The following is a 72,089-nucleotide window of genomic DNA, read 5'->3' on the forward strand; positions in this document are numbered from 1 at the left end:
CCTAGAAATTTTCTAAGGGTCCAAACCTGGGATGCTTCAAAATATCAAGCCTCAGGGGAAGTGGAATGGTTCAAAGCTAGACTTATTATAAATGAATGTAATCAGAAAAAGGGTTGGACTATCAAGAGTGTAATGACCCTTCATGTTATTTCATTGATTTGCATTTTTGGTGTTTCGAGACCTCCCACAGCAGATACAAGTCATTTATGACTTGTCGGAATAATTGTTGATGGTTCATTTGAATTTTAGGCTCATTTACCTGTTTTAGAGTTTTTGTTGTTTAGGATTTGGTCTCAGACCAAAACTCCTAGTATCTAGCCTCAAATGAGAATTCTGACAGCACTATCAGCTCTGAATATTAATTTTAAGATAGGTAGACCCTTGGTTCGGGTCCCGAGGCACCCAAGCTCATTTCAACCTATTAGTCGAAAAGTTGAGAAATAGGAAATTTTGATGTGGGACCCATATTTGGTCAAAACAACCTCGGATGGAGAATTTAATTTCTCCATTGAGTCTGGAATGTCAAATTTAGCGTAGTTATATAGATTTTTATGTATATGGGGTTCTAGATTAATCTTGAGGGCTTAACGGGGGACTTGAAAATTCAAAGTCCACTGTTGTTAGCTGGTGTACGGCAATTACCAGCCAAGGGCCGTGATCGTGATACCATTAGCAGGCAAGATAGTATGACTGTGGAGAGGGCAGAGATCGCAACTCGAGGTACAGTCACTAAGTTAGTGCGATCATACCCATGCCGATCGCAATAGCGACTTTGATTACTGGTCTAGGTATAAATAGACTGCCTATGTAGCGAATTATCCCCTTTTTCATCCATATCTTGAGAGAAAAAACCTTAAGAGTGACATTAAGTGGATTGAAGCTAGTAGATGATTTTGGGAGCTTGATTATCCATTATTTCATGATTTTCCTTCGAATTCATGGTAAGTTTCTTTCAATAATTCTTAGAAATTAGGTCTTTGAATTCCTAAACTTTAAGGGTTGATTTGAGACTCGATTGGTGCTCCATTTGTTCTTAATATTTTAGCACAACTTCCTTGTCCTACGAGGGACCTCATAACTATCTCAATTTTGGATTCTGTTAGCGAGCCCCACAGACCCATTCTTGACCCTTTCTTTTACACTCTTTCTATAAAGTTCTACTGGCTTTAGGGAGCAAGGGGTCTTGGCGTGGCTGAATAAAATAGCTGAATAAGAAAATCACATCCTGGCTAAAATTCTATAATATGAGTCGGGGCCTACGAAACATCTTCTAAGATGAAGTGACTAAACCTTATGCACTATAACTATAAATTTTCAAGCTTAGACACATCCCTTGAATATTCTCTCAACTATACTTTCCACCTTAGTACAACACATCACCTGAGACTGCTGGAAATATTCACATGGATGTTGAGCATAAGTGCATAAACATACTAACTTATCTGATTATTTGAATGGCTAATAGCTGAATACTTGGTCATGTAATATTGGACTGCACTTAGTTTGAATAGCTGGATTGGAATTGTAGAGTATTATACATATGAGGTAAGGACTGACTATGTAACATGAGATAACTAAGCTTGAATTCATGAAAACTGTATTATTTGAGAATACAATACCAAACGTATAACTTAATTCTGAAATATTCTATAAACTGAGGTACTGAAATACTGATAACTAAATAACTGATAATTGTATGCTATAATAAAGCAAACTTGAAACTAAAATGTGTTTCTGATCTGATTACTGGACTGAGACTGTGATAGAGACTATAACTAAGATGATAACTAAGACTATAACTGAGATTGTAACTGGAAATGTAATTGAGCTCATACTGGAACTGAATACTGAGTTCTGATAACTACGTGATGGAGACTGACATAAATTGAGGGTCTGAATAGACACTCACACTCGACATTTTCTCAACTTATCATCTCATGAAAAATTCTAATTTCTCTCCCTTCAACAACTAAATACTACTTCTTACTAGCCATTTACTTAGCATACTACCCTGACATTCAGGCCTATTCTCATAACTACAGCCTGGTGTAAAATAAGCATGCAAAAATCTTTCCTTATCATGAAATATTTTCTCTCTCCCATCTAACCAATCACTCATCACTATATTATTTTATAAGGAGAGTTCACTAAAGGGTTAAAAACATGAGGACCTGAAATGTGAATGAATACTATGCCGAACTCAACACTTAACTGAGGCCTGAGGAATAGAAAAGAAACACCATGGATTTATCAAAAGACCTAAACTGAGGATATACATGACATAATCTGAACTTAGCTGACCGTTAGGAGTGTAGCATGAGTCTTGGGAACTGGGCATACTGTAAAGCATGACATGAGTACATGAGTCATGAGCTACATGACCTGAGTCTGGAGTTTCTATATTCATGAAACATAATTCGTAATACTGAGTGAACTGAAACTCCTATACTAGGAACTGTAAGCGTACATGATTTTTGGTAACTGCACAAATATGAGCTATTATCATAGAGCGAACATGTAAGAATGAATAGATAAGATACCATGATAACTGATGGTTTTTGAAAGTCTGAAGTATGATTCTGAGATGATCAGTAGGTTCATCCTTATTAAGGGAATAGACAAGAGTGTCATGTATGTAGACTATGATGATATATCCAAGTACTGCTTGAACACGCAGTTCACCAAGCCCATGAATGCTGCTGGGACATTGGTAAGACCAAATGACATGACTAAGAATTTGAAGTAACCATACCGAGTTTTGAAAGCTATTTTTAGAATGTCACATTCTCTGACTCTGAGCTGATGGATAGCCTGATCTGAGGTCTATCTTAGAAAAGTAACTAGCACCCTGAATTTGGTCAAACAAGTCATTGATTCTGGGAAGTGGATACTTGTTCTTGACCGTGACTTTATTTAGCTGACAGTAGTCTATACACATTCTGAGAAAACTATCTTTTTTACACACAAATAGAACTGGTGCACCCCACAGGGACACACTGGGTCTGATGAATCCCTTATCTAAGAGATCTTTCAACTGTTCTTTTATTTCTTTGAGTTCTGCTGGAGCCATTTTGTATGGAGGAATAGGTATGGGCTAAGTATCTGGAGGAAGGTCTATTCAGAAGTCGATTTCCCTTTCAGGAGAAACTCCGGGAAGATCTTCAGAAAACACGTCTGGGAATTCATATGCTACTGATACTAACTCAAGAGTAGGGGTTTCCTATATAAAGTCATGGACTCTAACGAGATGGTAGACACATCCCTTAGATATCATTTTCCTTGCCCTAAGGGAGAAAATAAGTTGACCCCTAAGTGTTGAAGTACTACCCCTCTACTCTAGAATAGGCTCATTTGGGAACTCAAACTAGATAATTCTATTTCTGCAGTCGACTGACGCATAGCAAGAAGGAAGCCAATTTATGCTGAGAATGGCATCAAAATCGGTCATCTTTAATTTGACTAAATCTACTAAAGTGACTTTCTGAGTACCATAACCGGACAATTCCTGTATACCTATCGGGCTATGATAGATTTACCTACTGGGGTAGAGACTGGAAAGACTCTGCTAGAATTTTTAAGACTGAAGTGCATAGAGTCTGTTTGGGCGTTGCCCACTGGTGGTGCTGGAAGTGGCACCGTATTGATTCAGGCAACCGTACTGAGCTGAAGGACGGTTATGTTGACTCTATGAACCCACCTGAGGACATTGTCTTACTCATAGCCTAGCTTTTCACATCCAAAACATACGTCACTGTCAGCCTTGCAGATACCCTGATAGTTTCTGCCATATTTCTGACAGAGAGGATTTGTTTGGCCACTCTTTTCCCTTGGTATTCTGGCCTTCTTATTCTTTCTCTCTTTTCCTGCATCTCTTTTCCGCACTCTGTAGAGCTTAAGTCATAGGCCTAGATAGGATTGTAGCCAGCTGATTGTTCTGGTCTACTACCGAATAAGCTAAGGCAATAAAAGCAGCTCTAAATTAAGAGTGGGAGACATGCTCATTCATGGGATCTGCCTGAACGGGCAGAAGGGCTGGCTAATTTTCATTACTTCTCTTATTAGCTTCTTGGAAGGCATGTTCTGGAAGCATAAGGAAGAGATGAATTAGACTAAGAGTTTAAATTGAGCTAATGTTCACTCACACGATATGAATATTGAAAGAAGGGAAACTTTTCCTAAAATATCTAATAGCCTCTTATCCATAAGTGTGGCGCACTGTACACCCATGCACAAGACTTTACTAGATGCAACTTTCAAACTTCCTAGGACTCTGGTGAACCCTAGGCTCTGATACCAAGTTTGTAACACCCGAGTCTATACCTCGGATGCTACACAGTGCTCATAATCACGAGGGACCACAAGTGATACAAGCATGAGAAGCACCAAGAGCACAAGACCTTTCACAAGGAGTCAAGCCAAAGATTTACATGGTTTTTAAGCAATGTTTATGAAGTTGAAAGCTTATGATTGTGTTATGAGTTCACCTATTGGAGTGTATATGCTAAAGTGTGAAAAGAAGCTTGAAATACACTCCAAGGATGCCTCTATTTAGGGGTTCATTAAGGGCATTCTTGTCTTTTAATAACTTCTTTTTATACTCCAAAGGAGCACCTTTCATTAAGGGTTTTTTGTCATTATTTGTAATAGTATAAATAGACACCTTAGCTCTTATTTTTCTTAGTTTTTTTGGACATTTGAAATGAGTGACTTTTAGATTGTAGTTTTCTTCTTCTCTTAGAGAGAGAGAATCTGAAACTAGGGTCTTCATTAGTGATGGATTTTTACTTATGTTGACAAATTGGCAAGAAAGGTTGGTGCTTGGGGAAGGTGACTCCCTTTGTGTCTACCTAAGAATAAAGTGTTATCCGTCAATAGTGAGGTGTGTCTAAGTGTTTGATATACACTTTGGTGCTAATCATTAAAGGTGGTGTATGTTTCATTACTATCCTTTATCTTTTAATGCAATTTTCTTCTTCTTTCTTGTTGAATCCGAATGGTGTTTGTGTTGTTCTTCTTCATCTCCTTTCTTCTAGTCTAGTTTGTGTTGTTGCTGCTCGAATTTGTAGTGTTAAGTGGCTGTTTTGGGTGTTTTAGGTTTAGATCTTTAGGCTATCAACAAGCTAACCCATGGCTGGTACCTGCTGCAATAACTGAATAATAATACTGTAATTATGCAAAAATTAGGCGAAAACTTTCCATAAGTTCAAACTGAAAGTAAATGCTGAATACTAAAAACTGAATACTAATACATCTATCTGAAATACTCTAGTCTGAAAAGCCTCTACTATTTGAACAAAGAGTTGATGAGACAAGCCCCCAACTAACCCCAACTACTGAAAACTGATAAATTGAGATACTGAAATACTGAATAATAAGTTTGTCCTCGAATATGAGGACTCATTACTAAGCCTATGGCTGATAGATCAGGCTGCTAAGTATGATCGGGAGCCCATTTATTTGAACCTATGATATACGACATCATAGCACAAAAAAAAGGTATGCATCAGTACTTTAAATATACTGGTATGCTAAGTGAGGTAGGTTAAGATGCATGGGTTCATATGCATGAACAATACTGACTGAATGAGATGAATATAACTGAGTGAGAGTACATGTATGAATACATAAACTGTAACTGAGATCATGATAACACTGGATACTGAGTTTTGAATTACTAATTTACTGATATCTGAGTTTACTAATATTATGTATCTGATAACTAAGTGACTGTATCTGATAGTCCTGATTCTGAAGAACTAGTCTGAGCTCTATATTGAGCTGAGTGATTGTATCTAACAGTCCTAGATCTGTAGAACTGAACTGAGTTCTATACTGAGACTGAATCTGAAATTGAGACTGTGGGAGCTAATCATCTAACCAACATGCCCCTTTTTAAATAGATTGGGGTCCAACCTATAACCCAAGCTAGAAGGGTGTCAGTACCGTTCCACGAGTAAAGATAAGTTGAGTCACCCTCATATGGCAAGTGCTCTGAATGAGAATAGGGGTACCCTCAACTGGCAGGTAGGACACCACATCAACCCTCAACTAGCAGGTTGATGTCTCAACCTACACTGGCTACGTAGTTCTGGAACACAAGGACTATTTCTAAGGATCACACACTCTACTGGCAGGTGAGTCCCCGTCTTTGGGTTCACTCGATGTTGAATCCTATCCCAAATGAATAGATACTGGACTAAATTATAAATTGTACTAGGCTAGACTGAACTATTATTGATCGTACTGTCTAACTGAACTGAACTGAGTTCACTGAGTTTCGTTGACTGATGGAATACTACTGAATTTTGTTAACTGACTAAATTTATTGAGGTCTAAACTGAATACTGAACTGGACTGGACTGATATTGAGTCTACTGAGTTTTTCCTGAGTTTTGTATCTGACTGAGAGTACTATTGTTCGTGACATGATTGAGATTATATCGTAACTAATACTGGCTCTAGGTAAACAGCTAAATTGTCGGGTATTAAATACCCTCAGTACTTCTTAGCATGAAAAGTAAAGTACCACATGACCTTGCATATAGCATAGAAATGCACACTTGTTCATAATGCATCTATAGAGCTATTTTATCAAACACTTTAATGACATGAACTAGTATACATGCTAATATGATATAATCTCACCATTTAATTCACATGAACAACTCATCAAACACTTAGAAGGCATTGTATATGCACATAGTACTAATCAACACATGAGCATCACAATTTCAAGGCTTTAACATGAATTCACATGATACTACATACATAATAATTGTTTTACATAAATCTTTCACTTAATCATGGAATAGAAACTCAATCAACATTATAATCATGAATACACTTGAATCCAAATCATGAAAATCATGAAATCAATTTACTTAAAGTTTAAAAGGGTTTATTGGACTCCAAGGGTGGAAAGGACCCTTGGATGAATACTTGACATAACTTAACAATTAAATTCTGAAAAATTGATGGTAAGTTCTTGAGCCTTGAATTGAATTTGAAATATCCTAGGGTTTGTTCTTGAGAGCAACTTGTGAAGAATGAATAGTTTTTGCTCTTAGAAAGGTTTAATTTCATGTTTTACCCATAAGGACACGGATTTTTAATGACTGAAAACTAACCTAGCGATACGCAGACCGACGCACTGCATCATTGGTATTGACATGATGGCCAACACGCCGCATCGAGTCCATATCGGTTCACTAGAATTTGCACTGGAATTTAGAGAAAAATATTCATCGATACGATGGGCGATGCGGCGCATCAAGATCACATCGATCCACTGGTTTGAGCTTTCAAATGTGATCCAAACAAAGTTAGAAAAATCCAAAACTTGTTTGGGAACACCCACTGACATTCCTGATCATGATTCAACCTAAAAATCATTACTTTAAGGTCATGAGTGTCGTGAAATAGAGTTTCCAACCTACGAAGGCTAAAATAACACTAAGTCTGAATACTTAGCTAAAATTTTCTAAGTCTGAGACCCCTTAACAAGCTTTAAAGGACTGAGTTAAGCATAGAATTTTGTGGGGTCTTACACTATATATATTTACATATAGCTATGGTACTACCATATATCCCTTCCTTCATTTAATCAGATTGTATATTCATTCCTTGGCCTTATATACTATTATATGTCCTTCTTTCGCCCTTTATTTATATATTGGCTAGGGATATATGGTATAGCATTGAGATTCCTGAGTATGGATGGAGTAGGATAGTTCATCCTTGATACTTTCTTAGCCTTATTAAGCTAGTTTCTTGGCTGTGGGTAAAATAATTGCCCTTATTGTCTCACTAGCTTTATTATGTGATTGCTGGATATTAAGGTGTAGTTCCATTTCTGTTTTGATATTGTATATATCTGCATTATCTTTAGATCTTAGTCGGTAGTTGACTACTGAGTACCACGCGTTTGGTACTTATACTACACTTCTGCAGCCTACAATCATAGTATGGGTTATCACCGGTGTTGTGTACATCCGGCAGAGAAGCCATGGTTCAGAGATATAGAGTGAGCTCCCGACATTCGGAGTATTACTTTTCCCCCACTTATGTACTAGGCTAGTCTCTATGTTATATTCAAAGATGAGTTATATCAGTGTAATTTCCTTGGTACTTCTTTTTGCATTCTTATTATACTAGAAGCCTTTGTACTGATTTCACCAGGTTTTGGGATTTTCTTATGCAACTTTTATTCACTTCTTCTGCCTTCTTTTCTTTGTCTCTCTCGATAGTACATTACTAGTAGTTTCAGACTATGGGTTGGCTTATCTACTAGTAGGTTATAGTAGGCGCCATCAAGACCTAGGAAATTGGGTCATGACAAAGAGACCTTTTAAATGGTGGTGAAAATGATCACACACAGATCTGTATTAGAACTGGCAGCAAAAGGATGGGTGATACATCAGATGGATGTATATAATGCTTTTTTGCAAGATGACTTGCATGAAGAGATCTACATGACAATGCCATAAAGTTTTACATAATCCACAAATGGAACCAAAGTTTGTAAGCTACTTAAATCATTCTATGGACTTAAGTAAGCTTCAAGACAAGGGAACATCAAGTTGACATCTGCTCTTACAGAATTTGGCTTTACTGAAAGTCGTTGGATTATTCCTTATTCATAAAAAAGATAGGGAGTAGCATGGTAATCATACTAGTATATATAGATGATTTGCTCATGGCATAGCCTGATCTTGAGTTGATTCAAGGAGAATAACTTATGCTCCATAATAAGTTCAAGATTAAGGATTTGGGGGAACTCAAGTTTTTTCTTGAGATTGAATTTTCCAAAAACAGAAGTGGAATAGTTATGCGCTAGAAGAAATATTCCTAGGAACTTATTTCAGACTTAGGACTTTCAGATTCTGAACCTTATGGTTCTCCTGTTGACTTGAGTCACAAGCTCACATCAGTAGAATTTGATGAACATACTGGTTCAAGTTCCAACAACGATAGTGTTCTATCAGATCCTATTGAATATCAGAATTGGTTGGGAGATATTTGTACCTAACTATAACATGACCAGACATTTTCTTTGCAATTCAGTGCCTTAGACAGTTTATGTATAATCCAAAGACCTCTCATATGCAGGGAGCTATCGGGGTGGTTAAATACATCAAATAGTTTCTAGTCTTGGGATTTATCTATCAGCTTCAGCATCTCCAAAGTTGCAGACATTTTGTGATGCTGACTAGGAAGCTTGTCCTACAACTAGAAGGTTAGTCATTGGCTACTTGGTGAAATTTCGTGACTCACTTATATCATAGAAAGCAAAAAAACAACTTACTATATCTCGCAGTTCAGCAGAAGCTGAATATAGAAGCTTAGCTTCACTGTGGCATAAGTTATTTGGATTGTTAGTTTGTTTAAAGAACTAGATACAGATGTGACACTACCTGTTCCTGTACACTGTGATAGCAAGCCAACTATATAGATCGCAGCTAACCCCTTATTTCATGAACGAACGAAACAAATTGATATAGATTGTCATTTCATTCAAGAAGATTTTGTAGGGTGTTATTGAGACTATTTATCTGTGTAATGAGGAGCAGCAGACTGACATTCTCACTAAGGGGCTCAACACAGTTCAATATTTCTATTTGGTATCCAAGCTAAGGATGATGAATTGCTTTTTGGACCCTATCTTGAAGGGGGTATGTGTAACACCCCGATTTGCTGAACCGGAATGCTACACGGTGCTCATGACCCTGAGGGACCACAAGCTAACCCATGACTGATATCTGTACCTGTATACTGCAAATCATGATATAATAATGCGAAATACATAGAACTGTAAGGCCATAAAGTTCAACTGAATACAATCATGTGGGTGAAAATACCCAAAACAACTCAATCTGAACGTAAATCTGAACATAAATCTGAAAGCCTCTAACTATCTGAATAAGGAGTTGAAGGAACATGTCTCCAACTAACTCCGTAAAACTAAACTGAAGAAATAAATGTATCAAATCATATTGTCCTCGAATCAATAAGGACTCACTGTGTCTCTGCGACTGGAATGCTACCGCTACTGTAGGACTGGAGCTCGTGTCTCGGAACCTATGGTGTAACATGAAAAGAAAGCACCATAGCGCAAATGCGTCAGTACAACTAGAGTACTGAGTATACGAGAAAGGTAGGCTGAACATAAAGGGTTTCATGCATGAACAACACTGACTGACTAATATGAACATGGGAGTTCAAACACACATATATAGAAACTGGGATCGTAAATACGTGATAGCATAACCTGTAATCTAATACATAGTTTACTGATAACTGTCATGACTGATACTAAAACTGATAACATGGATGATTATATCTGACAGTCCTGTATATACTGAAATCTGAAGAACGCTCCGAGTTCTTTTACTGAGACTGATACTGAAACTGTGGGAAGTAGTGTTTAACCGACATGCCCCATGTATGCCGTTATGGCTAAGCTGGGGTCCAATCTCTGCCCCGACTGGAGGGGTGTCAATACCGTGCCACGGGTAAAGACAGCCTGTGAGTGACCCTTATCTGGCGAGTACTCAATGAGAATGGTGGGAACCCTAAGCTGATGGGTTAAGCCACCTCATCAACCCTAATCTGACGGGTTAAGATGTCTCAACCTACGTTGGCTACGTAGTTCTGGAACATAAGGATGACTACTAAGAATCACACCCTGAACTGGCGGGTGAGTTCCCATACTTGGGTTAACTCGGTGCTAACCTCTATTCCCATCTGGAGGGACCGGACATGAATAACTGACTGTGCATGACTTAATCTTACTGAATTCCGTTGACTGACGGAATATTACTGATATCTGACAACTGACTAAGATCATGAGGTTTTCCTGAGTCACATAACTGACTGAAGTCTATGGAATCATAGCTTGAGTTCGGATATCGTGAAACATGACATTGATCTAGGCACACAACTATAGTTTTCGGGTACAAGTACCCCCAGGACTCGATGGAAGGAAACTGACACACATGACTGACTTGATCATAAAAGTAGAGTCCATAATTTATAATATCATAAGTAGGGATTTCATACTAAGCATGGCTATCAACAATGTATTACATGGAAAGGATTTCATATCACATGGAAGTACTTGCACAATCTTAATATCATGTTCATTGCATAATCATATTGGCAACACATACCAATAGCATGGAAGTTCATGTGGATTGCATAGTTATCATACATCTTGTTCATAAGTAGGATTTGCAAGTAAACATAGCATAATTTCATAAGAATAGTTCATGAGTATTCCAACAACATTTACAAGGCACATTATCAACATAGAAGTCATTGGAACGTAAGGGCATATCATGAATCCTTCACTTAGTCACAATTTAGCTATATTGCATGATTTCTAATTTCTTAGGCATTTTATCAAACACCTTACATGCACATCTTAAGCATAGGTGAAATCATCAAATTATGCATCATGAACAACTAAATTTACATGTTTCCAACTCATATGATATCATGAAATTCAAAAAAACATACAAAGATTCCATCTTAGGAATCACCCAATATCAACAACATGATCATCAACATCCAACAATATAGAAATCATACCTTATAATGAAAAAGAGGGTTTTTGAGCTTTATGGATGAAAGGGATCCATAAATCAACTCACGCATACTTTAGAAGGAAGATTCTTGATGATTGACGGAGGAATTTCCTTGAAATCGGATCTTCAAGCTTAGTTACGCAACCCTAGTTGTTTTTTCTCTTTTAGTGTTCTTGGATGATGAGCTTTGAGATGATAATAGGGTTGTCATATGTTTAGAAGCTATATATTTCGTAGGGTTAAGTTTAGGGACGTGTAAAAAGTGTTAAAAGACTTAATTACCCTTAAAATAACTCAAAACGGAGTGTTTTTGGCACCTGGAACTGACTTAGGAGGCGCCCAAGTGATTGCCTAAGCTAGGTTGGGGGGCGCCTAACCAATCGCCTATGTTTGGTTTAGGCGGCGCCTAACCAATCGCCTATCCTTACTGTATCTCACGAAAATGGGCATAACTTTTTGCTCGGGTATTGGATTAAGGCGAAATTGGTATCGTTGGAAAGATAATTCGATTCTCTACAATTTGGTGGGTCTAAATCAGCCAAAATACCACATTAACATCGAGTTATACTCATTCAAAGATGACCCTTACAAAATCGAATACTAAAACTTGATGGATTCAAAAACTCTTAGCTTGTATTACCTTAAATGACTCATATGAACATGCTTAATGCATCATAAGCTATCCTATCACTAGGATATTCATTGTAAGTCATGTACTCAAGTATGAATCACAGGATAGGAGATTTCATACGTAGAAATACTTATTCACTTCCTAGCTTAGAAACATGCGGGGTATTACAGTATGAAAGAATTATCTAAATGTGTTGATGTGACTTGATTGTAGTGTGCAGTGCAGCATTGTACATTCGGTACAACTATGTGTTACTTGTACATGATTAGCCAGTTAAGTAGTTAAATAAGTGGGAGGGAGTGCAAGTTGTTTACAGCTGGCAATTAGTATTCATGGTTGTCATTTGGTTGTAGCCGTTAGTATATATACCTAGCACTAGTCAGATATTTTCTTTACCACTTTACTTAGCTCATTTAGGCAATGTAATAGTTTCTCTTTGCTCTCTTTTTCTCTCTTCCATCACGATCAATTTTCTTTTGTATTCTTCTCTTTACTATATGAAATCAATAGAGTTTGCTCTGGTAAGCCGAGATTCTGTACAATTTTTCTCCTTGACGGGTTGTAGCACCGCTCCTATCTTTGCTAACCACACAACCGAAGAGAAGACTACATCATTAGGGTTCTTTCTTTTCTACTTTACTATTCTTTAATTTTGCATGATAATTTTGATTCGAACATGAATAGCTAAATACCTTTATTCTGCGGATACAATTAAAAGCATGTTTGTTTAGTAAACAATTAATTCAACAAAGGTTGTTTATCATATACTATTCTTATATTCTTGAGTTTACTATTTTAATGTCTAGCTACTATTAAAATAAATCTATGTTCTCATCATGAATTCGAAAAAAGAATCGTGGGATAGAACAAAGAATATAGGAAATAAAATATTTTCTTTAGTAAATAAAGACTCGATTTAGGCTAGGATAGGACCATAATCATACAATTAACCTCGTACGTCAATAAGTGGATGAAATCAAATTCTTTACATGATTGCAAAACAGTCTCGTAACCTTGAAATTTCTCTCCAACTGTGATGATAACCTTAACTTACTTTCTTGCTATAAATTGGTTACAAAACTCGCAAAATCAGACAACTCTCTTCGTTACTTAAAAACACTTGTTTAAATTTATGGTACTAGATTTGCAAAGATACTTGCTAAACAATAAGTCTCTTGGGTATGATAGGGTATGATATCCAGACTACACTCTATATTACTTGATGGCCACATACGCTTGCATTTGAGTAAAAGTCAGCTTGGAAGTTAGATTGGTTGACGGAATTCAGTATTTATCATTAACGAAGTGATATTCATTAGGCGCAGAAATGGATATCGGAATTGAAATTGTTCACATTTAATGTATACAATTAATTGTACGGGTAAAATGAAAAAAAAAATTCTATCCTAATTTAGTAAGAGATCAATTAATACGAGACATTTATTTTTAATAATATGATCAACTAAAATGGAACAGGGGGAGTATTATTTACTTCTTTATTTTGTGTTAAGACAACATTGCCTGGTTTTCAAAAGGAAGCTAGGTTCTGACAATAGTAAAGTACTATATTATGACACTCAGCTCCTCTCAGCTCTCTCCCCTTGAAGCTGACATAAAAGCTAAGTCCAAGAATGAGTAGCACAAAAAGATTTCACACATTCAGATTCTTACATGCCAACTCCATGATTTGGATGAGGTTGGAGTTATTGCTCCTTTTGAGCATTAAGGTTCTCTTTTCTTTTCGTTTGAGAACCATGGAATTGTAGAAACAGTGAGTTGGTGACGACAAATATTGAGCTCATAGCCATTAAACCTCCTGTCAGGAAAAAAAAAAAAAGAAACAGCTGTTAATTATCTCTCACAATTTGTAGCTGCTGTTAAAGGTCAAATTTTTTCCAAAATCACCAATAGATGAATAAAGAAACCATGGCGTAACACTCTCAAAGAAAATATCCATACATTGGCTACATTTCCAGAAGATTGTCAACAAGATGCCCAGATAAGTGATAGGCAACAACAAGAATCTTAAATCCTTTGGACCAAATGATAGAACAAGCAATATGGGATGTTATTACCTGAAAGAGATGGTGTCATTGCAAAATCAGAATTTGGAAGTAGTACTCCAGCTGCAATGGGTATCGCAACCACATTATATGCAACCGCCCATGATAGATTTTGATGAACTTTTGCCATTGTTGCCCGTGCAAGATCAAGAGCGTCCAGCACCTGTCAAAAAGGTCAGATAAGGCACATCATCATTTTTTTCTACAAAATAAATTCACAGGCAACTTGCATTGAACATTTGTGTAATCATCCCATAGAAATTGCTGATATACACAGTGGGAGGCAGTCTGGGTCACGTGAACCAAACCGTAGCTTCTTGATGTAATCCTCAAAACTATAGTGTGAAATAAGTTAATGTGAAGTATGTTTTTTTTATGCTATGATATTTAGCAACTTTTTACAAATGAAATAATCCACCTATTTTGTTTCTTGATAAGGGAAATTTTGAATCCATATTCTCGTTACCGTTCAATGAAAAGATGAGCAGAAAAAAGGCACGAGAGGATAATGACTAAATCGTTATATCCTCTTATATGACATAATACATGTTACCACTTATTACAGAAATAATGACTTGGTACATGTTAAGCTAGTTTTATGATCAACGTTAATATGTGAAGAAATAACTAAATGTGTGTTTGAATAAAAAAATTAAACAAAAGCCTCACTGTGATAACATGGAACAAATTTTCTTTCCGGATGAATGCGATGACATGGAACAACGTTTTTTTCCAATGAATGTGATGACATGGAACATGTACCTGTGAGAGTCTATTTCCAAGGAGTACAATGGATGCTGCATTTGAAGCAGCAGTTTCCTGTCCTTCAACTTGCAAAGCAATCCCCACATCAGCAAGAGCAAGAGAAGGTGCATCATTAATGCCATCACCAACCTTCAATTATGAAGTTTTCAAGTTAGATACCCGTGCATAATATCTGGCATTTAGCAAATCACGTGCTCATACAGTACAAAACAAATACTCATTGAGAGATAAATAGAACACGAAGAGACCCCCAAAAAGAATAAAGGAAATATGACAAGCTGCTACTAGCTAGAGGGGCAAATGGAACAGCTCAATTACTGAATGTTCTGTGCCATGGAGAAGTTTCCTTAAAAGGGTCGTGTAAGTGGAGAAGTCAATTTTTATGTAAGTTAAACTTTTAAATATTAGATAAACCAGAGTTTTCCAGGAAAAAGCAGCAGTGAACTGCAAATGGAATTGTAAACAAGATATATTTAAAAGACAAGTAGAATATTATTAGGTTTCACCAGATAAATGGATTAGCACGGCCATGCAATTGCACATGGTATTATGGACAAGATAACATCTATCTGTTTTGAGGGACAAACACAATATATTAGGTTTTCACCAGATAAATGAAATTACCATGGCGACGCGGTGGCCTAGAGCTTGAAGACCTGAGATGGCAGCAGATTTCTGCTGGGGTGTTAAAGATGCATTGACAAATTTGTCTTTTATGCCAACAGTCTTTGCTACAGTTGCAACTGCTTCTTCGCTGTCTCCCGATAACAGTATGGTTTCAATACCCTTGTGCTGAAGACTTCAATAAGTAAGAATTAAAAAGAAAAGTATGAGAAAACTAAACAAGAATAAAATTAAGATGGTTTAAAAAAAGAAGTTAGAAGAAAAGGGATGAGCAACGGGCAGGTGGTAGAACACATTTTTTTTTGATAACCAAACAATGTAGTACAACACATTTTTGCAACACTCTACATATTGAATACATTCAAATTGAGAAGTGACGGAAACATCTGTAAATTCTTTATGATCTAAGTTTCAATCTATAACATGGTTCATAAAAATATGGAGTCTGTAAAACTGCAAGAGGCATGTCAATTTAAGGATATATGTAACTTCTTCAAAAGGCTGAAGACTGAATAATATCCTCAAATTCCCACTTTAAGATAACTTCTTCGAAATAAAAGAATTACGAAGCTAATGACCTACACGCGTTAACGATGAGTAATACATCTATGCAGCAAAATAAATTGAGGAATGCGACCATGAGGGGAGACTAATGATGATTGTAACTTCTAAGACGCATCCAAAATTTACACTTGAAATTATCTTCAAGGTTACCTTCTTATTGTACACTCAGCATCCTCACGTAATTTATCAGATATAGAAATGGCCCCAATCACACCCTCTCCCTCTCGACCGACGAATACAACTGTTGTTGAATGATTAGATGATTGACTGTCCTGTAATGATTTATGCATCACAGATTGCTCGGGAGTTGTCAAATCAGAAAGGTCGGTTTTTTGCTGGAAACGTTCTTGAACCCATTTCAGCTTCCCAACTGCAACCAAGAGCCCATTTACTTCTGCCATGGTTCCAGAGCCAGGTTCAGCCAATTGTCCACGTGTGACAGGGATACTCAAATTTAATGATTCAGCTTTGCTTATAATAGCATGAGCAATGGGGTGCGATGCTGTTTTCTCCACTGCTGCAGCTATTTGAAGAATCTCTAATTCCTCGCAAGCCAATGACATGATAGCAGAAACAGAAGGTTTTCCTTCAGTCAGAGTTCCTGTCTGAGAGTTACAAACAGGGATCATGTTTGTAATCCAAATAAATCACTATAGATCTTTTTATTTTTGCTGCGGAAGTAAAAGTTGCGACTAAGTACTCAATTGAAGAACTATTAAACACCTTGTCCAGCATGACATGATCCACACTTGCCAAGCGTTCCAGTACATCTCCTCCTCTGATAAGAAGTCCTTGTCTTGCTCCTGTTTAGTTTCAACCGATAATTACCCACTTAGTAATTTGACAATCTATAAGGTTACTACATGAAAAATGAACTGCCTATTAAACTAAAGGTAAAAACAAAAAAGGTGAGTATGTAATCCACGAAGTGTTTTCTGAATATTGATTATGTCAGCTTTGATAACCCCAAACCCAACCCCCCCCCACACACACACACACAAAGGTAGGGGTAAGTCAGCGTCTATCCGAGGCAAAGGTCTGAAATTTCTGCATGAATAGGTCTGCATAAGAGGCAAAGGTCCTCATTGGAGGTGTCCTTTTTATACAGAAAAGGGCCTAAATACCCTACAAGAACTGAAATTGGCTTTAAAATACCCTCCATTAACCTACCGACTCTAAAATACCCCCCATCCACCTTTAACACTAACGGACCTAATTTAAACCTAAATTAAAATTTCATTTATTAAATGGAAGCTTTCTATTGGTCAAAAATTAAACTAATTAAAATGTTACCTTTTTTATTAATTACCTAAATTCCTTTTAAAAAAAAAACAGTTGGATACATCCACAAACTCATAAATTTTCGGATACATAATTTTAATTATGTATCTCCCTTTAGTCAAGTTACGTATTATGTATCTCGACCAAATAGTTTCAGAAATGGAAGTATCTCAGTATTCAAAATTATGTATCTCTAACTTCAAAATTATGTATTCGGATGCTAATTATGCATGTATTCGGATGCTAATTATGTATCCAGGCAAAAATGGAGTAATTAACTGTTACATCTAAGTTCAAAATTATGCATCTCAACTTCAAAATTATGTATCCGGGATGCTAATTATGTATCTAAAAATTGCAAAATAAGGGATTATTTGCAACGAGTAGGGATAGGGAGTAATTAGGGATAAACTTGTTGGGATTTATGTAAGTTTTACATGTCATTATTACTTATAACCAAACCCGGATCCAACTTAAATCTACCTGACCCAGCCTATTAAAAAACCCAACCAAACCTACTAAATAAAGGGGCAAACCCGGATCCAACTAAATAAGTGGGTTGGCTATGTCTTTAGAGGTTTCCCATTTCTTCTTTGTCCATGTATGTAGTCCAGTTCTTGTGGTGACCTTGACATCACCCGTTTGACATTCAGCAAATTAAGAAAGAGCTGCACAATTGGTTGTGAGCTATGGCTTGCAGCTGTGCGGGCTGAAGCTAGGCAAGGCTACAAAAGGGAAGATGATGTTCTGATGGCTAAAGCATTGCAGGAGTGCCCTAACAGTGGCATTCTATGTGGTGCTTCAATTGAGATTGTGCCTCGGCCTCAAAGAAAACATGATCTTTGACGCTTTAAATAAGTGTGATCATGATCCTCATGTAATGGCTGCAGTGGCTAAGTTGTTTTGGCAGGAGAGGAAAGTAGACAAAGCAAGAAATTGGTTCAACAGGGCAGTGACCCTTGCACCAGATATTGGTGATTTCTGGGCATTGTATTTTCAAATTTGAACAGCAGCATGGAATAGAAGAGAAGAGGCGATGTGCTGCTTTATTTAGTAGGTTGTGTCGGGTATATTTAAGTTGGATCCGGGTTTGGTTATAAGGGATAAAAACATTTTAATTAATTTAATTTTCGACCAACAGAAAGCTTCCACGTAATAAATGAAATTTTTAATTAAGGTTTAAAATAGGACTGTTAGTGGTAAGGGTAGAGTTGGGCCATGAAGGTGGATTGAGGGGTATTTTAGAGCCAATAGGTTAACGGAGGGTATTTTAGAGCCAATTCCAATACTTGAAGGGTATTTTAGGCCGTTTTCCATTTTTTATAAGGTAGCGCAAAAGTTATTAATGAAGAACCAAATGGTTAGAATTTACAACAGAAAGAAAAAGCTCAGTTCGATCAACCATTATAAATTTCTCCCTAACTTATCTATGAAATCAAGATATTGAACCATATCATCTAATAAGCCCTATGTATGCCAATGGTACACACTATGAATACTATTGTTTTTGACCATTGAATTGTAATTCTTTTTGCCTTCAAAGCATGTCTTGCTTTCTCCAGCAGTAAAGCCCACAAAATACAGAGTGGAATCGTTCAACAGATTCTTGACACTGTGTGGCATCACCCAAGCTACACCACATATACTCGAAAAGAGATTCCAGCACTGCCTTGAGAGATAACAATGGATTAGAAGAAGATTTTCCCTGGCCACATTACCTCCCATAGCCCCTCTTGCAACTATAAATTTTATAACTACTTTTAACAAAAAATTTCTTGTCATCACTATCAGTCCAGATCAGAGAATCTGATTTATCTTCCACTAAAAAAGTAGTATTCAACTGCTGTAACAATTGACAGAGATCTTTTATTTCCTGTCATTAATCTTCTCCTACAATTGATCTGCCACCTGAATTAGAAGAGTTCAGCCAGAAGTCCCCCCCTCTTTGTAGAATAATTATACATTACTGGAAAAGAAAATTTTAAAGCATTCATTTCCTACCCAAACATCTGTCAGAATTTAATCTTGCAACGACTGCCTATCTCTACTCTTATACACTCCTGGAGGTCTCTGCATAATTTGCTCATATTCCTCCAAACCCCACCTCTAGCAGAAGAGCTGGGGTTGGAACAGGACTCCAGATATCATTTGTCATATTTTGCATCAATTAATTTTTCCACATGGCAATGGTTTCTGCATTACCTCCATAGTCATTTGAACAAAGCTCTCAAGTTTCTAACTCTTGTTCCTCCTCCCTCTCTCTTGTTACCTTTTGCCTTCTTACCAAATGTATCTTATGATTTTTTGAGTTCCCATCCCACTGAAATTGGTTTCCAAGAGAACTCGGTTTCTTTTCCACAGCAGAGGATATTAGAGTATTCCATTCAATACACTGTTAACTGAAGTCCATCTCCCTCCCAGAGACAAGTATTGTTTCTTCCATGGAATTTAATTGTTAGTATATTTGGCCAAGACTCCTTGCCCTATGTACTAGTCATTTCTCCTTACTCCCAATGGAAGGCCCAGGTAAAATGTAGGAAACTTCACTACTTTACATCCTAAAATGTCAGTCAGTTCTTGTATAACATCACCAGCATTGATACTAAACACACTACTTTCGGACAGATTCATCCTTAAGGCCTTTAAACTTCAAAACATAGTAAAATGACTAAAATCTCTCTAATATACAGTAGTTGCTCCTTATTGGCTTCACACAGGTCATCAAGATATGTAGTGTGTGAGATCACAATTCTCTCTTGGCCATTCTTTTGAAAGTAAGACCCTATGATCAGGGGCGGCTCAAGCATATCAGTGGCCTAAGGCAAAAATCGACCGGAGGCATTGAATTTTTAAGAAATTATTAAATATATACTACCTCCATTGGCATTATTTTATCCCTATCCTGAGTTACACACTAGTGCTTATCCCACTAACCGTCCCTGGACGCTACATCGTTTCATCATGTAGGGTCCGAGGGCTTTTTTGTTGCTCCTGTGCAGCGTTAGGTGATTCAGTATTCCAGTATTCAGTATTCCGGATCTACTGTGAAGTGGTGAGCCTCCATCTTCCGGAAGGCAGGTCATCTCATTGTTTCTATTACTGTCTTAGTACTTTTGGATTCCTTTTTTCATAGACAGGGGCATGTCCCGACTTAGTTTGGTATTCTAGTTTTAGAGGCTTTTGGGGACAAGTGTGGGTTGGATGTTTGCTTTGATCCATAGTCTACATTTGATTATCTACCCTTCTTATTACTATTTAGTTGGCTTCCGTTGTATTCTTTTATTGTCTTCTGGATGTTAGGCTAAGGGGGTGGTCTCCGGCTCAAGGTGGGCTTGAGATACTCGGCATGACTAGGCCTGGTTCGGGTCGTGACATGACTGTGAAGCAAGTGATACATCAAGGAGAGTACTCTTGTGAGAAAAGAATGTCAAAAGAGGATAAGGAATGTAACAGGTGTGTCCTCAATTGCTGCATAGCAGGGAGAATGGATGAATTACTGTGAACTACAGCAAAAGCATTTAAATCTGACTATGTACCTAGTGAGGTTCCAACCAAAATTGCAGTTGGTGTGGCAAGGCCTAAAGCACAAGGACAGGAGACAACCTGTAAAAAATCAAAGACAATAATATGGTTAACCAAAAAACACATCACACCATTTTACGACATTTATATGTGGAGGATCATATGCTTGAACTTTTACGTCCCAGAACAAGCTAGGCACCAAATTAGAATACACTAGGTGAGTTGACCGCAGTAAGCTTGGTTGACTGGTATCACAATTGTTTTTTATTATAAGGTAGGTTATCAAGTCGTGTTGCAATTATTACAAATTATTTACGAGCAATACATAAATAGCACAAACTTCTGCCTGTAGACAAGCAATTCTTGTGTTTTTACCTATATTGATACCGTATTTATGAAGCAACAGCATCAAAAAGCTTCCTTCTGCAGTAATCAAATATCTTACATGTCTTCTGTTTTAAACTTAACAATTTGATTTCTTTTTTCCTTTTTGATCAGTACATTTTACAACTTGATTTCTGCTTATCTCTAAGCTAATAAGGCCAAATCTTCCTTCACCAATAATATCGTAAGACAAATGGAGAAGCACGGAAGTGACCAGCCGACAAAGCACATAGATTGGACAAGCTAAAATGACAACTCCGTTATTGTCTGACATTTAACTTGAGATAAATTAGCAGCCTCTAACAAGATCTGATAGAATAGAGAATGAACAAAATTTTCTAGACAAGGATAGAAGAGAAATGGAGAAGCAATTTAAATAAGTTAGAAAGGCATTGATATAAAATGGCTCGTCAGTTCACCATGACGCACCAATACATCTACAGCAAGTTTCAGGCTCAGAAGCAAAGGATCTCCTTCGGATCCGGCAATATCATTCAATAAAACATCTGGGAAGATGTGTGACCCAAAATAATACCTATAAAATGAGTAATAAGTATCGAACAACAGAAAATCATAAGTAATTATATGGTAACATAAAATATATGCAGTACCAGAGCATGGTATCATTGTTGGAGAGACTTAAAGTAACCAAACAACAGTTTCATTTCTGCTGCCGCTGAATTATTGCAGAATCATTAATCATCTATATTTTGAATGCTTATACCAAAACTCGTATCATGTGCTATTGTTTTTGATAAAGTAATAAATTTATTAAATTCATTGTTAGAGAGACTTGAAGTAACCAAATAAGAGTATCAAGGATTCATTTGTCACTGCCAAATTATTGCAGAATCATTGATCATCTATATTTTAAATGCTTATCCGTCCAAAGGTTTCTCTATCAGATGAAGTATGAAGTGTCATCTGACACCACTTCATTGGGAAATTTTATTTATATATATATATACAAATACAAATATATATATATATATATATATATATATATATATATATATATATATATATATATAATGCAAACATGAAAATGTGTAAATAATGAGAGAAATGACACCGTTTGTCACAAGTTGCATCTTGATTATCTGGTTAGGCGGACGAAATTTCCAATGGAGGTCAGTAATTCAAACCTCGATAGCTTGTTTGTTTTAAAATTTTTGATGAATACTAGTCCTTACTAATTAAACGTTAATATGCCAGGTAGTATTTACTAATTAAATTTTAATATGCCAGGTAGGATTTACAAATTAAATGTTAACATGCCAGGTAGGATTGATCCAATGACTTCCTTGTAAGGAAAAACTAAACCACATTCACTATTGAAGACATACATTAGTTTTCTTTGTGAGTTGAACTTCATGAAATCATTTAGCGGTTTCGAATTGATATTTTAAATTTTTAATTCAGTTTAAATTTCAACGGAGAGATCTTTTCCTAAAGCACCTTTCGACCCTTCAAAACCAAGTTCAACATCTCAAAGTTCATCTAACTTTGAGGAAAGCCAAGTTGCGTGGACATTTCAGTTTTGATGCCGCACCCGTGCCGGATTCTCCAAAAATTCACTACTTTTGGAGAATCCGACATGCACCCATTGACATTTTTGAAGAGTCTGAGCAACATAGGAGGAAAGGAATGATGAGTCAAAACAATGTCGACAGAGATGTATTTTAGTACTATTGCCAGTGAGACTATTAAAAATACTCCCACCCACCCATTTTATGTGGCATTCTTTCCTTTTTAGTCCATCCCAAAAAGAATGTCACATTACTAATAATAAGAAACTTTAAAATTTCTTTTTTACACTTAATGAAATGATTTATAATCACATACATATCTAAGGATTGTTTCAAACTACACGTTTCAAAAGCCTTCCTTTTTTCTTAAATACCTTGCAACGTCAAAGGGTGCCACATAAAATGGCACGGAGGGAGTACAATTCAAAGTATAAAAAATTGTCGAGGAGAATTGTAGTTTTGTACTTGTGTTTTTCTAATATGATGGCTTTACTGTATGTGTATTTGGTTTTTGCTGGGATCAACACATGAACTTTCCTGAATCAAGCAAATTAAAAAGTATGCTAGGGAAATTGTTGTAGTATCTCCTAGCCATATTCCTATTCCCAAACAAGTTAAACTAATAGCTTGATCTCCACCTTGTGCAAGAAAGATAAAACTAAACACTGACGGTAGTGTCAAGACACGCATTGGAGATGCTACCTTTGGAGGGAATTTTAGAAATGATCAAGGAAGTAGATTTTAGGATATTCAAGTAAGGTAAAGTCTACTTCAAGTGTCATTAAAGAACTATGAAGCATCAAAAAAAAGGGTTAAACTTAGCAAAAGAAATGAGATAAAAATGACTTAGAAGTGGAAACAAACAGCCAACTTGCCATTAGGCTTATCAATGAGGAGGAAATACAATGTCAACCCCCAGAGGGCTATCGTTGGAGATTGCAAATATTATTTGTAAGTTACAAAAGCCACCATTAAACATATATGGAGAGGGAGGTCAATCAATGTGCCAACTTTCTATCAAACGAAGGGCACAAGCAGGAAGAAGATTTATTTTTCTGGGATAAGGCAATCAAGGGAATAGAGCCTCTCCTCCTAGCAAATTTAAGCCTCGTAGCTAATGAATGAGTTTAAAGTTTTCCAGTCCTTTCAATGTACCTAAAAAAATGCTTTTTTGTTTATTTCTTTAACTGTTGACACTGCTTATGAGAAATCCCTTGCACACCACTGCCCTAGAGGTCTTGAGAATCAGTTGATCTTGTTTCATATGAAAAAGAGCTGGTGGAAATGGTTGATGAAGATTGCTCTATATGCCACGGCCCATGTATTACCACAAGGATGGAATGCATGTATTTTAAAAAACAGGAACCAGACCATCGGAAGCCTAGTCCATGAACATTTTTACTGAGATTAGACCAGAGCTTTTAAGTTTTAGAGCTGCAAATACTTCATCGCCGTTAAGAACTTAGTTTGAGCCTTGGTTTCCTTCAACAGTTTTTAAGGGAAGATCCCTATAAATGCTGTAACATTCAGTCTCAGCAAAATAATTTGTTACATACAGAAGAATATAGGAATGTCAAGAACTCTATTGCTCAAAGCAAGTACCAGTTTACACACTAGTATACAATCCCAAACACAAATATTTTTCTTTTTAGGGATATGGCAAACACCATCCTCAAACCCCTCTTATCTAGGAGCACGATAGTCGTTTTTCCTACGTTGCTCCTTGGTTACTCAAACTTCAAATCTCATTGTTGAGGTGGACGGCCCTCACCACTAGACTCTCCCCCTGCCTTGTCGTCAAACAAACAATTGGAGATCCCAGAGGATAACAGTGCTAAGGAATAGTTGAGCAAACTAGGTGTCTGAATTTAGCCTGATTGGACTTGATCCTAATTTGACTCAATTCCAGGAAGTAGGTTTATGTAAACCAGTGCCTTGTATGCCAAGTGACATGCTAAGGCTACATTACTTTTGAAGGTGCTCCAAGTGCACCTTGTAATAGAAAAAATACATGCAAACGGATGCAATTATAGTTCATAGGAATGGCTGAACATAGATTTATAATACAGCAGCTTGTGAACAGGTGAGGAGGAAAATCACGGTTTCAAGAAATAGGTTTAGGAACAACATGTCAACTGTGACTTTGAGTCACCCACACACCATTAACATCATCCATGATAAGTCACTGAACACTATTATTCCTTTCATTTCAGAGACTTAAGTAGTATTTGTTTAGATCTTCTTCTTACCCATCTTCCAGTTTGTTCATGTGTACCAATCCTTTGTCTAATTATACCTAATAAGCTACAAGAGCAATCAACTGTTTCTTAAACTTGTGATAAAAAGGTAAAGTAAACTTGTTACCAGAACCCAAATGTGATGGCTGATAATGTCATCACACTGTAAACAAATGGCCCAGCAATTGAATCTGCTAGTCGCTGAATTGTTGCTTCACGGCCTTGAGCATCCTCAACCTGGAAGAATACAAGATTTACATAGAAGCTCACAAAGTTTTTACGCATCAATATTAGAGGGCAGTGGTCCCACATATATCTGCTAATTCTAGTTTAGGATCACTAGCCACTTTTTAGTCAAAAGATGGCACATACTTATGTTTACCGGCTCATATTAGAAAGAGTAATTTAAAGTAAAAATTTCAGAGAAGAGGAAATGATATTCTCTATCCAGAAAATAAAGGCTGTAAACAACATAAAAATGCATGTCAAATATCAAAGGGAGTCACATAAATAACTCCACAGACAGTAATCACAATCACAGTAGAAGTCCCAGAGTTCCTACACTGTGCAGAAAATTAAAATACACATCAATTTGAAAACTGCAATTCAAAGATGGCCCAACTACAAGCCTCAGAAAATGTTGAGTTTTACAAGAAACTAGGTGCAGTTGGGATTTGAGAAAACAAAGAGAGTCTCAGCTTTTGATCAGATCCCAGACTAGCAGGACACTCGGCTTAATCTGATTAAACAGTTCATCCCAAAAGCTCCAATTCATTTATGCACACAGAGAACTCTGACATGGCTCCAGTTAGACTGCAATTTGGTTTTTCCTGAGGGGAATCTAGTGGTATTAAAATCACCACATAACACCCAAGGACCTTCACATAGGCTTCTCATAGATCCTAAGTGATGAAAAAACTGTAAATTCATGGTTGATCGAATCATCTGATTGTCATTCTCCATTACTTCCCTTTTCCATAGTCTTGTTCCCTAGAACTATGATGCCCCCTTTACTGCCTATTGATTCCAGCCAGACACCCTCTACCCATCTATTTCCCCATAACTGTTGTAAGTAGTCTCCCACAGCCCCATTCAGTTTTGTCTCCACCAACATTATTTGGCCCCTCTTGATGCACTTTCCTGTTCTGACAAGGTTGGACCATGGACCAAGGATCTACTCTAAACCTGTTTTTATTCGCCTTGGTGATGGATGTATTGACGAGGCATATTCAAGGGGAAGTGCCTTGGTATATGTTATTTGCAGATGATGTGATTCTGATTGACGAGACCTGAGGAGGAATTAATCATAACTTGGAGGTTTGGAGACAAACCTTGAGTCTAAAGGATTTAGGTTGAGTAGGACCAAGATGGAATGAATACTTGGAGTGCAAGTTTAGTGGTTTGACACATGAGGCCGACGTGGTAGTGAAGCTGGATTTCCAGGCCTTTCGGCCTTTCGGAAGAGAGATGGTTTCAAGTATCCTAGGTCTATGATCCAGGAGAATAGAGAGATCAACAGGGACGTCACACACCGTATTGGTGCAGGGTGGATGAAACAAAGGCTCACTTAGATCCAGGGAAATAGAGAAATTGACGAGGACGTCACACACCGTATTGGTGTAGGATGGATGAAACAGAGGCTCACTTTTGGAGTCTTGTGTGATAAGAAGGTGCCTCCTAAACTTAAAGGAAAGTTCTATGGAGTGGCAGTCCAACCGACCATGTTATATGTAGCGGAGTGTAGGCCAGTCAAGAACTCTCACATTCAAAAGTTGAAGATGGCAGAGATGAGGATGCGGCTATAGATGTGTGTGGTCTTACTGAGAGAGAAAGGGTTAGAAATGAGGTTGTTCGAGAGTAGGTGGGAGTGGCTTTGGTGAAAGAAGACAAGATCTAGGAAGTGAGTTGAGATAGTTCGGGCATGTGATGAAGAGGTGCACGGATGCCCTAGTACGGAGGTGTAAGAGGCTGGTTATGGATGGTTTCAGATGAGGTAGAGGTAAGCCAAATAAATACGGAAGAGAGGTGATTAAACATGACATGGAGCAGCTACAGCTTACTAAGGATATGACCCTAGATAGGAAGATTTGGAGGACGCGGATTAGAGTATAGGGTTAGTAAGTGAGAGTGCGTCCTTGCTAGGTGAAGGTACGCTTTGTGTGTAGTCGTGTCAGTAGTCGTGGTGTTGTGGTGATGTTTGTGATTTTGGATAGATAGTTCATAGTAATACATTGTTGTTGTCTTGCTTCTGTTATTTGTTGATGTGGTATTCCAGCTTTTTTTTTTGTTTCTATTATGTCTTGTTATACTGATTCTTGTTCTAAGTCGAGGGTCTTTTAGAAACAACTTCTCTACTTCATTTGAGGTAGTGGTGGACTTTGTACACTTTACCCTCCCCAGACCCCATTTTGTGGGAATACTACTACTCGCCACATTTCTTTTACTCTCCCAGTTAAGCCCCCTCACGTTCCATGATAGAACTTTGAGCTTCATGACAAATAAGTTACAAATTTCCTTCACCTGCTTGATTAACTCCTAGGTTCCCCATCTTTAAATTTCACGTCAAGGAAGAGACTATTCCAACTCCTCAGAGACTTTCTCTTTCCATACTATCAGTAAAAAAAAATGGTTGGGATCGTCTCCTTTTCTCTTTCTAATTGATCTTTGTGAGTAGTGACATGCTTCTTTTGTAAAACCCTCAAATTTTGCTCCATACTCCTGACTGAGTCTCAAGATGTTGCATTGTACCCAAATGATGCAGCCAAGGTTCCCCAAGGCCTTTCATAAGGAGTCAAGCAAATGAGCTCAAAGGTTGGTGTTGAAGTGTGTGACCATCTCATCTAAAAGCTTAAGTTGTTAGATAGGGCACACTTTTATTATTTAATGATATTCTCAACATGCCCCCTCACGTGTGGGCTAGATTCTTTTTCATGGGCCAAGCATGTGGAAGTTCTTTTTGATAATGGGTGGCAGTGAAATTCAATCCCAAGACCTCTTTGCCTACTTTAATACCATGTTGAAGTGTGTGACCATCTTATCTAAAAGCTTTAGCTAAAGCCTTTAGAGAGAACACACTTTTATTATTTAATTATATTCTTAACAGTTGGCAAGGGTTATTCATGAAGAGGGATGCACTTGAATGCATGATGGAATCCTCCCGAGGATTCTATGTGTTCGTGATAGCATTTAATGGAGCATACATCGGGAAGAAAAAGGAGGAGTGTGCTTCTTGATGAATTCATCCCAAATTAAGGAACTCAAACAAGGCCCTTCATTAAGTGTAAAACTGTAATAACCTAGGGTCTTCTTTATTTGCTTAGTATAAAAAACATTCTTTTATGCTTTTCAAGACTTAGAATATTCGAAAAACCTAAAACCTATTGTTCTTGAGAGATTATGAGAGCTTACCAAAGCTTTTAGTTGTTTCTTGTTTAGAAAGAAGAGTTGCTTGGGAATTTCCCTTGAGGTTCTCATAGGATAGGTGTTTCTATGGAATTTCAAGAAAGATTTCTCGTCTTTGAATTGGTTGTTCTTGAATCCATGGTTATATCTACCTTTTATCCTAGTTTTGATTCCTTTATTTTCTTGAAGGAGGCGAAGTCAGCGGTCAGCGGTCGGAAGGAGGCGAAGTCAGCGGTCACGGCACGGCAGCGAGGAAGGAGGCGAAGTCAGCGGTCACGGCAGCTAAGACGGCCGCTTTTGAGAGCTTGTATGCAGAGTTACAGGGGAAAGGAGGGGAGAAAAAGTTGTTTAGACTCGCTAAGGCTAGGGAGAGGAAGGGTCATGACCTCGATCAGGTGAGGTGCATTAAGGGGGAGGACGGTAGAGTGTTGGTGGAGGACGGCCACATAAAGAAGAGATGGCAGTCGTACTTTCATAGGCTCTTGAATGACGAGGGGGACAAAGCTATTGTGTTAGGGGAACTGAAGCACTCAGAGGAGTGTCGGGATTTTAGCTATTGTAGACGTTTTAAGGTAGAAGAGGTTAGACAGGCAGTCCGCAGGATGCGTAGGGGTAGGGCGACGGGGCCGGATGAGATACCGGTGGAGTTTTGGAAGTTCGTTGGAGAGGCTGGTGTAAGGTGGTTGACTGGATTGTTTAATGAAATTTTCAGGACGGCAAAGATGCCCGAGGCGTGGAGGTGGAGTACCATGATCCCTCTCTATAAGAATAAGGGGGACATTCAGAGTTGTAATAACTATAGGGGATTAAGTTATTGAGTCACTCTATGAAGATCTGGGAGAGAGTGGTCGAGGTGAGGCTGAGACGGATAGTGTCTATCTCGAAAAACAAGTTCGGATTTATGCCCGGCCGCTCGACGACGGAGGCAATCCACCTGGTACGGAGGTTGGCGGAGCAGTATAGGGAAAGGAAGAAGGATCTGCACATGGTGTTTATCGATCTGGAAAAGGCTTACGAAAAAGTCCCCAGGGAGGTGCTTTGGAGATGCTTGGAGGTGAGGGGAGTACCGCAGGCATATATCAGAGTAATTAAGGATATGTATGAGGGAGCGAAAACCCAGGTGAGGACGGCGGGAGGAGACTCAGAGCATTTCACTGTCCGAACAGGATTGCATCAGGGATCTACTCTTAGTCCCTTTTTGTTTGCGTTAGTAATGGATGTGTTGACGCGGCGTATTCAAGGGGAGGTGCCGTGGTGTATGCTCTTTGCAGACGATGTAGTTCTGATAGATGAGACTCGAGGGGGTGTAAATGACAAATTAGAGATGTGGAGGCAAACTCTTGAGTCTAAAGGGTTCAGGGTGAGCAGAAGCAAGACAGAGTATGTGGAATGTAAGTTTAATGACGTGAGGCGGGAGAACGAGGTAGTAGTGAAGCTGGAAGCACAGGAGGTATGTAAGAGGGATAAGTTCAAGTATCTCGGGTCCGTGATCCAGAGTAACGGTGAGATTGACGAGGATGTCTCGCACCGTATTGGGGCGGGATGGATGAAGTGGAAACTCGCGTCAGGGGGTGCTGTGTGATAAGAAGGTGCCGCCCAAGCTTAAAGGCAAATTCTATAGGGTGGTAGTCCGTCCGGCCTTGCTGTATGGAGCGGAGTGTTGGCCAGTTAAGAACTCCCACATCCAAAAAATGAAGGTGGCAGAAATGCGGATGTTGCGCTGGATGTGTGGACTGACTCGAGGGGATAGAGTTCGGAATGAGACTATCCGGGAGAAGGTTGGTGTGACTTCACTGGAGTGTAAGATGCGGGAAGCACGATTGAGATGGTTCGGACACGTGAAGAGGAGGGGCATGGATGCCCCGGTCCGTAGGTGTGAGAGACTAGCGTTGGATGGTTTTAGGCGGGGTAGGGGTAGGCCGAAGAAGTACTGGGGTGAGGTGATTAGGCGGGACATGGAACAGTTACAGCTCACCGAGGACATGACCCTAGATAGGAAGGTCTGGAAGACGCGAATTACGGCAGAAGAGTAGGGCCAGATTGGGTCGCTAGTGTAGGGAATTACTTGGTGGGGTTTTTTTTTATTTTTTATTTTTTATTCCCGTTATGATTCCGTATTCAGTGTTCCATGCTTATTACGAATCTGTGTGCTTTCCTCTGCTTTCCTCTGTTTTATATTCCTTATGGGTGCCGTATTTATGTTATGTCATCTGTTTCTGTGTTTTACTATGTGTTTGTGTGATATCTTGTGCCTTGAGCCGGGGTCTTTCGAAAACAGCCTTTCTACTTCATCAGAGGTAGAGGTATGGACTGCGTACATCTTACTCCCCCCAGACCCCACTAAGTGGGAATACACTGGGTTTGTTGTTGTTGTTGTTCTTATTCCCATTAGTTTCTTGTGTTTTTGTTGTTAGTTTTAGTTTCTGTTCTTAGGTTTATATGGTGGCGGCGAATGACTTGTCGAGGAAACATGTTTTGGTTTCTACCTTGACTTCTAAGTTGTGGAGTTTTGAAAGCTTGAAATCATTGTACCCCGAGGACCCCACTTTTACTCAAATCTACCAAGATTATGGAGCATGGGATAGGGACCATAAGCTTAAGGATAAACCTACTACCCCACATTTGCTAAATTTGATGGCTACTTGTTCAGGAACAAGCGACTATGTGCGCGCATGAGCTCGTGGAGAGAACTTTTAGTGAGGGAGGCACATGATGGGGGTTTGATGGGGTATTTTGCTATTGACAAAACATTGGGGATCCTTGAAGAACATTTCTATTGGCCTAAAATGTGTAGTGATGTTGCTTAAGTTTGTGGCCAATGTGTTGAATATCATAGTGCTAAGTCTAGGCTACTTCTCTGTGGTTCATATACCCCTTTCCCCACCCCTCAAAGGAAAACTCACATCTTGAGAAGAGCAATCACCTTTAGTTGAATTTGCATATAATCTGTCATTCATAATCCTATTGGCATGTCTCCATTTGAGGTTGTTTATGGCTTTAACCCCCTAAACCCTCTTGATCTAACCCCTTTGTCTCAAGATGTTATGTTGAGTTTAGATGGTAACAATTGGGCCGAAGCCATGAAAGCTTTGCATGAGAAAGTGAGACTTTTTTTTAGAACTATGAGAACGTGAGACTTCAACTTGAGAAGAAATCAAGAAACAGTCAACAAGGGCCGAAAAAGGGTAGTGCTTGAACCGGGTGATTGAGTTTGGGTTCATTTTCAGGGAAAAAGGTTTCCCAACAAGAGGAGATGGTTTGTTTGAAGTGCTTGAGAGGCTTAATGACAATGACTACAAAGTTGATCTCCTTCCGAAATACCAAGTGCACAACACCATCAATATTTATGATCTTTCCCCTATCGATGTGCCTGATGAAGACCCCTTGAATTTGAGAACAAATTCCTTTCAAGAAGGGGAGAATGATGCAGCCCAAGGTTCCAACGGCCTTTTACAAGGAGTAAAGCATGTGAGTTGCACGAGTTATTCATGAAGAGGGATGCACTTGAATGCATTATGGAATCCTCCCGAGGATTCTATGTGTTCGTGATAACATTTGATGGAGCATACATCGGGAAGAAAAGGGAGGAGTGTGCTTCTTGATGAATTCTTGAATTCACCCCAAATTAAGGCACTCAAACAAGGCCCTTACTTCATTAAGGGTAGAACTGTAATAACCTAAGGTCTTCTTTATTTGCTTAGTATAAATAGGGTCTTCAAGAACCGAAAACTTATTGTTCTTAAGAGATTATGAGAGCTTACTAAAGCTTTTAGTTGTTTCTTGTTTAGAAAGAAGAGTTGCTTAGGAATTTCAATTCTCTTGAGGTTTTTCTCATAGGGTAGGTGTTTTTTTTTGGAATTTCGAGAAAGGTCTCTCGTCTTTGAAATGGTTGTTCTTGAATCCATGGTTTTGTCTACCTTTTTATCCTAGTTTTTGATTCCTTTATTTTATTGTCTTTCTTTTTCCCATTCGTGCCTTGTGTTTTTGTTGTTGGTTTTATTATTGTTCTTAGGTTTATATCACCATAGATCTGCACTCATTTTCGTTTCATTACCACATTCAGAAGCATCTGATTGAATAGGTATCTGTTCTTTCAAGAAGGTTATCTGCTTAGTTTTCCCCTGCTCTTCACTTTCATCTTCTCAACAAAAATGCCGCAAAGGGACTCATTGCGGCTGAGTACACAGGTGTGAAAGTTGAACTTACAAAGCTCTTTTGCTCTCTTTTGTGCCTGCCTCTTTCCTTTGGATCTCACCGCCGCGTTACATTCTTGTTTCAGCTGTTGTGCGTGCGGCCATGGCTTTGATTTTACATTCAACAAGTAACAACAAAAATGCCGCAAAGGGACTCATTGCGGCTGAGTACACAGGTGTGAGAGATGAACTTACAAAGGATTTTCAGATGGGTGTGTCAAACAAGACACCTGAGTTTCTTGAGATGAATCCAATTAGAAAGGTTTCTGTGCTTCAAACACCTGATGGACCTGTTTTTGAGAGCAATGCCATTGCACGGTTACTAAAACGAAGCCCAATAATCCTCTTTTTGGCTCTTCATTGATTGAATATGCTCAAATTGAACAATGGAATGATTTTTCTGCCACTGAAGTTGATGCAAACATTGCACGATGGTTGTATCCACGCCTTGGCTATGCTGTATACATTCCTCCAACTGAGGAAGTTGCGGTAGCTGCATTAAAGAGAGCTCTTGGTGCTTTGAACACCCATTTTGCATCCAACACATACTTGGTTGGACATTCAATCACATTGGTTTCACATCACTATGGTCTGCAACTTGAGCGTTGGTTTTAGGATGATAATGACCAAGAGCTTTACCAAGGAATTCCCACATGTAGAGAGATACTTCTGGACTGTGGTTAATCAGCCAAATTTCTGCAAGATGGTGAAACAAGCTGAATCTATCCCAGCTCCACAATCCAAAAAGCCCACACAGGCGACTGAAAAGCCCAAGGCTAAGGAGGAGCCAAAGAAAGAGGTTAAGGAAGAACCTAAGCCTGCAGAGGAGGAGGCAGCACGCAAGCCTAAGCCAAAGAATCCTCTTGATCTCTTGCCTCCAAGTCTGATGATTCTGGATGATTGGAAGAGGCTTTACTCCAACACCAAGACCAACTTCCGTGAGGTTGATGTTAAAGGTTTCTGGGACATGTATGACCCTGAAGGATATTCTCTCTGGTTTTGTGATTACAAGTAAAATGATGAGAACACAGTTTCGTTTGTAACCTTGAACAAGGTTGGTGGTTTTCTGCAAAGGATGGATATGGTGTGCAAGTATGCTTTTGGTAAGATGTTGATTGTTGGTTCTGAGCCCCATTCAAGGAGCAAGGCTTGTGGCTTTTCCATGGAAAGGAAATTCCCAAGTTCGTTATGGATGAAGTCTACGACATGGAGTTCTATGAATGGAAGCAAGTAGACATCAACGATGAAGCCCAGAAGGAGCGTGTTAGCCAAATGATTGAAGACCATGAGCCTTTTGAGGGACAGGCTCTGTTGGATGCAAAGTGCTTCAAGTAAACTACACTGTATTGCGATCAACAATGTTACCCTTTTCCTGAGATTGTAGTTTACTCTGGTTGTGTACTCCCAAATTTACTTAGATTCTTGTTTTAAACAATATCTTGGTCTTAGAGAAACTGTTGTCTTTGTCATACGTTACGTTTCCAAGTTGTCGAATCCACATAGTTCATGGGACGTCTGTGGTTGAATTATGTTATCCTTTTCAAGTAAAGCAGTTTTGATAGTTTCAGGTGAAAAAAAAAATCTTCTGATTTGTCCTCTGTAATTGGTTGTGATAACTCTGCATGCACTAGTCGTCTTCTCCCAGTTGAAGAACTTGCGTTGAGAGCCTTTTTGATTCAACTTATTTTAGCAAGTTTTGATCAATAGAGGATAAATTGTTGTCTTGAATCTCTGATCTGTTTGCCTAGTTGTTAACAAAAAATTACGCCTAGCATCCCCCAAAGTGTCTGGTCTTGTTCCCCAAACGTGAGTCTTGAATTTTTGCCCCTCAAAGTGTGTGATCTTCAATTTTTGTCTTGCTAAATAAATTCTAACGTTTGCCTATAAGGCAGAACTTGTGGTCAATTGAACAGGCTCAGAGTCTTAAAATGTTGTTAACGTCTATCTTATGGGCAAAAGTTAGAACTTACATTTGATGGGCAACAACTTTAAATTCTAACTTCTGCCTATAAGGCATAACTTCTGTTCAATTGAGCAGGTTCACTGTTTTCAAATGTCCTAAACGTCTGCTTTTTGTGCAAAAGTTAGAATGTCCGACTTATGGGCAAAATATATTAAGCGAGGCCTTAAAATCAAGACCACCCTTTATGGAGGCCATTTTTGTAAGACTTCTTCTATGGGGGTATAAAATATCAAAACTAGCACATTTTAGGGTCATTTCTAAACTCAACTATGTTGTTAATTTCAATGACAATGTTTTATTGTCTTATTTAGAATGTTGGGCGTGCTAACTCGGGCACAACTGTTTAAGCCCAGAACATTTTGAATAATTTTGTAGATCCAACTCATTAACAATAGTCAACTTAGTTACGTGACCCCTCACACCGCACTTTCACCAATATACTCAATCCGTTTCAATTTACTTGACTCATATTGTGATACGAGTCAAGGGGGTATCATAGCTTTTGATGACACCGTGGGAGGTCAACGCATAAAGACTTAAGCTTAGGGCTTGTCTTCGATGCCTAACCAAGAGAACAAGTATTGAAGTGTGAAGAAAGACTTCAAACACTCCAAAGCCGCCCCATGTATACACTCCAAGGCCGCCCCTTTTGTAAAGCCTCATTAAGTGCCTTTTGGTCTTTTATTATGTAATAAGTTTAGGACAAGACTTTAAATAGCTCCTCTTAGTTTAGTTCATTTTTCTGGAACTTCAATTATATTTTGAGAATACTCTTTGAGAGTGTCTTTACAAGTGTGGAATCACTTGTGCAAGTGTGGATTCACTTTGTGGCAATGTGGAATCGTTGTGTTGGTTACCAGTTTAGAAACGAGGGTTGCTTGGAGATTCTGGTTCCCTTAAGCTCTTCATAATAGTGTGGTGTTGTTATTGTGGGTTGTTAGAATATGAATAGATATATAGAATTCTACTTGGAAAGGGATTGTAATGTAGGACAACAATTTCAATAATCTTTTCTCCATTAATTCTCACATGGTATCAAAGCAAGGTTCGTGAGGAAAACATCATTCCGACGTCACTGCCCGGTGACGGAAGTTGTTGTCCAAACAAATATATTTTACGACGGTGTATTTCAAAACAAACCAACACCACCATCATGATCGAAATTTCTCGACGAGTAAACCCCAGTCAGACTCGCCGACAATAGGCCTCTCACGCGCCCTCACGCGCCGCCGGCAGAAAAATTTCGGCAAGCGCGTCAGCCCATGCGCAGGCGCGTGCAATAATTTCGACGACTTTTCAGGCAATTTCTTTTTGCCAGTAGCCTCGCTTCTTCATTCTGAAGCTACTCATATGATTATTTTTTGATTCCGAGCAACTCCCGGACATCAGATCTTATATCCGGCGAGTTTTCTTTTCCCGAGCCAAATTCCGGCAGTATTTCTTTTTTATGATTAAATCAGAATCTTATTGAGGAGGTCAGAAACTCAGATGTCATAGTTTATGAAGAATCGACGAGAGGAAGGTCGATTTGGAAGATCTCGACCTAGGTGTAGTTATTGTAAAAGGTTTGGACATACTCGTGGGGTATGCTATTCTCGACCTAAGTGTAGTTATTGTAATAGGCTTGGACATACTCATGGAATATGCTATTCTTTGCATGGTCGACCACCTAAAAGTGGTCATATTGCTCAGTCTAACACCACAGGTGATCAACGGGTGTATTTATCTGGCAAGGAATATAATGAGTATCTTCAGTATCAAGCAAGTAAGCATATATTTCTACCAATAGCCTCAACTGCACAATCTCCTACCTTTGGATCATGGGTTGTGGACTCAGGTGCTTCTGATCATATTCCTGGTGATAAATCACTTTTGTCTGATATTGTTTATTCACAATCTCGAACAGAGCCAAAAGGAGTTGGACAAGCCAAACCCCTATCTTCTGTCACTCTAGACTCTGTTCTTTATGTCCCTGGTTGTCCTTTTAATCTTGCATCTGTTAGTCGTTTGACATATACCCTTGATTGTAGTATAACTTTTTTTATGATTTTTTTCTAATGCAGGACCGCAAAACGGGACAAACAATTGGCATAGGACATGAATCACAAAGCCTTTACCATTTTCCCTCTTCAAATTCCTTCACAGCATGCTCCGCTACAGATCCTCCCGACCTTACAAACATTTGGGACATCCTAGTCTATCCAAGCTACAAAAGATGGTGTCTAATTTGTCTAGTCTATCCACATTAGATTGTGAGTCGTGTCAACTTGGGAAACACACCGTGCTACATTTTCACGTAGTATTAAGAGTCGCTCAGAGTCTATTTTCCCATTAGTTCATTAGGATATTTGGGGTCCTAATAGAGTCAGTTCACCCTTAGGATTTCGTTACTTTGTTACTTTCATCGATGATTTTTCAAAATGTACTTGGGTTTACTTAATGAAAGATCATTCCGAGTTATTCTCTATATTCAAAAGTTTTTGTGCTGAAATACAAAATCAATTTGGCGTTTTTATTCGTGCTTTTCGTAGTGATAATGCCTTAGAATACTTATCCTCCCAGTTTCAAGAATTCATGACTTATCAAGGAATCATTCACCAAATATCATGTTCATACACCCCTCAGCAAAACGGTATAGCAAAAAGGAAAAATAGGTATCTCACTGAGACTGCTCGCACTCTTCTTCTCATTAACAGAATGCCATCATATTCAATCCAGAATAAGGTTCCCCATTCCATACTATTTCCTCAGTCACATCTCTACTCTATCCCCTCTCGTGTTTTTAGGAGCTCATGTTTTGTTCATAACTTAGCCCCAGGAAAAGATAAATTAGCCCCTCGTCCTCTCAAATGTGTCTTCCTTGATCACTCTCGAGTTCAAAAAGGGCATCGATGCTATTCACCTGATCTGGGTCACTACCTTATGTCCGATGATGTCACATTCTTTGAATCTCAACCTTACTATACATCTTCTGATCATCTTAATATCTCTGAGTTTTTACCCATACCTCCAGTCTTACCCACACCAATCTTTGAGGAATCTACGGTTACTTCTCACCACCACTTTTAACTTATCACCGCTTTCCACGTCCAGTATCAGTCCCAGATGATTCATGTCTTACGCCTGACGCTTCCCCTACTGCGAACCTGCCTCTTCTTAGTCAATCAGTTGCACTTCAAAAAGGTATAAGATCCACTCGTAATGCTAACCCACATTATACTTTCTTGAGTTATCAACGTTTGTCATCACCCTATTATGCTTTTGTATCATCTTTGTCCTCTATTTCCATTCCTAAGACTACAGGTGAGGCACTTTCCCATTCAGGATGGAAACAGGCTATGTAATGAGATGTTTGGTTTATATACGAGTGGTACTTGGGAGCTTGTTTCCCTTCCTGCAAGTAAATCTACTGTTGGTTGTCGTTGGGTTTATACAGTTAAAGTTGGTCCAGATGGTCAGGTTGATCGGCTAAAGGCTCGCCTTGTTGCCAAAGGATATACACAGATATTTGGGCTTGATTATAGTGACACTTTCTCTCTCGTGGCTAAAATAGCATCAGTCCGTCTTTTTCTCTCTATGGTTGTCGTTCGTCATTGGCGTCTTTATCAGTTGGACATTAAGAATATTTTTCTGCATGGTGATCTTAAGGAAGAAGTTTATCCAAGCAACCACCTGATTTTGTTACTCAAGGGGAGTCTAGTAGCCTTAAATGTCGATTGCAAAAGCCACTCTATGGTTTGAAATAATCTCCTCGAGCCTGGTTCGAAAAGTTTAGCGCAGTTATTCAGGAGGTTGGCATGACTCGTAGTGGAGCTGATCATTCAGTGTTTTATCGCCATTCTAAACCAAATCTGTGTATTTATTTGGTGGTTTATGTTAACGATATTGTTTACCCGGCAATAATCAAGATGGTATCATTAACTTGAAGCAACATCTCTTTTAGCATTTCCGGACTAAAGACCTTGGCAGATTAAAATACTTTCTAGGTATTGAGGTTGCTCAGTCCAGCTCAAGTATTGTTATTTCTCAACGCAAGTATGCTTTAGACATTCTTGAGGAAACAGGAATGATGGGATGTCGACCCATTAACACTCCTATGGATCCAAATGCTAAACTTCTGCCAGGACAAAGGGAGCCACTCATTGATCCTGGAAGGTATAGGCGGTTAGTTGGAAAGTTGAATTATCTCACAGTGACTAGACCTAATATCTCTTTTCCTATGAGTGTTGTAAGTCAGCTTATGACTTCCCCCTGTGATAGTCATTGGGATGCAGTTGTTCGGATTTTGCGATATATAAAGTCATCTCCAAGTAAAGGACTACTCTTCGGGGATCGAGGCCATGAGCATATCATTGGATATACAGATGCTAATTGGGCAGGATCACCCTCTGATAGACATTCTACATCTGGATATTGTGTTTTAGTAGGAGGTAATTTGGTGTCCTGGAAGAGTAAGAAACAGAGTGTGGTTGCTCGATCTAGTGCCAAAGCAGAATATCGAGCAATGGCTGCAGCAACTTGCAAGCTGGTTTGGATCAAGCAATTGCTGAGAGAATTAAAATTTGGAGAAACTGGTAAGATGGAACTTGTATGTGACAATCAGGCAACCCTTTATATTGCATCTAATCCAGTGCTCCATGAGAGGACCAAGCACATAGAGATTAATTGTCACTTTGTCAGAGAAAAGATACTCTCGGGGGATATTGTTACAAAATTTGTGAAGTCAAGTGATCAACTTGCAGATTTCTTCACCAAGTCCCGCACCAATCCTCGTATTTATTACATTTGTAACAAGTTTGGTACATATGATTTGTATGCACCAGCTTGAGGGGGAATGTTAGAATATGAATAGGAATAGCATATAGAATTCTACTTGGAAAGGAATTGCAATGTAGTGTCCTATTAGGAATAGGATTGAAATATAGTGTCTATAAATAGGGTCTCAATGTAATAATTTAGAGACAACAATTTCAATAATATTTTCTCCATTAATTCTCACATGGGTTCAAGCCTTAGAAATAGCCTCTGATAGAAATGCAAGGTAAGGTTGCGTACAATACACCCTTGTGATGGGGCCCTTCCCCGGACCCTGTACATAGCAGGAGCTTTAGTGCACCGGGCTAGCCTTTTTCTTAATTCTCACATGGGTCTTAGGGGTTCTAGTGTTTGATACACACTAATTTCCTAAAGCTTGTAAATAGCGTATGTCTCACTATCTATCCTTTTCTTTATTGCAAATCGTTGGTGTTGTTCTTGTTGTCTTGCAATCGACTTGTGCTTGCTTCTTTAGTGTTGTTGTTTTCATCTTGTTTCTTGTGTTTGTTGGCTGATTTGTATCTTTTGGTATCAAAGCAAGGATTGATTTCGTTCCTACGGAATCAATCTTGGGCTTGTTATCTTGAAAATAAAAAAAAAAGTGTTGAAAAGCCGAAAATCTCAAAAAATGAGGTTGTTCCCGTTTTTGTACCTTAGCCGAGAAATAGTTGTCTTGTTTGTGTATCTTGGCCGAAACTTTGAGTCTAGATCTAGGAGCTTTTTTTATATGTCTTGATTGTTTTTAGTATTAGGTTCTTCTTCACTAACACTATTTAAGTCTAGATCTAAATCTTGAGCTTGAAAAACGTGTTGTTGTTCTTTGTTGTTGAGGATTGGTGGCTTGAAAAACGTGTTGTTGATGTTTGTTGTTGAAGATTTGAGCTTGAACATGTGTTGTTGATGTTTGGGGTCCAACATGAACCTTAGAACTCCAAGATTCAGAAGTTGTGTTCTTGGTGTTCTTCACCATCTTCATAACTCGTTGAAAAGAAAGTGGTGTTTGATCTAAACACAAGTGGGAAGAGAGTGTAGTCTTTGTTAGTCTTGAAAACATATTCCAAAACTATTACAAAAGAGGAAAGGAGAAAAAGGGGTTCCTAAAAAGTGTCTTGCCAAAAAGGGAGAAAGGACACCTACCAAGGCATACAAAAGAGGAAAGAGCCAAAAGTCTTTCAAAAAGATGTTTTGCCAAAAAGATGCAAAGAAAGTCAAAACACTTTTTGAAATTGAAAAGGGCTCCAAATCTTCTTGTTGTTTCCCTCCCAATCCGATTTACACTCTTCCAACTTGAAGATTGACCAATACAAATAGCGAACAAGAAAAAAAAAATTCAAAATTTCAACAAACAATGAGAGGCTACCACATCCTCACCCTACCCAAAATTGCTTAAGCTCAAATTTCAGATTTCTAAGTTTCTTTTCTTTGTTTCTTTAGTTTCATTTCTTGTTCCTAATACTAATTGACAACTAGTAATCACCTACTAGGTTGTGGATTAGTCTTTTGAATCTGTTTCTTCTTGTCATCTTTCTTTGTGTGCTTTTATCTTTTTGTAATTCGTTGTAGTTTCTTGGTTCAAGTTCGTACATATTTTCTTTGTGTCGTTTCAAACTAAAATCTATTCCGACCTCAAGCCATAATGGGTACCGAGTAACCTCATTGGAGTATAAACGAGATACCACCACTTGCGACGCCAATTGAGTGACATTTCAAAGGTGTGAGCTTGAGAGCTTGTGAGGATGTTTTCTTTTCTAACCTTAACTTGTTTGCTGTTTTTTTTTTTGTTTATTTAGTATTTCTTTTGATATGTTCAATGGAGAACGAAGGTGGTATCCCTAGTTAGGCTAGGCTAGGCTAGGTTCCTCGTTAAAAAATGTGATGCTATGATTAGCCGAATGGAAGGAAGAATGGAAGGAAAGGAAAACTCTCTTTCAAAGAGGTTGGATTACATGATAGAGCATCCAAGTTTTCCTAAATAGAGCATCCAAGTTTTCCCAAATCCACCCTTTCCAATCCACCAAATTCTCAAGCTCCTTTGAGTGGACATGCTCCAAATGAACTTCAAGGTAATCAAACTAACTCTTGCACTCTAGTAAATGAGGCTAATAGCCAACTAAGTGTGAAAGATAGTCTATCTTTAAGTGAGCCTAATGTCCCTTTACTTCATGATGATAATGTACAACTTGAAAGCGTGGAAACACTAGTTCATCTTTACGATGACAAAATTGACGCTTTTAGTAAGAGCGATTTGTGTCCACCTAGTGTTGAAGCCATTGAGATAAGTGATATTACATTGTTTTGAGATAATTTGGACCAACTTGTGTGTGAACATAGCCCATCACTTGGGGATGTTTGTGAAGTGTTTAAAGGCCCACCACTTACGAAGAAACTCTACCCATTTGATCCCGATGATCATTTGAAGTATGGTGGTTACATGATTTTTCCCGTGTCTCGTGTCTTAGAATCATGATGACATTTACCTAGAGTAGACAATGCTATAAAGACATTTGCTTTGAAGTCCCACCTAGATGGTATTGATGTCTCTTGGAATGTCTTGAATGTGCATAAAATGTATGGCTTCCCTATTCCGAATGGCAAGTCTATTTGTTGTTCCAAGAAAAGTATGTTTTCCACTTGATAAACAACTCTTGTTCTTTGTTTCTTGCCACACTTATGTGGATAGACTAGCTGATTCTTTCTTGGAAGGTTGTTCGGATAAAGGGGAGGTGCGGTACTTAAGCATGGTTTCTTGTGATTGGAAGGGCAATCTACTCCTTAAAGACTCCTTGCTTCCACCCTTAGTTGTTCCAACATGTTATGATTTGCTTGGTTATGTTGTTAATGGAACTCACTTAAGGGAAATTCTTGATGATTTTTATAGCCGAATCCTTTGCACTCTAAAATGTTGACTTTTTCCAATGTCTTCTTGAATGTTTGGCTATATGTGAAGTGTGTGCAACCTTGGCATGATGCTATGATTGTTTGTACTAACCTTAACCCTCATGCCATAAGGAGTTTGTATATGTTTGTCCTTCCTTTGGTTTTGAGAGGTTCGGATTCGAGGTCGAATCCTTTTCAAGAAGGGGAGGATGATACGAGTCAAGGGGGCATCATAGCTTTCGATGACACTGTGAGAGGCCAACGCATAAAGACTTAAGCTTGGGGGTTGCCTTCGATGCCTAACCAAGAGAACAAGCATTGAAGTGTGAAGAAAGACTTCAAACACTCCAAAGCCGCCCCATGTATACACTCCAAGGCCGCCCCTTTTGTAAAGCCTCATTAAGGGCCTTTTGGTCTTTTATTATGTAATAAGTTTAGGACAAGACTTTAAATAGCTCCTCTTAGTTCATTTTTCAGGAACCTGGATTATATTTTGAGAATGTCTTTACAAGTGTGGATTCACTTGTGGCAACGTGGAATCGTTGTGTTGGTTACCCGTTTAGAAACGAGGGTTGCTTGGGGATTCCAGTTCCCTTGAGATCTTCGTAAGAGTGTGGTGTTGTTATTGTGGGTCTTAGGGCTGTAGTGTTTGATACACACTAGTTCCTAAAGCTTGTAATAGCGTATGTCTCACTATCTATCATTTTCTTTATTGCAAATCGTTGGTGGTGTTCTTGTTGTCTTGTAATTGGCTTGTGCTTGCTTCTTTAGTGTTGTTGTTTTCATCTTGTTTCTTGTGTTTGTTGGCTGATTTGTATCATTCATATTGACTTAGCACTCCTTTTAAAAAAATATTTATTAAGGGCTTATTTTACCAAACTAACCTTATTAAATATGTTTTGAATATCCAAATTAGACTACTAATACTTTAAGTAGTCATTTAATGATAAGGGTAGTATTGAAAGAAAATGGTAAACTTCTCTTGATTTCATAAATCGGACAAGTAAATTGAAATAATTATTTTTAGTAAAGGGGCGAAGTAAAATGAAACGGAAGTAGTAGTACCTTATGTCCATGTTGTCCAAACCCCAGGGTTCCTCTTCCCTAACCTCAACCAGTTGAAGATCTCTTAGCCTCAAGATATCTCAAGATATCTGATGGTACGTTCCCTCGATAATCTCCCCCTTCTCTTTTGTAGAGCACTACTCTCTTTTTTAGTGAAGCTTGATTCCCAGGTCGTCTAGAAGAGGGAGCGTTTCAAGTACCTTGGGTCTATGATTCAAGAGAACGGGGAGATTGATGAGGAGGATGTCACGCACTGTATTGGAGCAGGGTGGCTGAAATGGAGGCTCGCTTCGGGAATTTTTTGTGATAAGAAGGTGCCTCCAAACTCAAAGGTAAGTTCTACAGATTGGTAGTTCGACTGGCTATGTTGTATGGGGCGGAGTGTTGGCCAGTTAAGAACTCCCACATACAGAAGTTGAAGGTGGCGGAGATGAGGATGTTGCGATAAATGTGTGGACTTACATGGAAGTGGCTTCAGCGAAGGACAAGATACGGGAAGTGAGGTTGCGATGGTTCGGGCATGTGATGAGAAGGGGCAAGGATGCTCCTGTATGGAGGTGCGAGAGGCTGGCTATGGATTATTTTAGGGGGTAGAGGTAGGCGTAAAAAGTATTAAGAGGGAGGTGATTAGACATGACATAGAGCAGTTACAGCTTACAGAGGACATGACCCTTGATAGGAAGGAGTGGAGGATGCGGATTAGGGTAAAGGGTTAGTGGGTAGGAGTACGTTTGTGGTGCATTGGTGATATCTATGATTATCCTTTACTATTTGTTATTATAGTATTACCTTGTGGTTGCATGCTTTTATGTGTTTCGTTTGTTATATTGGTATCTGTCTTGAGCCGAGGGTCTATCGAAAACAACCTCTCTACTTCATCTGAGGTAGTGGGATGGACTGCGTACATTTTACCCTCCTCAGACCCTACTTGATGGGAATACACTGGGTATGTTGTTGTTGTCGTTGTTGTACTCTCTCTACTTAAATTTTTTGATATGTTGCAAGATAGGCAGTGTGAAGATGATGTCTCCATTGGCAACGTTGATGGTTGTTAGAATCTAATCTGCCAGACCTTTGGCTCGTAATCTCGTCAATCGCAGATGATTTTTCAAGTCGGACTCCTCTGCTTCATCCATCCATCACATCTTTCACCTATCTTCTTCATTATCGAGCTAGACCATCGATGAAGAGGTAACACTAGAACTCGAATCTACAACCACTCAAACTCGTGTTTTTTTGGACAGGATCCTATTGTCGTCATTAAAACATATTCGGCTGCACTTCTTGACTAAAAATCAAAGAGAAACATAAGGTCGTTCATATTGTAGACCTGTACTCCTCGTGCTCCTTTACAAGACTTTGTCCAATCTTCTAACGTCATTTCTAGTAGGAGCCTCATCTTCGCCAGAAAACTACCCCACTAGACACCTTCAAAGTAGGCTCTTGTCCGCAAGGTGGGTTCAATTCTTCAGCAACTCAGCATCATCAATTACCTCTGTTTCCTTTCGGGTCCAGTTATTTTTATGAACCATTTCTAAGTAGCTCCTTCCCCCGTTGTTTGCAGCTAGATCCGCCCCTGGTAGTTGTTGAAATCCTATTAATGGAAGACTCAATTTTTTTTTTGCAAGCATCCCCCACGCTTCATTAAATATGTTCTCCAGCAGAATAATAACTGACCCTGTCCTTCCCTTTTACCGTAATGATTGATTACTAGTTAAAACTTCAGAGATAGAAAAATATTTGTGGAATATTTCCCTGCATCTCCATGATTTGAAGGACTTTCCTCTGATCCCTGATGCTTCACTGAGTATTCTGAGAATCCAAACCCAATGGATGACCCTTTTCTCAACACCACTCTCCTCATATGGTGTCAAGCACTCTCGACGCAGTCGTACCATGTTTCCGACTTGGACCTAGACTCCGTAATGTCGTATGACTTTCCTCCTAATCGAAAGTATATTCTGCTATCCATCGTAATCGAAGGAAGAAGGAAGGGAGAGGGAGGTTCTGATGGAAGAAATCCACCGAGTAGAGGGTTCCAAGGTTCAGAAAGGACCTTGTCTCGAAACAGTGCCTAAGACCACAGGTTGAGGTCTTTTTTTTCTCATATAGGCTCCTGCCTTTAGATAACTTGACAAAAAAAATGAATTTCAGACACTACAAGATTCGACTACTAACTCGATGAATAACCACCAGAATTTATCTTATACGACATTACTAATGAATTTTCAGAAGTTGGGATCAATTTTGTACTCTCAAGTTCTACGTCATTACATCAACAAAGTAGCTTTAATCTTCTTTTATAACCGTGGTTCTGTCAGGGTCAGCTTGTGTACACCTCGACTAATTCCACGAGGTACCTGCTATCTCCTACAACCAGATTCCAGGTATATCTGTACCCAAGGCTTGAATAGATGTGAAGAAATCACCTACGGAGTAGTTTTTTTAGATTTACTAACCTAACAAAGAAAGATCCCTACGTGCTAAGGTATCTGTTTTCCCTCCTCAAGGTTTTAAACACCTAAATGCTAGAAAATATTCCAAGCAACAAATATTACTTGGAAGGAGAAAACATCACTAAGAAACAGTGTACTGACCATGTTAACAATCTTGGAAATTGTTGAACTGGAACCGGTGGAAGAGGCCTCAATCCTCAAAGGACTATCCTGAAACATAAAAACAGGGACTTCAAAATAAAATAATAATAACAGAAATGTAATTCCAGTCTTTCAAACCAAAAAAATGCAGTTCTACTGGCATAAGGTGTTCATCAACTAACATTTCGATCAGCATAAGTGACACAAATCTAAGCCAATCTGAAAACAAATGGCAGCGTGAACCTAATGCACCATCATTCATATAACCTTAACAAGGACCAGTTAACATCTGAATCTAATGTCTCTCCAGTATTGGAATGGATGCAAGTTGGTGTTAGCCTGTTCCAATATTGACAGCAACAATAACTATGCATTCTAAAAAGCCATCAAACCTCACTTTGCTACAGATGACACATGGCACAGTAAACTAGTTTACGTCAGAGAACTGCAAATAGCATGTCTATACATGCAATATCTTGGCACCACGTCCAAACAGAGCAGATCAGATGTAGAGGATTCATATAGCTGACCCAACTAGTTTGGGATTATCATATTTGATTGATTGATTAATTGAATCTTGACACCACCATACCCAGTTTATTGTACCAGCTGAGACAGAATCGGCATTCTCTTTAAACACCGGAAGAGACTCTCCAGTGAGCATAGATTCATCCACAACACTTCGACCTGCAACGACTCTTCCCTGCAAAGGAAGTTTGATTTATCATTTGAGAATGTAAGATGTTGTATGTCTACTCAACAAACAGGAGAAAACAAGTATCTTAAATAGAACTCGACATACTTGATCAGGCATTTGTGTTCCTTCCGAAGAGTGAAAAAGGTGTCATACAAGCTTTTAAACTAATAATTAATCAGTTGCTTTTAAATAGGAAAATTTTTTCATTTGTCCAGAATTACTTATTCAATCCTGTGGGAACTTCAAAAATAATCATTCCTATGGAACACTTATTCAATTTGTTTTTAGATAAGGACCAAAAATTGCAAAGCAAACAAATGAGCTAGAAACCATCATTAGATAACTTGTTCCTTGTCTAATGATTCCATATTCTGTTCATAGTAGTTGATGGCTGTAGTTTACATTAGCACCTAAGTGCTTGGACCAACGAAATCCAAGGAAATTAGCCTTACGTATTCTATTATGCTTAAATGAAGATATTCATATATTCGTCCTTGGGATGAACTCCTGAAAGAAAAGTAGAACAACAACATACCCCGTGTAACCCCACAAGTGTGGTCCGGGGAGGGTAGAGTGTACACGAACCTTGGGAGGTAGAGAGGTTGTTTCCGATAGACCCTTAGTTCAAGGAAAAGCATATCAAAGCAGATCAAGGAAAAACAACGGAAGTGACACATGGCAAATACTATAGAAATCATGACAAAGCATTCTGAAAAAAAAGAACAGTAACTACAATAAAATAGTGCAATAATTGAAGTACAAGAGACAGCAGCCCGAAAGAAAAGTACTCACGCAGAATTTTACTTACATCTACAGGAATAGTTTCTCCCGGCAACACGAGCAAAGAATCACCAACTCGAATATCATCGGTTGGAACTTCAATACATATTGCATCAGAATCGACAACATCAGTTGAGGAACCACTGCCGGAGGAAGTAATTACAAGTCTAGACTCTGTGGATATAAGCGACTGCAAAAAGAGAGACGCCAATATTTCATAAGAAAAGGAGTAACAAAGTATAGAAGCTTCTCTAATCATGAACAAAGGGATAAAGTAAGGTACAATACAACCTTCAATTTAGTAAATTCTTCAGCACTTCATTAGCTAACTCTGGGGATCTTGTCTAAATAGTGAAATCATTAGCTAACTCTGGGGATCTTGTCTAAATAGTGAAATGTATTCAATTTCATATATATCTGTGAGAAATATAGGAGAGAAATATTATTTAATTATTATAACTACATTATTACATTGAGGCTCTATTTATAGATAATACATTCCAATCCTTTTCCTAATAGGACACTACATTATAATCCTTTTCCAAGTAGGATTTTATACGTTATTCCTATTCCTACTCATATTCTAACACTCCCCCTCAAGCTGGTGCATAGAAGACATATGTACCAAGCTTGTTATCAATGTAACTAAATATGAGAATCGGTGAGGGACTTGGTGAAGATATCTGCAAGAAAACTGATAAGGACTGCTTTGAACATCTGGGAGACCTCAGTTGAAACGGAACAAACTGAAAAAGTGATCCGAAAGTAGTAAATATTGTTGTAAAGTCGATGTGTCGCTGGAAAATTGCCGAAAACTGGTATAAAATATACGGGTCATCTCGAAATCAAGAGACGAGTAGATCTTGAACATGAAAGTCACCGAAAACTTAGCCAAAACATGCTTACACACCGGATTATTAGATTTGATGGCTGAAAAGTGATTATAATCTGAGGAAAAAAAAAAGTATATGGGTAGGGTCGGAATGATGAAACGACCCTACTGAAAAGGAGAAATATGTGTAGGGTCGAAATGACGGTACGACTACCGAAAAAGTGAGATTAGATGGGTAAGGTCGGAATGATGACACGACCACACGCAAATCAGATCAGATTTGAGTCACCGAATAGATGCATGGTGACCCAAGTTTGCTAATATGATCATTGGCCAAGCGAGCGGCATATATGAATTATAATCGTCTGTCGCCAGTGGAAGCTCTTTGATTTTCTACCAAAATTATAAAGGCTATGATACATCAACACTGGATAGGATATAATGACTCTGATGACAGCACAATCCTACTGGAAAAGAGAAATTATATGGGCAGGGTCGGAATAATGGCATGACCCTACTGAAAAAAATATGAGGAGTCACCGGAAAGACATACGGAACTATGTAAATTAAATCTGAAAAGTCACTCTTCACCAGAAAGATGCATGGTACTATGCAACTCAGATATGAGACAATAGTCCAAAAAGATGCACGGTGCTACGTAAATCAGATATGAGAAAATAGTCACCGAAAAGAAGTACGATACTAAGAAAAATAAATATGAAAAAGTAGTCATTAGAAAGATACACAGTGAGTCAGTGACCCAACTTTTGCTAACATAATCATTGGCCAGACGGACGGCATATATGGATTATAGCCGCCCGCCGACAGTGGAAACTCTTTGATTCTTTACCAAGATCATGGAAGCTCTGATACCATGAGATAAATATAGGAGAGAAATATTATTTAATTGTTATAACTACATTATTACATTGAGGCTCTATTTATAAACAATACATTCCAATCCTTTTCCTAATAGGACACTACATTATAATCCTTTTCCAAGTAGAATTTTATATGCTACTCCCATTCCTACTCATATTCTAACAATATCAAAATAAAAAGTAGCCTTGTGTAGCCTTAATTTATTGTGTTTAATAAAGTAAGAAAAATGTTGCCCGATAATAACCTTAGATTATTCTTTGCTAACTGCAAGTATTAGGTAAAACAAGTCTTAAATGTTCAAAATACTAAACATAATTTTTTCCTTCAAAGATGTGTATAAATAAATACTGCCACAAGAAATAAGAGATTAGTGCTTTTATGCAACTCCTAAAACTAGAAAATCCGTAGCCCACTTCACACGCACCTTTTACATGCACTTTTTTTTGGAGAGAGGTAAGGTCACCTCTTACACGCACTGAAGAGGTAGAGGGCTAGACTCCTCCTTTCCTCTTCTCATTATTGGTAGTATACTAGTATTATTTAGTAATTGTGTAGTCTCCTATTCTTCTATGTGTGATATTGCTTGTTGCTTCATTTGCTTTGTATCTTACTATTTAGTTGTTATTTTTTCTTCAATCCTGCTTAGATAACATTCCTTTTGAGCCAAGAGTCTATCAGAAACCACCTCTCTACCCCACAAAGGTAAGGATAAGGCATGCATAAATCTTACCCTCCCTAGACCCCACTTGTGAGATTACACTTTGTTGTTAAGTAAAAGGTCAAACTCCAAAAGTATAACTGTTTATAAACAATAGTAGCTTTCTGGAAAAGGGAACTCTTTAATGCATCAACGAAATAAGAGATAATATGATAGAAGGCGTGGTTCATTTCCATCTCAAATATCTTACCTAGAGTGTGCATAGGATTCAAAGTTTGAGGACTTAATGGGAAAACAACATTTATAATAGTTGGATTTCATGCTATCAAGGACAACATATTGGTCAACAACAAGTTTAAATGTGGTTTAGCATAGAAGTCTCAAGAATGCTGACAACATATTCATTGATGCTACTCAGCTACTGTATCAGAGAGCTCCAATATCTAAAACCACCAATATTCCAGTGGTTAATAGTTTTCCAACCTTTGGGGATAGTCAAATATTGAACAGTCTCATAGGCCATAGCCCATATTATTGGTCCATTTTATTAAATCACAAGGAACAGAAACAACTTACTAACAGCTCATTCATGTCACTAGATGCCTTAAGCCTTGCCCTTTCCTCCAACGAACGCCCTAGTAACACAAACCCAAGAAGCATGACCTGCATACTAAAATCAATATATCTGACTGAGCAAATTCATCGCTAGAAAGAACAAACAGCAGCTTAGTATACTGAATAGATTTTAGTCGATACATACCATCATAGAAGTACAATTAGTGCCTGTTTGGATTGACTTTGGCTTTTTACTTTTGACTTATAAGCCATAAGCTAGAAATTCTAACTTATAGCTTTTGGCTTTTTTTAGCATTTTAAGCCAGAAGCCATAAATTAAAATTTCTAACTTATGACTTTTGGCTTATTTTTAGCATTTTAGCTCAAAATTAAGTACTTATAAGAACTTTTTAAATTTACCCAAACACTTCAAAAGTGCTTGAAAGTCAATTTTGGCTTAAAAGCACTTAAAATAAGTCAATCCAAACGGGGCGTAGCATCAATGATATAATAATGAGTTGGAAAATAACTACAAACAAGAACTATATAGTGGAAGTTAGTGATTGCTAGATGCAGAATGACTAAAGATTTATGGAATTTCACAAAATTCAGCCATTGCAAGAGGAGAAAGAACACAGTGGTTAGCTGATAACGGATCGACCGCGAAACACAACAACCAGCAAACAACACAAGAACAACAAGAGAACAATGGGAACAAGAACACGGCAGCCACACAAAAACTCCACAAACCGTGAACATACTAACAAGAAACAAACACAAATATTGCAAGAAAAGTAAAGGATAGGCAAAGATGCCATAAGGACTTACGAAAAACAAGAACCCAAACGTGTATCAAACGTAAAAACCCTTAAAATCCACAAGTACAAACACCAATCTTCTTACGGTGACCGCTAAGAGAATCAACTTCACCTCACAACCACCGTTTCTAAACAACGTACAATATCGGCTTTTCCAAGCCCTATACTAAAGATGGCTTTTCCAAGCCCGAAACTATGAACTACACTCTCAAAGAGAGAGAACTTTCAATGTCTCAAATATTCATCATCCAAAAACTAAAGAGCAAATGACCTAATAGAAGACTATTTATAGGCTAGCTTATTATATAACAAAATGGCCAAAGTACCCTTAATGAGAGGGGCGGCCTTGGTGTGTAAATTAGGGGCTGCCTGTGTTTTGGAGTGTTTAAAGCTCTTCAAAACACTTCAACACTTGTGCTCTCGAATAGTCATCAAGGCAAGCCTCCAAGCAACCCTCCACACACGAAATTGCTCTCTTGAATGTCCAAAACGGGTCCTCCATGCATGCTCTTGTGTCCTCGAGGTGACCAAAGCTTGAGTCTTTAAGTGTTGGCCTCCAATGATGTCATCATAAGCTATGATGGCCATTTAGCACGTATCATTAGCGGCACATTTCAAAATCATTTCAGACAAGTCAAGATAAATATGACTAATGATTTTAGAGTAGAGGACCTGGGACCCTTGTGGTAGCAGGAGCTTTGGTGCACCGGGTTGCCCTTTTTAGTAGAGGACCTGGGACCATGTGAAACCATGATGACATTATTTGAATTCCGCTAGGAATTCAGATGGAAATATTTTGAAGCTTGAGGTTCTTTAATGTTAGAAAAGAGCCCTGCGTCAAATAAGGCTCATTTATCTGTAGCACCAAATCTCAACAACCTATTATATTTAACTTTGTGGAGGGAAAGATCCTCTCAACATTTTTTTTGATGTAGTGCATAAGACCCTCTCAGCATTTTTTTTTTGATAAGACCCTCTCAGCAGTTAAATTTATTAACAAAATATAAAAAGAGAAACTAGTAGTTAAAAGATTACAATCTGCTGACTGTCCGAAACAGCAGAAAATAGGAGTACATATGAGCGAGAAAATAAAACTACAGGAACAGAAAAAGTAGAAAGAAAATCTAAGCACTTCCAGAGAAGTAGAGAGGAAAGTAAGAAAAGACAAACCGGCTCATCAAAAAATGATGCATCCCACTGAAGCTCAGGGTTAAGGAGTGAGACCTAAGAAAGAGAAGAAGTTGTCAGAATATCAGTCTTTACTCAAGAAAGTAATGAGTTTCTAACATATTAAGGAAACAGGCATTGAAATCATAATTTAAGAGCTGCTAGAAAGATAAAGAGCACAACTTCAATTGATTCTTACAGAACTAATTGCAAAAGCAGCAATCGATCCAAAGCCAACAAGAGAGTTCATATTTGGTGATCCCTTTGTGAACGCTCGAAGACCATCAAAGAGCAGGTCTGTAACATAATTTATTCGGTCATTAATGAACTAGGATGATAAGCTACATAGTTCCTATCTACATAACTGTCTGTAATGACGCTAGTATTTAAGGGGGGAAAAGGGCAGCATGGTGCACTAAGCTCCCAATAATGCATGAGGTGCAGGGAAGGGCCCGCCCACATTTTCATTTTAATTCTTGACATGACACTATCAATCTGCGAACTTAATATTCATAACAACTTTATGCTATGGAACCTCTTCAAAGTTTAACCGCAGAGATGACAATCAAAACTGGACATCAAATTCAATCACACGATCATACCGATTTGATAGTAACGAAGAACTTAAACCAACTAAAGAACACAGAAAAAGATAAATAAAGTAGAAAGTAACAGCCACTTAAGAAAGAAAAAGAACAGAATAAACAAATAGTGATTAACCTCGTCCAGGTCCAAATAAAGCCCCTATTGCCAATCCAGCTTTGACATAAGAATTATGCAGTACATCCAACACTGGACCTGTACAAATGTAGGTCAACTAGTCTGAGTTATCCAGAATAGAGAATTTCATCAAATACTAGCTATTTAGCTTTTGGTACAGATATTTCCAAGCTGAATTATATATAATTTCAAAGAAAAGCAGTGTAATATTGATCGTTATGGAACCGGATATCAACATTTCTTTTCCATTCACTCAAGAAGAGGCTCCAAACTTTTGCAGAGCCTTCAGTTTTTAGTGTCGAGAAAGAAATGTGCGTTTACCGTGAATATGAATGCCAAGAGAGTGCAATATATGAGTAGCATGAGTTCCACAGCATAAGGCAACCAGAGTCCAAGCGAAAGCCACTCGATTACGACTCTCAACAAGCAACGCCTCCTTTTTCTTCAACGTTTTCCTCCACTTCTTCACTTTCGCATCCACTCCTAACCCCGATGACCTCTTCTTCGTCGGGAAACCACATTCGGTCAACCTCTTAGCCAACTCTTGAGCCGCCAAACCACTCTCCTCAGCTGCCTCCACTTTCAACTTAACCGCAGCTGTCTCGGTCAACATGTTGACCACAGCCGATTCAACTCGGTTGTCGGCTGACAAGATCGCCTTGACGCGCGAGACACACGCGCCGCACATCATCCCGCTCACATCGAGTAGCGCCGTCGTCTCATCTTTCTTCATCTGCTGCTGCTGCTCAGTTGCGCTCGCCGGAGCTTCGAACCCAGCTACCTTCGCGAATACAGCATTGCGCCGCAGAAATAGCTGACTACTACGGCGTCGTTCGTGTATGAGAGGATTGAAGTGAAGGCCGCTGATACGGCGTCGTTCGTGGTTGACATTGGAGCGAATGAACTTGGACTTGAGGTTGTGATCGTGTGAGAGGGAGAATCGGAGGAGATTCGCCGCCATGGTTTCTCCGGTGGAGTAGGAATGGAGAAATGACAAAATTGGATATGAGAGTTCATAAACGTAGTGGCGCAGGGGGAACCTCAACGCATATAAATGACACGTCGATTTGGAGTCTTGCTAGTTAGAAAATTGAAATGAATAAAACGTGTGATCCAAATTTATGTTTAAGAAGCCAAAAAGAAGAAAAGTCAAAATACATCCTCAATTTGTTCTGAAAAGTCGATGATATAATCAAACTATTATAACTATCTATTACACACTTATACTATATTAAACTAAATTTATTTTCACCCTAAGATATGTATAACCGGTCACATGATCGGAGAGTGTATGTCATTCGCGCCACATCACATGTTATGTCATATTTCAAAAAAAAATTCTCAATATCACCTAATTGTTTCTTCTTCATTCTACACCACTAAGCCATCATAAAACCCTCATAATTATCCCTATACCATCACTATTCATATATTTCACCATCAAAAATAAAAATAATCACCACAAATTTCAGCCCCCACAAGAAATTACCATCAAAATTACACCATCACTATTATCACCACAAAAAGTGCAAAGGAACACCATAAAATTCAACACCCATAGACAAATCTATCATTGAAATCATCATATCGCCGTCAAAAGTCACTTTCGATTTCTTCTTCTTCACCACTCCAACAGTTACAACAACAATCACAAAATTGTCATCAGTGTTTACTTGTCCTTAGTAACTCATTTTTTTTTTCTTTTAGATCTATGACTCTTTAACGAAATTTCACACATTCAGAGAAATTATATAAACAGTGCAAAGGTAATCCATTATGAAATTGATGAAAATTACTTTGTTGAATTGGGTATGTCAAAAAATCTATTGAATTGAGTCTGTCAAAAAATAAAATTCTCATTAAAGAATTGCTAAAAGATTTGTACTTTTTCAATGAAACAACGATTCTCTGCATCAAAAGTTACATGTCACGATCCGAACCAGGGCCTGGCCATAACGGGTATCTCAAGCATACCATGGACCAGAGACCACCCCCAATCGCCTAACCTCATGAGCACAAAAATATAATAATGCGGAAGCCAATTAAACAGTAATAAAAAAATGAATAGATAACTCAAGAATTTAAGAGTCAAAACCATAGCCAACCCACATCGGTCCATGAAAACCTCTAAAATCAGAATATCATCTAAGTCGGGACATGGAGGCTACCACTTCACAGCAGCACAACAGTCGCGTTTAACAACCTAACATTATACAAGAGCAACAGAAAAGTCTTCAGACCCTATATTATGAGACGATGTAGCATCCTAGGACGATCGTGGGATAAGCACTGGCATGTAACTCAAGAAAAGTGATAACATAATGCCATGTCTGAAAACCATTCAAAACCACATACACGCATTTATATATATATATATATATATAGGATGTCGGGATAGGGTAAGGGTCATGAAGATGAGAGTTTTAAAACCAATTGGAATGTGTAGCTCGATCCATACTAAAGGCACTCATAGTTTATATGGGTTCAGCTCCATTTGTTGAAAGGGCCCCAGTCCGTGTTAGCCGCACGAACCGAGGAAAATCCGAGGGAAAACTAAAGCCACTATGAGCAATAGACGTCTGAAATATGTATATATCAAGTGTGTTTTAAGCACACAGTCATATAGGCCCCCAACATCGGCAAATGGGTTTCCAATATTTGTACTTACACCTTCACAGTGAGCTACACAATCCTCTTTAAGCCCAAATTAAAATCACTTTGCACATAATTCTAACCATTAACCCAGGAGTCATTCATTAAGACATTAACCACTTAGTATTGTCATACCAATATGCTTGCAAGCTAAATTAAACATGTCAAACCAATCCACATAACCACATTGACTCCTAAGTTCCATTTTAATCCAAACCATGGCCTCCAAGGTCATTCGAATCTATTTTTATATCCATTAATGCAATGCATTGGGTTCAAAAGCAAGTTAAACCATGCAATTTTCCATTATAAAAATCAAATTTACAAAATGGGTTGAGGTTCATGCAATTCCAAACCAAAATTCTTTCAATTTGTGGAAAACCATGTCCCCCATTCCAACCATTTAAATAATGTACCAATTAAGTCCCGAAAATATCAATTTAAAGCATGAATAATAAATTCAAAATATGGGACAAGTAATTCAATCACTAACAACCCAAACCCCTCAACTCAATTTCAAATACCATAATTTAAATCACATAAAATCCATTCAATTAATGCCACAATATAAAATCTTAAGTTTGGGGAAGAGAAATATGCTTGAAACATACAGGAATTTGAAGTCAATTTGAAGTTTGGAGCCCGAATGATGAATTCTCTGTGAAACCTTGAATGTTCTTGACTTTTGAGTTTTAAGAGAGAATGGATGATTTTAATCTTTGAAAACTGAAGAAAAAAGGCTTATTTATGTTTAAAGGCTGTACAAGGGGGTAAAAAGACCAAAAGCCCCCCACTCTAAGTGAAAAAAATAAAACTAGATGAAATTAACACACTGGCGTGGCACGCCGTTATCGCAGAGGTTATCCTCCATGCCATGCCGATATCATGAAGAGTAAACTCCGTGACACAGTAATATCACAAACCTTCACTGCCTCGGGGTCCCAAAAAGACCCTGAACCCTTTTCGAAAATTCTGAAAACTTTTCTTAATTACCCTTTTTAACATTCCTAAACATAATTCAAGTCAAAAGTTGATATTATGCATGTGGGAAGGTCAAAAATAAAATAATCAAAATTTTATAGGGTCTCACATTATCCCCTATCCCCCTTAGGATCATTCATCCCCAAATGGTGAGGTAAGACACTTTTAGTATGAGAATAGCAAGAATACACCAGAATCAATTGACAAACTCGAAAAGTGACAAGAGAAAAACGAAACTCATACCTTAAGAACTTTCATCCAACTCGGGGAACAAAAAAGGCTATTTGGGCTTCATATCTTCCTCAAATTCGCATGTAGCTTCTTTCACCTTTTGATTTCTCCAAAGGACCTTTACCGAATAATGAATAGTGAATTTACCACTCAAATTCACTCAACATTCGTGCATATTACCATGATTTGAATGTATAAATGAGAAAAAATTATGATTAAGGCACTAATTTGCATATGTTATAAGCATGCAGTTCGTGAGATTGAAAGATGTTGCTTTGAGCTAAAAAGAATTAAAAGGAGAAAAGAAGTGCAACTGGAAGACCTGGAGCAGAAACAAACCTCAGTTACCATGGTCGTAGTTTGAGGGTTGTGATTATGGCCAGTCAAGATAGGTCAACATACTGCGATCGCGAGTTCTGACCGCGGTCACGACAGTCCCAATCGCGAACACATGTCAATGATCATGGTGAAGCAGGAGTATGCGCAGGGGAAAATTTGTAAATGCACACAACTGATTCCTAAATTCCCTTAAGAAGCTCAACCCTATCTCTTGAAAAGGGATCCAATTTTTATGGAATTTTTCCACCATCTAGTTTCCAACTTTGAAGAGACAACTATTGTACAAATTTTTAAGTGAAGAATACATTAGAGTAGCTTTCAAGTGGAGGGTTGACAATGTAGCATCCCATATTTTGCTTGTACTTATTTTAATTATATGGAACCTGGTATGGTCATATAGTATAGGTAACGGATGAGATTTGTCATGCAAGTATTAATGGTGTAGATGGAATTATAGAGGCTGACCGTACAGTTTAATGTGATGCAACCAAGTTAACGTCAATACGACCATTTAAACTTGGGATCATAAGCTGGTATTTGAATCTAAAGTTTAAAGTGACCAAGTGTGTATAAGTTGTAAGTTAGATTAAGGTGATTAGGAGCTGAAAATGGAAGGAAATATTGAGGTGCTTGCTTGACTTAATTAAACTAGTAGGTTAGTCACATAATTGAGCTATATGATCCAAGTTAATGGACCAAGTCCATGAATCAGATTTAGGCCTTTATTAGAATACTTATTTGGGCCAAAATTAAGTAAAAGAAGAAGAAAAGTGGGAAAAAGGCCCAATGCTCAAATCTGCCAAGGCCTAACTATAATTGAGCTCAACTAAGAAATTAAGCAAGTAGGTGCATCACCTACTTTGACATTTTGAGCTGCTTGAACTCCTTAAGTAGGTGCATCACCTACTTGGGCCAATTTGATTAAATTTGTGGTCCAAAATCAGCTAAGTGGATGGCCAAAAAAATAGAGGCTTTGTAAGAAGAGGTTGCTGGCCATTTCCCTCATTATTAAGTCATAAAGAAGGGTTACATTTCACAAACTCTCTCTACTTTCTTTGAAGAAGCTAGGAGCAGCTCTATTTTTCTTTCTAGGGTTCTTGGAGAAACCCTAACTTTTGCAGCAAAAGGTAAGTGAAAACACTTTAGTTTTCGTTTAATTATCTCATAGAAGATTAGGAGAATATGTTAGAAGTGCTTAATTATAAATATATGGCAGAATATAGAACAAGCAATTTGCTCACTTTTCTTTGATATTAAGGAACTTCTCTTTTCTTCTTTGGTTTAAAGTGTGAAGGAAAGTTCAAGTTCTTGAAGAGTTCAATTAAAGGAATAAGTTGCAGAATTGAGGTAAGGTGACTGCTCCATTTTGGTTCTCCTTGTATATGAATTTGAAAGAGAGTTATAGATGTGTAGTTATTGAGAACTTAAGAGATGATGAGTTCAATAATGGGTTGCTAGTATAAGAGTGATTTGGGACTATTTTGTGGACTGTTTTGTATGTTCATATTATGGGCTGTATTGGAAAAGGGTGTGATTAGTTTGTAATGAAATATAGAAGAAAGGTATGGTGGTACACCACCGAACTAATTATTGCCCTTGTTTACTGCCCAATGTGTTTTGTGTGTTGTTTGGAGGGTATAATGAAGCTGAGGTAGTTTCGGTGATCTTATAAGGACATGTACGGTATGTGGGTGAAATTAGAGGAGAAAAGGGTTAAAATAACGTCCTTGATTGACAGATTACGTGTTTATTACCTGATTACTGTTTTAATGAAGTTAAGTAGCCTAAATGTGCTGGTTGGTTGCTGATACTAGTTTACCATATATTCTATTGTAAATAAGTAATATAAAAGGCGAAGTCAAGTTGGCTTAGTTTCGGAGCTATATAACCAGGTATGTACGGCATACTCCATTTTGTACTTTTTGACATGAAATCAAACATTTGTTCCACCAAGTAAGTTTCCAAGGTTGTCCTATAAAGTGACACGTAATAGTAACACATTAATTCCATGTAGCCAATGACCTTGTTACCACTCTCTAATATGTTAAAACACCTCGATACATGTTTGTTATTTGACCTGCACATCTATTTTCACTAGAAAATTTCAGAAGTTCTCCATTTACTCAAATAAGACCCATGTGTATTTTCAGTTTCTAAACACTTCATTTTGTGTGCCAACAACTCCCTACCTCATTGTTGTTACATTAAGTGTCTATTTACATGTCTCTTATTGGAGTATTACTGGTTCAAGGTACCATAAGTTATGACCACCAAAGTAATAATCTCAAAGGCTAAATAAACTAAGTAATGTAAATCTGTAAAACGAGTGGCAGCTCAGGGGCATAAGCCTAGCATGGGCCGATCTTGATACCTTTACATGTGGGTGGCAGCTCAAGGGTATAAGCCTAGCATGGGCCGATCTCAATCTTTATATAGGTCCGCTCAGGAGCGTAAGCCTAGCATGGGTCGATCCTAATTTATCTATTTACCACTGATCAGCTGGTCATTTGCATTATATGGCTTACAAAGATTATGAAGTAAGAAGGGTAAAAATGAAGAAAGAAATATAATGTATGTTGTCCCACAAGTATTTATAAAGGTGGTCTACTAGTACTACTTATACACTTGTATCGATTTCTATTGAGCTTTTGTATCAAGCGTGTTGTTACCTTCTGCCTTACATATTTAGTACATATTTTTGTATTGACGTCCCTCACAGGGGACCTGTATTTCATGCTGCAGGCACATGCACTTCAGCTCATACAACTCACTAGTAGGAGCGCAGGCTTTTTAGGGGTTATTGGTGAGCTCCAGGTTGATTCGGAGCTTTTCGAGTCTGTTCCATATATTTTGGTATTGTACAGTAAGTCAAGAGTAGGGCGGGGGAGGGGGGATTTGTCCCGACCCTAACTAAGTCTATGTATCTTTTAGAGGCTTTGTAGACTAATGTAAAGTTATGGTAGTGTCCTGATTTTAGACATGGTGGCCCCAACGGCTAAGTGTTGTATATATCAATTTGTGCGTGCATGTGTAATTATTTTCATCGATACATAATATCATGTTGTCAGAATATTTGGTTGTCACAGTTACATGCATGGAATTTTTGGTATATCTAGAATGTTTGTCTTATGTGTAGCTAGTTCTTCCTCTTAGGATTATGTTAGAATAGGGTGAAATTGTGTGTGGGTTGTGATTCATTTGTGCATATGCTAGTTTGTTAATGATGGATTCTACTATTTCTTGATTAAATTGGTTGAGATTTATGGGTGAAAACCCTAAAACACCAAAATAGGTTTGTGGGTGAAAATCCCAAGCTCTTGAAAACTCAATCCATCGATATTACAAATGCAAGGAAAATCTGAGTATCTGTGGCATTTCGGATTTGGAATCACATTTATGCCTATGGTGAAAATTAAGTAGCCATATGGTAGGTTTGCCCGAATGAAAGCCACAATGTAAGACAAAGGCTTGGGTTGATGCCATATTTAGCAAATTATGCATGGTGCAAATGTAAAGCAAGGACCCCTCTCCGTCCAAAAATTTTCGATAATCAAGGGCATGGCTATGAGCGACCTTGTAACAATTCCTTTTCTCTTTTTGTGACTCCAAAAATTGTGGTTTGTGAAAATTAGTAGACACTCCATTTTTGTGTCTAGCGGGAGGGGCAATTGAGCTTTCTTGGCGAATTTGCGTGCCATGTGTGGTGAGCTTATTTGTCCAAATCTCATGTGTATTTGTACCATCTTAAACTTGCCCCATTAGTGTAGCTTTCAAGTAGAGGATTGACAATTTTCATTGAAGATTTGTTGAATTCTCAAGCTTGCAATTTGAATTCCATTTATTTTTAAGTAAATCAAATTGATGGAGATTTTTAGGTATATCTTACTTATTAATCTTATGTGTAGCTAGTTCTTCCTCTTGGGATTATGTTAGAATAGGGAGCAACTGTGTATGGGTTTTGATTTATTTGTGCATTTGCTAGTTTGTTGATGATGGGTTCTACTATTGCTTAATTAAATTGGTTGGGATTTGTGGGTGAAAGCCCCAGATACCCAAATGGGTTTGTGGGTGAAAATCCCAAGTTCTTGAAAGTTCAATCCATCCTTGACTAAGGGGTTTGGGTGAACTTTGGGAACCTATATCATCCTTGAAAGAGGATGTGGGAACCAAGGCAATAGTAGATAATTTATGGGCATAGTTTGCTAATTTTCACTATCTTAGACATAAGGGTGATTATGAGGTTGACTATACCTTGGGTATCGTCTTAGAAATAGGGATACCCAATTAAGGTGTTGGGTGGCTTCAATTGACACACTCGTTAGGTACTCGAAAGGGTCAATACGTGATATCTTTGAGGCTTTGTTGACAAACTAGCCTCAAGAACTTTCAACCTAGCCTACCACATCACTAATGATTAGAATTTGCACCGAATCATCATGCTCTCATGCATAATTTGTCCCTAGGAAAGCATAATCCCAAGATCTATTTCTAATTGTTTACTCTCTAATTATTTGTAGCCCCGAGTTAGTCCTTTAGAAGTCCCAAAATAATAATATTTTTGAAACGTTCAAAATCCCCTGCAATACTTGTATAATATATTTAAGTTTAGCAAGTACTTTTATTTCAAACTTATTTAATCGCCTCTCACATTATTCTTCGGGGATTCGATCCCGAATCAAAGTTGGGTAATTATATTGACGACGACCTCCTTGCACTTAAATTAACTTATAAGTTGAGCGTTATAAAAAATGGTGCTATTGCTGGGGAACAATTTGGCGTAGTAAGGTAGTTTGGAATTTTAGCCTACTTGTTTGGATTCAAACTTGTAAATATTTATGTGTGATTTTCTTTTGTTTCTTGTGTTAGGTAGATTTTTATTTTTGTTTACTTGTCACTATGGCATCTGGGGACAAATATAATTTTGGTAATTAGAAATCCTATCTTGATGATTCCTGTCCATATTGTGACAGACTCCACTTTTTGCAAGATTGTAGATATGCTCCTCGGATAGAGATGGAGACACCATCTCAATCCTATTGGGAGTATGATTGTTCTTTATGTGGTGGTCGAGATGGATATTGGAGTGATTGTCCAAATGCTCCCTCCCCTAGTTATGCTAACAAAAATGCTAGTTCTTCTTATGAGTTTGATAGGTTGCATGATGTGGAAAAGAAAGAACAATATGCCAAATACAACAATGTTGAAGCAATGCTTCAAACTCTTTTGGATCGGGTAACTTCAATAGAGGAGGATGTGCAAACATGCATCAATCAAGTGAGGCATTTAGAAGGGAGATTATCAAGATAGAGGAAATGGTCAAGGAAACAAACCCTTCAAATACCATTACCTTGCCCATATTTTAACATGAGGAGGATCAAGAAGAAAGACCGAGCTATATGGCAAATGATAAGCTTGATAACGAAGTGTCCTAGGTGATTTCCCAACCAACCAAACATAATATAGTTGAATATGCCCAAATCGAGGAAATGGTGCTAGAGTTAAAACAAGAACTCAAGCTAATCTCTTGTGAGTACTCTAGTCCAATTCGGGGTAAGGATGTTAATAAGGATGCAATTCCAGAATTAACGGATAGACCTCATTCGAACCATTTTTCATCATTGTGCCTATAGTATGATGAGAGTCCACCTACCCAAGCAAATGATGGATTTTGGGGAGAAGGAGCACCATCCCTATATTCTAGAGTTTGACACTCAAAAAAGGCACATGAGAACTCCACATTAGAAGGTCAGGAACTCAACTTCCAATGTTCAACTAGTGGCCTATTGATGTTCCCACCATTACCCAAGGAGCCAAATCAAAATTTTTATGTTAAATTGGGTAAAAAGCTTAAGTCCTTAAAGTAGCGAGATAGAAGCCACATCTCCATGTCCTCATTTCTATTACGTTTCATCTTGGTAGATTTGAATCTTTTGTCCCCTTACTGTTCAATGCATGGTGAGCAAAATTTGGGACAGAGATTCAATTCTTTTAAGTAGAAACAAAAATGATAGTTGGAGGGGTGTCTTGCCCAAAAGATGGGAAGCAACCCATTATGCCACGAAAGTGGCACACATCCTTTTATTTCTCCATGATATAGTAGATTTTAATTTTATCATCGATTAATCCATGTATTTTGACACTTTGAAGTGTATATAATAAATTGAAAAAGGAAAATGTGGGATTTTTGCATGGTGGACTAAAAAGGGGAAAACAAAGGTGCAGAAATGCCCTCTATTACCGTAATCGCAGGCTTTGAGCCCCGATCGCAGTCACCCACATGTCCGTGATTGCGAAACTCTAACCGCGAGTAATTGTGGAACTCTAACCCCGATCGCGGTTCGATCAGATTTAAAAGACCATCGATCTTCTATTCCTCCCACACTTTCCCTCTAATTTCTCTCTTAAATTACAATTATTTGTGGCTATATTTTGAACATCTCAAAGGCATCTTTGCATTAACTCTGCATCACTAGTCAGGTAAATTCTCCAAGCTCATATTTTTAATTGTTATAAGTAGGCTTTAAGGTGCATGAACTAGGTGGGGCCTAATATAAAGTCTTTCATTGCTCAATGATTGACAAATTATGCTTATGTGGTGATTGGATGTTAGATATGGGTGTACATATGTGGGGGAGTCTTGGATACCCAAAATTTTGTGAAAATGAGTAAAATAGGGTGCACAACAAGTGGCCAATCAATTGCCTAAATGAGTTAATAACTAGTTATTTCTGCATTGTAGGGGCGTAATCGGACACTTAGAATGCATATTTCATGTTATTAACAATCTATTCTTATTTTAGAACACATTGTATCCCCGAAAATAGATTTTTGAATTGAACAGTCTGGTCTCAGGTACTACGATCGCGGCCATCAGGACCACGATCATTGAACACGCGATCACGATCTTGTAGCTGCGATTACGGCAACCGCGATCACAGAAAAGCTGCCACAATTGCTATAACCAAGACTAAATATTAGCCTGAGCCAAAATTCCTGCAGTTAAAATTTTTGTTCAAGCACCACCAAATATCCATCCAATGAAATTTAGTGGACAATGTAGTGCAGTATAATCATAAAAATATTGATGATGAATGATTTTATATTGTCTTCATGTTTTGCAGGTTTCTATCATGGAGAACTTTGACCAAATATAGTCTATGACTCAAAATGCCACAACCAAAATTACAATGAGTTCCCAAGGACTATGCTGCTCTCGGAAGGGGTATATACTTGGAGAGAGTGTAGGAAAAGATTTTGGCATTTCATGCTAGACCTGTGACCACCAGATGGAGTTGTTTTGCCCCGGACCTTTACAGGGTAAATGAGTAGTGGGTGCGAGAGTTCTACTCTAAGCTTAGCATAGTATCTTTTTCAAACCCGGTTATTAGGATCCAGGGATGGATGCGCATTTTAGAACAGCTAGAATCAATGATCTATATGGGCTTCCAGATGCAGACATGGCGACTTTTGAGGCCAAGGGGTGTGAGCCGGGCAGCTGGATGGTAGAGAAGTTGTGCCTGACTAAGGAGGTTCCGTGGGTGGCAACAAAAAGAGGCATATCCATGAGTGACTTCATAATCGAGGCCTGGATATGGCTGAACATCATTTGCAGCTGGATCTATCCTTAGACGCACATAACTATAGTTACAGATATACGTACCCACATGGTTGTATGTATACACAACATTTCTTTGAATGTTAGTCATCCTGTCATATCTGATATGAAGTTCCACAGGAAGCATGGTGGTACGCATCTCTTATTCCCTTCTCTTATTATCAAGCTGTGTAAGAGATCAGAGGTGGTGGAATACCCGAATAACACTTGGGAGCACCCTGGAACCCCTATTTACCCACTCAAGATCCGGGGTGAGGGTGCACCTGGTAAGAGAAAAAAGAGAAAGATCAACATAGGCAAGTCAACAATTGAGAGTCAGAGTCGTGTAGTCCATTCACTGTTGTGTCGCTGAAAGATATTGGTATTGATATTAGGGTCATCAAGGAGCTAGTATAAGGATTGCCTCAGGGGACGGGAGAGCCCTCCACCAGGCGTCAATCTTATGTCTCCCACTTAGATTATGAGAAGTATCAAAAGGAGCAGCAGACACAGGGAGTCAATGTTGCTAGGCTTGAGAGGGCATATTCAGCACTGGCTCAGTCTCACAAAAAGCTTCGGGACTCCCATGAGAAGAAAAAGGAGAAGAAAAGAGACAAGTTCTTCAGCAAGATGCAGAAGAGGATGAAAGGCCTGTGGAAGGTCCTTAAATCTCATGACAGACTAACTTCTCCCAGAGTCTAGAGTGATGATGAGGCCCATACTGAGTAATCAGGTTCTGATGCTGGTGGTGATGATGCAGAGTCAGGAGGAGAGAGCAGTTCTTGATACAGATTCAAGATTACCCATTTCTCTTACTTTATTATTTATGCAGTGAGGACACTGCTATATTTTCAGTTGGGGGTGTGCCAATCCTTAGATATGTATTATTTAGATATTTTATGGATATTTTGATGACATTTTTGACAATTTTCATTCTGTTTTAGGGTTGCATTAGTTGGCCGCTCTGATGGAGCCCATATTTTATGGATTAATTGTGTGGTTTGTGTTTTCATTTTTACTTTATCTTTCTATTAGTTGTGGAGATATTGAATGAGCTTTACCTTATGATAAATTGAGTAACGACGTTCTTAAGGAAAAAATGTCGTGATTAGGTTTTGAGCCATAGATGTAGGGGAAGTCTGAGTACCCGCAACATTGAGGTCATAAATGCAAGAAAAATCTGAGTACCTGTGGCATTTTTAAATTTGGGATCACACTTATAGTTTTGACAAAGTCTGAGTTGCCATCTGGTTTACCGATATGAAAGCCAAAATGTGAGACGAAGGCTTAGCTTGGTGCCATATTTAGCAAATTATGAATGGTGCAAATGAAAAGCAAACACCCTCCTCCGTCCAAAGTTTTTCAAAAATCAAGGGCATGGACGTGGCAACCTTGTAACAATTCTTTTTCTTTTTTCGTGACTCCAAAAATTTTTGCTTGTGAAAATTGATAGATACACTATTTTTTTCTCTAGCGGGAGGGGAAATTGAGCCTCCTTGGATAATTTGTAGGCCATGTGTGATGAGCTCATTTGTCCAAATCCTATGTGTACTTATACCATCTAGAACTTGCCCCATTAGTCTCTCAAAGATAATTTTGATTGTACTTGGTTGGTGAAATGATCTTAGGCTATCTTTGTGACATTGGAAGACTACTTTAATCTAAAAGCCTACCCATTGCATAGATGTTATCCCTAGTCACCCACTTTGAGCCTTTAGGCCTTTCTTTGGCAAACACATTGCAAGTCGCAATCCTTTCAATTTTTATCCATCTTTTAAACCTTACCCTCCTTAGACTTAAAATTACAATTTGAGGCTAAAAGATTAAGTTGGGAATAGTGATGGTTGAAAGAGGTAATTTTGGGCCACGAAGTTGTAAGAGAGTGTCTATGGGCTCAAGCATTGAGAACAGATAAATAAGAAAAATAAAGGATCCAACAAAGTGAAGAGAAGCACAAAGGGTGCAAGAAAAGGAAATAGGTGAACCAAGGAAATAAATGTAGGCACATGTGTAAAAAGTGAAAATAAAAAGAAGTGGCCCATGATTAAAAGTTCGATAGAATAGTGTGATATAGATGTTCAAGGAGGGTATAGCCTTGTTGTTCCTAGATAATATCCTACCCTACCCCAAACCTACGTTACAAGCTTAAAAATTCCTTCGTGATTTCCAACCAAGTATTCTCATTATAGTGACGATTGAAAATAGGGGCAAGCCTATGTCATGGTACTTGTTAGCATCGAGAATTCTTGAGAGAGGGAGTGGTTTGTACTTAAATTCTTTGTTGCACATTTGATAACTTGGTGTGTGGATTTTTCTTTATTGTGAGGAGGTATGTAACCAAGTTGAGGTGGGTGATTTTGTCATCTCCCGAAAAAATGAGGAAATAGAGTATGTTATTATTGAGGTCAAAGTTGAGTCACTTCTAGAGTATTAGTGATTGTTGCATGGTTGATCTTTGAAGTCTTTTGCATCCTTGTATATTGTATTTTATGTTGAGGGGTGTCCTGATATCTAAAACAAATATATAACCAAAATTCAAGACTAAAAAAGCAAAAACCAGCAACTAAAGAAAGAGGAGATGAAGTAGAAACAAGAAGAAAATTGCATTAAATGAAAGATAGTAATGAAACATACACCAACTCTAATGATTAGCACCTAAGTATATATTAAACACTTAAAACACACCTCACCATTGATGGATAACACTTCATTCTTAGGTGGACACAAAGGGATCAACTCCTCAAGCACCCAACCTTTCTTGCCAAAATGTCAACAAGAGTGATTCCATACTCAATGATGACCCTAGTTTCAATGTCTTTTCCAAGACCTACACTACAATGGCTTTTCCAAGCCCTTCACTAAGGAAAGAAAATACAATTTGAGTTTCACTCAATCAATTCTTCAAAACTAAGAAAAATAGAAGCCTAATTGTCTATTTATACGTATTACAAATAAAGACTAAAATACCCTTAATGAAGGGTGCTCCCTTAGAGTGTAAAAGAGGAGTCATAAAAGACCATAATACCCCTAATTTGAGGTGCCTTTGGAGTGTATCCAAGGCTGTCTTGGAGTATATTTATGGTCCCTCTTCACATATTAGCGAGTACACTCCCTTGGATAAATGCCACATACTCCCACGGGCCTCCATCTTTATAAATGGCACCTTATGTGTTTGGACTTGATGTATGAAGCCTCTTTCATTCTCTCAAAATCGAGTATGGTTGCTTCAAGGATTATGGTCCTTGGGTTAGTATCAAGGCAAGCATCCAAGAAACCCTTCACACACAAAATTGCTTTATGTCTTGCTCAAAATGGTCCTTCCTTGCATATTCTTGTGCCCTCGGGGTGACCAAGTCTTAAGTCTTTAGGTGTTGGCCTCCAAAGAAGTCATCAAAAGCTAAGGCGGCCCTTTGATTTGTATCATCCTCCCCTTCTTGAAAAAGATTTGACCTCGAATCCAAACCTTGCAAAACCAAAGAGAGGACAAACAAATACAAACTCCTCATGGAATTAGAGTTAGGGTTAGCACAAAAAATCATCTTAACATGCCAAGGTTGCACATATTTGCAATATAACCAAGGATCCTTTGAATTACTTATTAGAATTTCAATGAATGATGAACAAAGGATTTGGTTATGTGATTCAACAAAAGTGATACTTTGCTTGTCATGTAGACCAAGCAACAAGTTGTGTGAACCAACATCATCAATTCAATATTTGACACCAGGGTCAAAGGAGAAGAGTGGCCATAGACACAAGTCTAGACAACACTCCCCTTTCCTGTAGGCTTCACCCAAACTACACGACATACTCTCTACAATAGTATACATATCATCAAAAACAAGTAGAGAGTAGAAAAAGGTATCACTCAAGTCAACTTCTACTAAGGTATCTTTATGTATGTACTCATCACTAGTTTCAACATCATCGCCATAAGTACTCTCAACAATAAGGTCACACATAGTAGAAGAAGAAGTAATTTCTAAGCAGTGGATACTTTCTCCTTTTATGGAAGATCCCTCAAGTTGACACATACCACCACAAAAATCAAAGGGATTATTGCTTAAGTCTTCATAAGAAGCAATCAATTCATCCTCATAATCATCAAACATGGGTGGGGTGTCATACAAAGGATCACAACCACAATCTATTTTCAAGGAACAATCCACTTATTGGGTTTCTTATGAATTCAAGCAAGTTAAAATTATCATCACCCAATTGATCATTCCTTTCCAAGACCACACATTCCTTTCCCTTAAGAGTACTCTCATCTTACAATAAGATATTTCTATCTTTAGGAGAAATATTGTCATGCCATAGTGGGTTAGCATATAGGTTATAGCTTTCAAGACAGTCTACACCTTCAACTTCATTCTCACCACTAGGTTCATTAAGAGTGACTATATCTTCTTTAAACAAGATATTATACCTAAAGAGAGTAAGATCTATTTCCCGGGCAGATTCGAATTAAACACGTTCATCTCTCTCTAAAAGAACCATATCAAGTTTCAAAAAGATTTTAAGTATAAGTTTATCCCAAGAATAGCTCTTGGGTTCACTCCCATTTTGTTGACCAACATCTTTGAGTATTTCACTCACTTGAGTTCTATTAAGCACATCACATACATAATCAAGTGGTGGGAAATTCTTACAAATAAGTTGATCAACACCAATTACACAAGATGATGTACTTTCGTTCAACATATAGGCTTCAACACTAGGTGGACTTAAATTGATCTTACAAGAAGAGTCAATTTGGTCATCAATAGGATCAACTAGTGTATCCACACTCACAATATGTAAATCATCATCAATAGGCAAAGAAACAATGAACTCACAAATAGATAAGCTACCACTCATAGTCAATGGGCTACTAGCCACACAATCATTATTCACATGCACAAAAATATAAGAGTTAGCTATTTTACCTTGGCGTTCATGAGTATGTTCATCTTTACCTCGGTGTGAAAGTCCGTCATAAGCTTGGGCAAAAACTTTTTTTGGGAAGCTCTCTTCGCAAGTTTTTTGGACAATTGGATTTTGAGGGAAGAGTTTAGGTAATAATTGGCGTATAATTTCAATGTGCCATTTTATATCTTCAAGTTGGTCATTGATGCGATCACACATGACATTGAAATTATTGGCAGCCATGGTACCTAAAAGAAAGAAACAAACCTACAAAATGAACAAATAAGTTAGTTCAAATATCCTCACCAACTCTTTCAGTCTCGGATTCTTACCTCACACTTGGTCTCATAAGTGTTAAAACTTTGGCATGTACTTGGAAAGTGAGTGAGGAATGATTCTACTTTGGCCCAGAATGGATTTTCATTTGATATGACTCAAATAAAATTGCTTATGAACTTAAACCAACAAGTTACAATGAGTTACAAACGATAAAAGCACAAAAGAAACATAGACACGAAACAAAGAACTCTAGACTAATTATCAACCTAGTAGGAAGTTACTAGTTTGCTAATTAGTGGTAGAATAAACCCAAAACCAACTAAAAACAACAAATAGAAACTTAGGAATCTAGTTAAGAACTCAATTTAGTCGTTTATATAAGTGATGATGTTGCAGCTTGTAATTAGGCTTCACTTTTCAAAATTTTCAACTTCCAAATTTTTGTTTACGGACAATGGAAAAAATGAAGGTTTGAAGCCTTTTTTGGACCTTCAAATGAATTTAAAATGTATTGGTCCCCTCAAGTGTAATTTCAATTGTACTTACTTGTCCCCTTTTCCTTTTTGGAAGACTTAGAATATGCTAGAGAATATTCTTGTACAAACACTTAGTAGACTCTCTTTCTTCTCACTTTTTGGATCAAACAAGCTACTTGAATATTCTTCTTCAACAAGATTTGAAGATGGTGGATGAGCAATGTGAATATTCAAGAGTTGACCACGGTTTGACCACTAGGCAAATGAACCCCAAATTCAAATTTTCTTTTAGATCTAGGTTCCCTTTGATAAGACAAGCACAAAAACCAACAAACCAGCCATAAAAAATGCCACACACAAGGTATCAACCACGAGATCCTTCCTCAAAAGCTTCAAACAAGTCATAACAATGGTGGATCTATCTCAAAAACAACCAAACCTTGTTTCAAACGTAGATCTAGACTCCCTAGGTGCTAGGGAAGAAGAATCTAGCACTTGAAACCAACAAAACAACACAAAAACATGTAGATCTAAGATTTAAAATGCTGTCCAAGTACAAAAATGTGAAACACCTATTTTTTATTTTATTTTCTTGACTCTAGACTCTTTTTCTTATGGAGATTTTCTTAGATCCAAGACTTGGAGTTGTGCGAACAACTCTAATACATGGCTTTGATACCAAATATTAGCTAAAACAAATCTATAATCGAAATTCAAGACTAAAAAAGCAAAAATCAGCAACTAAAGAAAGAGGAGATGAAGTAGAAATAAGAAGAAAATTGCATTAAATGAAAGATAGTAATGAAACATACACCAACTCTAATGATTAGCACCTAAGTGTATATTAAACACTTAAGCACACCTCAGGTGGACACAAAGGGATCAACTCCTCAAGCACCCAACTTTTCTTGCCAAAATGTCAACAAGAGTGATTCCACACTCAATGATGACCCTAGTTTTAATGTCTTTTCCAAGAGCTACACTATAATGGCTTTTTCAAGCCCTACACTAAGGAAACAAAATACAATTTGAGTTTTACTCAATCAATTCTTCAAAACTTAGGAAAATAGAAGCATAATTGTCTATTTGTACTTATTACAAACAAAGACTAAAGTACCCTTAATGAAGGGTGCTCCTTTGGAGTGTAAAAGAGGAGTCTTAAAAGACCATAATGCCCCTAAGTTAAGGTTCCTTTGGAGTGTATCCAAGGCTTTCTTGGAGTATATTCATGGTCCCTTTTCACATATTATCAAGTACACTCCTTTGGATGAATTCCACAACTCTCACGGGCCTCCATCTTCACAAATGACATCTTGTGTGTTTGGACTTGATGTATGGCGCCTTTTTCATGCTCTTAAAATCTAGTATGGTTCATTCTTCAATGCTTGTGGTCCTTGGGTTAGCATCAAGGCATGCATCCAAG

General features: G+C 38.1%; 1 protein-coding gene and 1 pseudogene across 1 annotated transcript; one reads left to right on the top strand and one right to left on the bottom strand.

Annotated features, from left to right (window-relative positions):
• Nucleotides 1–13,638: 13,638 nt before the first annotated feature.
• On the bottom strand, nucleotides 13,639–54,380 carry LOC107838893 (copper-transporting ATPase PAA2, chloroplastic). Its single transcript, XM_016682140.2, has 17 exons — nucleotides 53,528–54,380; nucleotides 53,207–53,284; nucleotides 52,686–52,783; nucleotides 52,490–52,543; nucleotides 50,523–50,609; nucleotides 47,603–47,764; nucleotides 46,690–46,800; nucleotides 46,098–46,166; nucleotides 25,313–25,422; nucleotides 21,849–21,954; nucleotides 21,050–21,116; nucleotides 16,956–17,035; nucleotides 16,383–16,837; nucleotides 15,669–15,843; nucleotides 15,042–15,173; nucleotides 14,292–14,442; nucleotides 13,639–14,032 (listed from the first exon to the last, which is right to left on the bottom strand). Exons 1-17 carry the CDS (start codon nucleotides 54,165–54,167, stop codon nucleotides 13,920–13,922), a joined length of 2,688 nt encoding a protein of 895 aa, XP_016537626.1. The 5' UTR covers nucleotides 54,168–54,380; the 3' UTR covers nucleotides 13,639–13,919.
• Nucleotides 32,820–34,209, top strand: LOC124886742 (annotated as a pseudogene).
• Nucleotides 54,381–72,089: the final 17,709 nt, after the last annotated feature.

The sequence above is a fragment of the Capsicum annuum genome, chromosome 8 (genome assembly GCF_002878395.1).
Source record: "Capsicum annuum cultivar UCD-10X-F1 chromosome 8, UCD10Xv1.1, whole genome shotgun sequence".
NCBI lineage: Eukaryota > Viridiplantae > Streptophyta > Magnoliopsida > Solanales > Solanaceae > Capsicum > Capsicum annuum.

Excerpts from the sequence above, each read along its gene's own strand:
- LOC107838893 (XM_016682140.2), bottom strand. The coding sequence starts at position 54,167 with ATGGCGGCGAATCTCCTCCGATTCTCCCTCTCACACGATCACAACCTC. Across the intron at positions 16,838-16,955 it reads ATCATGTCATGCTGGACAAG|ACAGGAACTCTGACTGAAGG; the intron begins GTGTTTAATAGT and ends TGTAACTCTCAG. Across the intron at positions 14,443-15,041 it reads TTGGAAATAGACTCTCACAG|GTGCTGGACGCTCTTGATCT; the intron begins GTACATGTTCCA and ends CCTTTTTGACAG.